Here is a 72,089-nt window from a genome sequence, read left to right on the forward strand (position 1 = left end):
TTGGCCCGGGCGGGTCCGCAGACTAGTTTGCCAGTCGCGCTTGGGCGATGGCGGTGCAGTCACCTCTTGGAGAGATTCCTCACCTACGCTGGTTTCTCGGGGGGGCGCCGTTCTCTGGAGGGGGGCCGCGGGTCCCTGCTCCTCCAGAGCGTCCTCGACTGCTGTAGCCGGGGCTACGGCATCAGGAGGGTGGGGGCGGACCCGGATGACCCAGTCGGTCGCACCCTCCTTATCTCCAGTGCCCTCGCCAGGAGTCGGCCACGCTTGTTCGTCCAGGTTGGACCTGGTGGCGTCCATCTGCCAGCGCACCGCCGCTTCGTGGAGCTGGCGCGGAGCTACTGGACGGTAGCTGGTCAGCGCCTGCGCGAAGGACGGCGTGAGCACTTGGCTATTGGGTGATCGCCACCACAGCGAGAGCAGGACCGCTCGCACACCTCGATGTCGTGGGCGTCGAACAGTCCGCAGCGCGAGCACTGCAGGGCCTTGCAGTCAGCGGCCATGTGGCCGCTGCCGTTGCACCTTCGGCACACACGGAGCACGCCCTCGTACTCGCACTGGACGACATCGGCCGACGCCGAGGAAGTTCGGCACTGGCTGTACCATGTCTAGCCGGACGTATCGCACACCCGTCGCCAGGCCTGGCACAGCCCTCATCATCTCCCTCCGCACCTCGGACACTTGTCCATAGGTGCTGAGGGCGCACTTGAGGTGGTCGTCGGATGCGTCCATCGGGTAGGATGACACCCGCACCACCTTCTCTCGTGATCCTCTGTAGGAGAAGCGCACCTTGTGTTCCCCAACCGTGAGGCTGGGGTCAACAAGCATCTTCTCCACTGCCGCCTGAGTCTTAAAAAGAATCTCCGTACGCCCGCCCAGGAAGTCCTGGACGCCATAGAGCTCCGCAAGGGTAAAGCGCTGGAGTAGCGCTCTCCCTACCTCCGCGGTCGTCACCCCGCGGGGCACGACGTTGCAAAAGACAAGCGGACGTGCCGCCGTGGCCGAGGCCATGGCGGGAGCGCGCGCTGTGCCCCGGCGGCTACAGGTTTAGGTATGGGCACGGGGGAAAGGCACAGGAGCGGGAGGGCGGGGGGGACGAACCGCACACAGGCAGGCTGACGCTCATAGCCGATAGACTCACCACAGGTGAGTGTATTTGCCGCTGGAGCGCCACGTTCATACTTGCGACCGATCGCAACTGCCACAGCGCGGTTTCTGTAATGAGACAGAGAGCTGATGAGAGCTGATAGCTCCGTTATAGCGTTTTGATTTTGCTCCTATCATTGCCGTGTTATCAACGTCTGGTTGCGGTGCTAACAAATAGAGTTCTATCGGTTCAAAAAAACAGGTTTTGTCGTTTAGGATCACGCAAAGGGGATACCGTCGGGAGCATTTATACGTGAATCCAAACGTGCGCTGAAATCTGCACATTCTCTGTGCGGAGACAAGAAGTCTTTGTTCACAGTAACTGCAGTACCACACGTACGAGACACATCCATGGAAGCCTTGCCAATGTCGGTGAGGTGCATTAGATGAGAAATCTGCAGCTGCCGCATGATGCACAAACAGGAAGTTTTAGAATATGGACACCGTATCGGCTAGGCGGATAGGAGAGTAGCAAGGCTCTAGACGAACAAGTACCAGAGAAGTGTAGAGGTCCTGCGCGCGCGCTGGCATCTTTCAATCGCGTAACCACAGGTTCCCTCTTCTATAACTCTAATACTTGGGGAAATCACCTCCAGCGGCCACAACAGCTGCCATTCGTCGCGGAATGCTGTCGAAGAGCCGGGCCGCAAAGTCCGAAGTGCGTAGGCACGCAAAGAACTCTTCTTGCACTTCACTCTTCTTGCACAGCGGCCCACAGAGCATCCTGGGAGCCGCACAGGATTGGCCGCCGCCTTCTTTATGGCACCCACACATTTTCGCAGATGTTCATGTCTGCCCCTTGAGAAGGCCACTCCAACATCATAACTCCAAGCTGCTCCAGCAGGTACGTTACTGATTTCGCCATGTGTAATGGGGCTGCGGTCCTGCTGGAAGTAGTAGAGGCCGTCGGGGAATGGGCCATCGAGTGCATACGGCACCATGATGCTCGCGATGACGTTGCAGTAAGCTTCAGCATTGAATCTGTCTTCCAGACGAACCAGCGGTCCAAGGCCATATTTAGACACTGCTCCCCACACACTCATGGAGCAGCGGCCGCTGCGTTCGAGGTTTGAGAGCTCAAACCTAAATAAATAAAAAAAAAACGGAGAATTTCTGTGATAACGATATGTTTCATCCCAGAGACGGCGAAAATACCTAGGTAAGAACTCTCCACAAAAGGGGAATTCAGATAAGTAAATAAATAAATAAAAGGACTCTTTTCGCGTCGCAATATGAAATATTTTAGCCATATCGTTAAAGGAACTCGACATCAAATACGGCAGTGTCAACATGGTAGGAAAGACGCATCTGGTGTTTTCGGCCCTCCAATTCGCTGACGCTGGTCCCAATGAGTCGAAAACGTAGACTCATCAGAGAACGTCGAACATCACGCAGCGCCAGTGCTCTGCAGGCCATGATGCATGGCTTTGTGCATGCGTTTCGCTTGTGTCTTGCGTTTTTATTTGCTGCTGAGACCAGCGGCTTGTGCGACGGTACACGGCTTCGCACATCACCCTCATGAAGACGGCGCCTAATAGTGGACGTGCTGGCAGACAATTCGAAAGTGTCCTTAATCTCGCGAGCTGTGATGTTGGGTGAATCTACTGCAGCGGCCACAATACCTAGGTCTTCCTCATTTCCTGTAGCCCTCTGCCTGTGCCCACGTGGCAAGTTTTCAAGCCGTCCCTCGTCGCAGTAGGCCTGGCTAATTTTATTAATTGTAGACAGTGGAGGAGCTGTTTGCTCTGCAATCTCACGTTGTGGCACACCATGAATGAAAAGAGCAACGATTCTAGCTCTTTCTTCGGGGCCTACACTTGGCATTGTCAGTTTCAAATGACGCGTGAACGATCGTTCCCAGTGTGTTTAGCTTTAAAGTTGTGCGCATTATCAGAAGGAGCGATTAAAAACGTCACGGTGCACACCAACCGTTCCCGATCGGCCTCCTGCGAACATGTTATTGGTGGAAGCAGAATCAAAGCGCTGCTGTAGTTGTGATCGGTGGCAAGTATGAATGTGGCGGTCCAGTGGCAAAGCAAGAAAGCGATTGCCAAAGAAAATAGAAGCAAATTATAACTACAGGCAGGCCGCCTCAGGTGGGCCTATCATTACGCGTTCCTCTGTTCGGGTTTCATTTGACGCCGATAGTACATACGGCGGGATTGCTAGGTGTGGCCAGGCAGTTATCTCGCACCCTTATTTACCGCAGCTAAGTGCATGGCGTATGAATATGTCATGAAATGATTGCGATCGCAAATCTCCGCTTCAAGGCAAACAAACAGCCACTATTCCAGAGAGCTAAAACGTTCAACAAGCTTTTTTTATCCTGCAGTTCAGTCTCTCAGAGCGGTTTGTTAAGTTTAAAAAGTTCCTGTTCAACCACTTGATGCCCAATACCCATTCTGCGTGGATGGAGTAGCAGTTCGCGTTAAAATATTCCACTAGAGATTGTGAAGCAGATGCCTGCAGCAGCACCTGCAGTTCTTGATACCATCCGCTGCAGGATGTGTAGGGCTGTCGTTTGCTTGCCTTTCGTGATGTCAAGTTTCAGGACACTGGCCTCTCGACTAACGGCCTGATGTGTATGAAAAGCACAAATGTGCAACGCTGACAATGGAAACTCCTGTTTCACAACCTTGCGTTCCTTTGTCTTTGTCGGCCATCGTCACTCTGACTGATTCCCACTAAGGGTTAAGGCTTTGACCTCGAAAAGCCGGGGAAGTGTTGCAGCCATCTTTCCTTCCAAAGAGCCCAACAACTGCAATTTCGCTTTTGCTATTGTCATTCTCAATTACCACCAAAAAGCATGCCATTTGGGTGTCCAGCAGCTTGTAAGTAGCATCTACAATTATCAGCTCCGGATATGCTTGAAGTTACACTTTTGTGTGTTCATCCCAAGAGTAAAGCCCTTGGAACTCGTTGTTCTCGTTGGCGAGCAGATGAACCGTTGCCTTGTGTTTTTACTGCAGGATGCGCACAACTTCAGGCAAGTAGTTTCTCGGCTCAGCACATTTCCCTTCTGTGGCAATGTTATAAAGGTCTTTACAGTGAAACAGCATGGCTGCTGTCTCTTTGCATTTGATCCCTCACCAACATCTTGTTTGCTCTTAGCTTCCACACCTGGGATCAAAACCTGGGATCTTGCATTGCCACAGTTAGTGGGCTCCTTCAATGTGTAGCAGTATGACAAGACAGTCACTTCTAGTAAAAAGGGCACTATGGCCTAGTTGACTCCATGTGGAGGCGCATTGTGTTTTTGTTGCCTATTGGTGGCCGCCATTGCTTGTGTTGAGTAGTGTTTTCTTTGTCGAAAACAGTACGGAAAACCGCAGGCGTGAACTTGCCTTTAGATATTAGCGAGTTCCCGCTCGACTGCGCGTAACTTAACGGGGCGGCTGGTGCCGCGCGCGCAGGAGATCTCCAAGGAACGATGCGAACAGTGTGGGGTTCACTTGAAGAACTGTTTATTATACGCACAGGTATACACTACTGAAAGAGGGTAAGGGCACGAACAAAGAGGAGAGTCTCGGTGCCTCAAATGGCGATGGTTGGCGTCAGTTCGTCTGCAAGCGCGCACACATATAAACACACGTCGCTCGCTGGCGCCGCACCGTCCGGGGGTCTGTGGCACTTCGGATGCGCCGCATGGTGTAAACAGCGGCCGCTTTTCGTTCCGATCCTCGTCTTCGGTTACTTGATCCGGGGCCTCCAAAGTCCTCCCGAGCTCTTCCCCGTCAGCGACGTGTAAACTTTAGACACGCCTTCCGAGAACGGAGGAATTCTTAACAGTTTGCACTTCGTTTTGCAGATAATATTGGGCTTTACTGGCTACCTTTCTTCGCATACAGCGAATACTCAAGAGTGAGTGTGTATACTTCTGCCGCAGGGTTTCATCCCTGCGTCATTCTTTTTTCATTTCTATCAGTTTTGTGGGTGTGTTTCTCAAAGCTACCAGAGTGACTGTTTCCTCACCACCCTGGAAAGGAGGTTCAGCTGACTGCACAAATTTGTGCACCCTGGACAGCTGGAATGGTGCTGCCTCAGGAAATGGCTTTTCCGAGGTTGTGTGCATTGCATGTGTCACGAGTGGGCTTGCCTTCCCTTTTTGCGTGGGCCTCTATGAAGCGCTGACACACCCATAAAGCACTAATGTTGAAGAAAAACTGTTCTTTGCCCTGTTTTCCGGTTTATGCCCTGCTGCTGTTGCAAAAAAAAAGAAACAACCATATTCTGAAAAGCATCCAATACTTGCGTGTGGGAATGCGAAAGCGTTGCATTTTATTTCAAGCTATGTGATCCCCCATGTCTAATGATAGGTATGTTGTGGTTGTCACCTTCTGTTGGGACGATGTCTTTGTAATCGGAAAATAACGCCAAGGGCGGCCATACCCTGCGTACATGGTGATGGTGAGGCTGTGTGAGTGCAGGAAGAGGAGGAAGGAACGAGAACGCAGGAGAGCAGCTCGACCGACTAGAGCTCGGGGTTGTGCTTGGACAGCGAACTTTGCCCATTGACGGCGCCAGCTCTTGCCGGGTCATTGGGCCCGCACCATAGCGCTGGTGCTTTGGGCACCGGTGTTCTGCGCCAGGCAGCCTGGTCCTTGCGCCATCCAGGCAGAGGCCACCCGTCATTGGGTGGGCCACTTGTCGGGGCCACCCCGCCTGCCTGTCTCTGCTGCCACTCCTGCTGTGCCTGGCTGGGTGCCCGTGCTCGTGTGCCAGGCAACCTGCCGTTCTACTCAACCTTGGGGAACTGGCTGAGCACTGCGAGTGACAGAGGCAACTTGCACTACTGGTCACGACAAACTAAATGTGAGTGTTCCAATTCTTACGCTTGCGCATGATCCATGATCCTCACAGTATTGGGACATGCTGTGGGATGGTGTAAGACTCGGCCGCGCTTTGTTTCTATAGTTATTTCATTTCTCTAGATGTTCCTTTTTTTTTGTCCCGTTCTGCTCATCCTGTTCTTCACTTGTATTAATGCAGTGCCCTTCGGTTCAACCCCTGCGTCACGTCTCCATTGCTTCTGGTAGTGGGCTTGAACCTCATCGTTTAACCTGACCTCTAAATGCCATCCCAACTGGCAGCTGCAACAGGACCCCTCAATAGCATCTCAAGACAATAATTAGATGCGTGGCAGGCTTCGGTTGAGGCTGACGGAGCATTGAAAAATTATTTGCAGCTAGAGAAGAGCTGGGATTCCACAGTACCACGTTGCATGAGTGGGTCAAAGCGAACATGATCAGTCGAGAGACCAAACTATGGCAGACCATGAGGCTCTCCGGGCAGCTGCAAAGCGTGGCAATCTGCTTAAATAAGCGCGTGCAAATGCTTTAATCAAGAGCGTCCATAGAACTTTTTGTATGGGGGGCATCTGTTTGCGGGGGTGTAGGGTACGGCTGGATAGCAACAAAAAGGTGCTATTTGTGGTTTTAAACTATGCATATGAAACAAGAATTACAAACAGCAAATTAGAACCAGACTTGGAGAATATACATCGGATTTTATTACCGAACAAAGAAATAAAGTTGATACAGAAAATGCGAAAAGTTGCTGTCACTTCGTAAAGAAGAGGGGTCAGTCTCACTGCGTAAGGGTTCTCAACTCGCGCCAACTGATGACCAGCACACAGCACAGTGCGTTCACAAACATACAACTGCACTCCGTCAATCTTCCCTGAATAGGAGCTGCAGACGCCTCGGGTTTTTCTGGGCAAATTGCGAGATGACGTGTGATGAAGTTGTTCTTGTGTTTCATTGCACTCTCTCGGTGCACACTCATCATACAAAGGCCATACAGCCTGTCATTTGTCAGTGTTGGTCGTAGCCAAGTTTTCACTCCTCACTGTACTGAAGGAGCGTTCGACAGTGCAGGTGGTAACTGGCAAGGCCAGTGCTACCTCAATGACTTTTGCGACAGCGGGAAAGAATGGCTTGGCCTGAAGCAATAGTTCGGTGTGAGTTATTTGTGAGGTGTCCCCCGTTTTGTTGCGCCACATTTCGTACCAAGAGATGCTCTTCCTTGAAGTTTTCAGTGCTGTAAAAGCCTTGGGGGTTCTTCAGCAGTGGCGTGAAATTCAACACAGCTCAAATACTTCATTTTTGCCGGATGCAGCTGGAGGAGTTTGAAACTCTTCGCATTGCTTTCAGAGGAGCGGCCAGCCAAAAAAGCAGTAAGCGAGTCCAAGTGGGGCACATGTATTGCCACGCGGTAGTATTCCTCCGGCGACTGAATCCCGTAGTTGTGTTGGTGTGCCTGACGAGAGACTTGTCTTGGCACAGATATCAACTTGTTTAAGCGATTTGCTTCCTTACTTGCAGTTTTCACAATCTCAGAAAACTGCTCTTCAGCGTTAGACCAGTGGCCGCCAAAAATATTCTGCAACTTAGTGATGTGGTTGGGTACAGAATGGAAGTCCACGGATACGCTCTGCAGAACATTCGTAACCAGTTTCAGCCATGCACTGTACTTCGCTACAATGTGCAAGCAGACAATAAAAGATGAACTTGTTGTTGCGCAGTAGAGGATGTGAGCTCGTTGCCTAGTTGCAGCGTTGATGTTGATTCCATTGATGCGAGCTTTTCGAGTGCTTCGACTATGGCCACGTAATGCTGAGAGAAGATCCTAACTTGTATTTTTGCAGACCACCTTGTTTCACAGAGCATCGGAATGTTGGCCACTAATTTCCTTCGAAGCATGCTCCCACGGAAGAAGTTTATGGTTTTCGAATTTCAGACTTCGTTCAAATCTTCGATCACGAGATTCAGCTTGTGACTTGCGCAGTGGAAGAATAGTGCCTTTGGAAGCTCTTTCTGCGCAATTATCTGTTGACTACAGCTTCTCCTTCAGCCATTATAGAGCATCCATCGTGCCCTTGTCCAACGAGGTTTGAAAGAATCAGCCCTGCATCCTTTAAAAACTTCAAGATCATAGCAGCAATGCAAGCAGAGTTCAATTGCTCCAGCTTTACAAATCCCATAAACTGCTCTTGAACATAGACGTTGGTTCCCGTCTTGTCAATGAAGCGAATGCCTTTAGACATCTGCTCTGTTCCTGCAATATCTGCGGTTTCGTCCGCAAGGAGGGAAAAAGCAAATGCTGTGTTAGCTTCGGCCACTATCTGCTCTCTCAGGATGTCGCCACAGATCTTGTTCTGGACCCGTACGGACGTGTACTTAGCATTGCCAGCAGCAGATGCGAAGTGTTCTTGAAGACGAATATCTACAGCTTATACCTGAAACTCAAGATCATTGAAGACTCCACTGCCAGACTGCTTCCCGTAAACTGGCAAGTCATGCGTTGCGCAAAAGATGATGGTAGAAACACTGTCAAAAAAATGGCAGCATCTAAACTCCGTAGATGATGGCGAGGGTGCAGAGTACGGGGACTCGAAATGACATCCAAGTTGTGCCCTGAGTGACATCCGGTTTGCGCCCCGACCGTCATTCGATTTTAGCCGCGAGTTGCACCTTGATTATTCCCTAAATGAAACTGAAACTCACGGCTCAAATCGAATTTCGCTTGAGGGGGGTGTGCACACGGATGGACGCGGACGGACATTGGGAGGACCTAAGGTACTCGCACCGTCACAGGCGAGGGAGTAAGCCGTTTGCCTCTCTGGTACTAACTCACGGTCGTAGCCCAATGGGTAAGACGATTGACACTAACTCTGTCTGGTCTGCCAGACGCAGGCTCGGATCGTGCCGGTGCCTGTGCGGTTTTTTGCGATTGTAAATGCTATGCACACGGATGCGGACGGACATCGTGCGATCCTAAGGTACTCCAGGGGCTTAATATCCAAGTAACGTCACAATGTGCTGCTCAGAAACACGTTTCCGTGTCGGCTCCTCTTGTAAACGGGGTATTGCACGCCGCAAAGTGGGCGGATGATCGGAATCGTTTACGGGCAGCCGCCGCTGTGGCGAGGTTGCCCACTATGGAGGTGCACTCAACGAAACACTCACAATGGTTCCGAGTTGCTTGCCAGTTGCCATTTGCACACTCCCAGTGGTTGCCAACAGCGTACCTGCGGTTCCACGCTGTACAAACAGTACAGACGCACTGCAGTCGTGTTGAGGACAGTGCGGCTTTCTGGTGGTGCACGTTGTTTTTAATCTGAAGCGCTTGATTCTTGCTCTCATACAGAGAAAACGAAGCAAGGAATGCAGCGCTACGTACTAAACTCTTACAGTAATAAAAAGCGTATTTAATTAACTATCCTACTTAGGTAGATAACCATGCACCAAATTTAGTTTCGGTTTAATTTACCTGGGACAAAAATAACTATGCGGTGCTATCTTAATCCTGTTGAAATGGCTCCCATACTACTGGCCTTCCTGACTTTCAGTGCAGTACAGGCGGACAAGCGTTTTGAGGGGCTTGTTTATAGGTTTTGTTTCGGGGCTTGGGCGGTGCCGACTAGAGCCACTAAACAAGCTACGCTTAAGAGTAACGACACTGCCGCACGGCGACAGCCATTTTGGTGCCTGACGCCAGGGTGTGGCCAGCTTTATGCGCCCTGTTACAGCTGACATTGGCGGGCGGAATTGGTCCGGGCGCCGCTTGGCAACCATGACAGCTGTGTTTACTTTTCCAATATTTAGAGTCAGCGCACCTGTCAGCTTATTTAGTGGCTCTAGGTCACGCTAGATCCACCAATTAAGCTACGCTTTTTAAGTGGTTATAGGTTACGCTAGGCCACTATCGTTTTTCCCAGTGGGAAGGGATCCAAGCATTTTCCACTTTTCAGTCAGTTGAAACGGCCCACCACGGAGCAGCACGGCACCGCTACTTTGTCTGGGGGCTAAAAAACTCACCCTCAACGTGTCGGACACCCATGCCTTTAATATTCAAATACGAATCAAACAGTGCTTCCCTGCATAGTTCGATTTGTGAATTGAATATCTGCAATTTAATTTTTCAAATATTCAAATAAATTTTCTAAAGCTGCCCAGCTCTGCAAATGCAAGGGATGTTGGCACATGCTGAAGCATTGCTGCTGCATCTTCTCCTCATTTTCCACGGACTTGGCAAGCTTCATCCTTCTTTTGGTGAGCGTGCCTAGAAGAGGCCGTAAATTTTATTGTAGAATGGGAAGTAATTTGCAATTGTGTCAATGAAATCACAGTTGACTCTGGCCACCATTTTTTCTGCAGCTTCTGCTAAAGCAGTCTGCTGTACCTTACACTGCCAGCTGTTCGCCTTCCAGTTTCGTTTCCATGCGAGCGTATATCCGGGTGTCTAATGTTGCTGCTTAGTTGAACTGTCTATTCGGGCAGAGTCTCCGATAATTTTTTGTACTGTTTCATTTTAAAAATGTTAGGTGGCGCTGCAATAGAGGAGGCTCGTTGTGCTGATCTTTTTTATCGTGCAACTGCTACTCGGCCAAAGATCGCAGGGCACAATTCTAGCTCATCGTAGCTCATTTTTGCGAGCAAGGCTACAATTGTGAGTAGGAAGATGATAATAAAGCTCAGCTTATGTTTTGAGAGATAACTGACCGTGAACGACAACAAGCATCAGCCGTGGCGTTCCGTTTTCAACTTCATGCATATTTTTTTCCGCATCGCGTGCTTGTCCCAAATATTGTGCTTGCTGTAAATGCAAAGTCAGTCATTGACAAGATCTTTTTACGTTATGTGGGGGCAAATTGGTGCCTCTGGTGATGTCAAACCGCCAGATTTATTCCAGGGAACCACCCAAAATTGCACATTTTGAATTGGAAGTTGGGCTTCACTGCATGACACGAGCACCGTGCGTGCTAACGGTTTTTTTTTATATCTGACAAACTGTTCCGCGCAAGTCGGCATTTTTTCTAGGGCGTGTTTTTGAAATGTTTCCCTACAAAATGTATATTCTAATTTTTTTCTACTACCGGTGGTTTGATATACACAACTCCTTTTTTATCATTTTTTTCACAACTATGATATATAAAAACCTTTAAAAAACTAGTGTTATTGAAAAGGCCGTTAAATAATCTGTATTTTGTGTTCCTGCAATTAGTGCCTAACAAATTTTTTTAGCAGGAAAAAAAATGTTTTCTTGGACCCCTAAAAATTGGTATTTTCCGGCGGTAGCAAAAGAGTTAAAAGCACATCGTGACTCCTCAACATGCGAAGCAGCTTGCTTTTTTGTGCGAAAGCCTGCGAAAAATTGAGTCATGTTACAAAAAAAACTTATACTATACAGTGCAACCTCGTTACAAGAGGCACTCAAGAGAACCAAAAAACAGTTCTCTTGTAACCAAGGTATCCTGTAAGCAACATTGCCAGCATGGTGAACTCAGGAAAGCTGACCGAACTGTCTTCATTCAAATGTCTCGTGTAACCGAGTGTCTCCTGTAACAGTGTCATTTGTAATGCAGTACTAATTTGATTTTAATGCAGCTGTTTTTCAATCAGTGATCAATTTGACATTCGATTTGAAAGCTACACTTTACACTTTGGTATATGCTCGCCCCTAGCTGCTACATTTTTGAGTGGACCTCCCATCGGGGGCGACGTGTGCCTGCCACTCCTGCTGTGCCTGGCGAGGGGCTCGTGTTCACTCACCGGCCCTCCTGCCATTCCGTTCGACGTGGGGAATCGGCTCAGCGTCACCAGTGACCAAGACGCCACGGACTACTGGCCACAGCGGGCTGTGCATGTGAGCCTGTTCCAATTTTTACGCTTGTGCCTTTTCCCTGATCCTCATCGAACTGAGACGTGCCCTAGGACTGTCTCGGACTTGTCTTGTTCTTGTCTCATTTTTTATAGTTATTTAGAACGAAATTTGCACAGAATGCAGTAGACTTCGCTGTTGTTGAAATTGTGCCGTGAATTTTTCGGGGGGGTGAGGGGGTGGGGGGCAGGTTTCACATCAAAACTAAGCTTGCTGCAACCCACTTTGTAAAGTACGGCTGCAGGAGTACTTTCCCCATGCTCCGGATTTCCGTGCGCACGTGCTCTTCATTTTCCATTTTGTCGGAGAAACAACCGTGATTGAAACCGCATTTGCCTGCCCAGCAGCAGTGGCATTCGTGACGGGCTAATATTGAGAGCTCATGTACTTCCCTGCAAGTTGGGTGTATAAACCCACTGACACCAAACTAACCCGCCTGAATCATCACTTTATAGACATTGAGGAATTTTACGAATTGGTTTATTGTAGCGAGCTGTCTAGTTTATTTCCCTATTTTTCTTGGCATTTCGTGTCTAATACGAAATTTGGTGACTAGATAGCTTTTACTATGGTCATGCGCTGGTGACAAGGAATATTTGATTTTACTTCAAAAAATTTTCAGTTTTGTTAGTACAACTAATCATGACTTTTACCATAATTTGTTCACAAATCGTAATATTTGGAAAGTATTCAGCCGGATCAAAATCAACAAGTCCTCAATGACTCTCACGATGTGGTCCACTTGTTTCTGTCACAATTAACCTGATTACAGACACAATCCACCAAAGACGAGGGTTATATGCCCTGTAGGGTGAGGAATATTTAAAAAGCCTTACGAGTAAATTAGCTGCGAAGTTCGTGAAATTGTGGCATTAAAACAAAAGATCCCTCTGCGGCATCTTTCACTTGGAGGAGCGCTTGATCACAAACTTTGAGAAGCTGGAAAATGCTCCATGAGCCGCTCCAGCCAGCAGAAACGATGCAGGACACAAGTTGGTAGGCAGACCGTTGGCATCCTGCGATTGTGAGGATATTTCTGTTTAGTAGATGCTCTCCTTTTTGTACCACTGTTTATTTCACCTGTAACAAGCAGCTGAACTCCTTAACGTTCGCATAATAAAATGCTGCAATGCAGAACAGTTAGCAATGCTAACTCAAGTTTGCTTTTCTAGGAATTAACACAGTGTAGGTAATCTGCACACAACTACAATCAAAGTACAATTTTCACCTACTTCACTGCTAACATCAGCGTTTGACTGCTCAAGCACAAATAAACGTTAGACATGTGAGCAATCTGCAAAATGTATCCCCACAAATTGAACAATCGGGCATCAGAAATGGGCAAGGAAGGAGACGTCACTTTAAATGGCACATGTTTCGTTCAAAATGTGTAAATGGGACAGAAAGACTTGCAACGTAAACTATGCTTTATATTTAACCTCATCTTCTATGGTTTTCAGGCAATGCCTACACTTACTTCAGTACCTTCAGCTGGTGGAGGGCTTTGAAAACTCACTGCGGGCAAATGGGTTGAGTTCAAGCTCTCCCATCTTGCCCGCAAATGCTGCATTCCTCCGTAGGGCTCATGCGCTGGAGTTTTGGCGACATGCAGTGCCCCTAGTGGCCGACGCCTCTGGGTAGTACAAAAGCAGACGACCCTCGCCGCCTTCCATGCGTTTTCAATTACAAGGCAGACTGAAACTTGGTTGTAGTTAGTTTAATCGTTTTATGGTGAGTTTAAATGACTGCATACTGTATGAAATAGCCCTTAAAGTAGTTGTAGAGGCTAAACAAAATAATATCTGCTCGAACAAGCCGATTTATCGGCTTTCTTTTCAGCGAGCTGTCGCGGTCGTCGCGGCGTGGGACAGTATCGCCAGGTTGGGTGGTGTAACTTCCTGGCGAAGATTACCGTTCTTTCTTCTTGCGTGCGGTCGACAAAGGAAAGTTCACGAGTAGCATAAACACGGAAAGCTGCTCTTCCTAAAGCCTGAAGTAACTGCAAATGGTTGCTTCAGCAGGAGCATGCAAGCGAACCCAAGAATTGCGCAGCCGACTCAGCTGACACTGCTGGCCTGGCACCGCCTTTGAACAAGTGGAAATTTTGTTGTGTATTTTCGCAAACTAATTGATCCTTGCGTAACGTTTTACGCCGCACGATTTATGAACGGCAGGGTACATGTATACTAGCGAGTAGGTGAGGCATTGCGTGAAATAAACAACTTAAGCGCTATTAAAGGACGCAAAACAATCATCAAATCGCATGCCCACTGCCTGCAGAAGTGCGTACTTCTATATTTGCATAACATAACATAACACAGCTGCATACACGGCGCGCGGCCCCGAATATTTACATACGATCATCACTGACTTTGCTGGTTATCTTCGTTGCTAACAATCTGAACGCCGACACGCCAGTTTTGTCCTCAAATGGAGTTAGACAGCGATACAAGAACAGAGAATTGGAGTCCTCCAGTTGAATTGCCCCCCCCATCTTCACACTTCGCCAGATTATTGTCAAATATTATTGGCGATTAGTAGAATTTTTTCGCTTTGCATTCAAAGCTCCCCAACCCCTCCCACTCGATTTGCCATCCAGCCCTCCGCCGTGTCGGCTGCATGCAACTTGGCCCTACACTTCAAAACATTGCTGACTCTTATTCTAGCCTATTAAGTGCCAACTGGGAATTAATGATGCAAGGGTGTAATTAAGTAAAGTGAGCGCAAACAAGGAAAGCGAGCGGCCTCCCGGTTCGCCTGACCACTTTGTTTTACGGCCACTAATTTCAAAATCGCAAAACAGATTTCACGCTTCTGACGCTCGCTGAATTTTGTCACTGAGACACGCAACAAAACGGCAAGCTAATGCTGCACCATGTATTCGTAACGGCGACGCCAACGAGCACTGTTTAGTGAAAGTGCACGCATAGTGTGTAGGTACGCAAAAGAGCGGTGCGAGCCTCCGGTCCACCGGACTCGCTGGCTTTTTAAAGCGCCATCATCGCCGATTGCGTCACTCTTCTTTTTTGATCGGCTGTTTTTGAGAAGTCTTTGTCACCTAGAGTATTAGTTTAAACTAGAAATTTCACTTAAAATTTCACAATTCGTACGACCATCGATCGGTGAACCTGCGAGTAGCAGACGCCGTCACGGTCCCGGCACTTTCGCCGGCGCTGTAAACGTGTTTAGCGCTGCAAAGCTTTTCCCCGTAATGCCAAGTTGATCACTAGAAGAGATCGGATTCGTCGGGGATGGGCTGGTGACCATGTCGCAAAACAATCTGGAGCGTCGAGCTCATTTTGCTTCTGTCAACACAAGATCCTATGGGACCCGCGCAGCTTTGTACTACCCGGAAGTACTGCCCACAAGCCTAAGGTCGCTAAAATTACTAAGGTAGCGCCAACTGCTCCCTCCTCCTCCGCTGCCCACCTCTTTTTTCTTTCCCTTCACCCGCGCCGCCGCAGTCCCTTTAACTCCGTGCCGGTGCCGCCATATTTGTTGGCCGCTTGGGAGCAGACGCCCTCGCTACGCTTCAGGGCGCTCGCTGCAGTTTGTTCTTGTTTTCGCGCCGAAATCGCTCTTTGGTAGCATTTATAGGATTTCTTGAGCCCCGTTTTACCAACACACACTGAGTGATACTGTTTTGTTTTATATTTTTGTCTACAAGGGGATATTTGCGGGGCGGATGCCGCTGGCGCATACACACAGCGCGGTTTTTGTTTACGTGTGCAGCATTCTGTAACATCTCAGGATAGCTCGTGAATGCGAAAGGATCGAGCGTGGACACTTCAAACTGCTCTGTTACGGTAGTTCCGTTCTTGTATTCGCGTGACTGTGGTCGTGCAATCACTGCACAGAGGTCTTGCGGACAGTTCGCGGCAGTATACAGAGCGCTTCATTCGCAAATGCCGTCGTTCGAGCGCTGCGCTGGCATCCTTGCACTCGCCTTTCTTGCGATAATTGTGAATCCTCAGCGGCGTTCACTCTCCGCCCGCTTTTACTAACGACCTACATCCTACCTTAATTCCGCGCAATTTAGAGTACTTTGCCGTTTTGTAGAAATGTTTCCTTCACCTTCATGTCGTTATAGGCTGCTGTGAGTAGATTAAAAACATACACATGCTGTTGTGCGTGTGTGCACGTACAGCGACGTGAAAAGCCCCTGCTTCCCCGACTTCGCCGGATACACTAAACTGCACTCGCGGCCGTACGCTCATGCGCGAACCAAGTGAAAAACGCAGACTTGTAATTCTGGGAATACGCGCGAGACGATCAATCGATCGGGTAAACTGAAATTACAGATTTGTGGCCTCTTATTTCTCATACGAACCAGAGATCGAGTCCCTCTAGGTACAAATTATGTAACTAGTTACTGCAGTTAATTAATCATGCAATATATCTTTTCACCGGGCGCGGTCGTTTACAGCCGTTATTCATGGAGGCGCCTGGACAGAATTGTTTTGTGCTGGGATATATTCTGGCATATTTGTACATTGCACTAACACAGGGATACACCCGAAAGATATTCGAAAGAGGACCAATGTCACGATGATTATCAAGAGAAAAAAATAAATCACAATAATGAATTGGTGCCACCAAATAGATATTTTATTGGAACAAACGTCCGTAATGACGTCGTGCAGGTGGCTTGTGCTGCTGACGTGGCTTCCCGTGAGAAAAAAATGTTGGGAGTGGCATTTGGGTTTAGTTTTTTTAACGCCAAGCTTCTCCAATATCCGTTGCTCAAATTGATCCGTGAAATAATCCTATTGAGAAGGGAAAAAAATGTCGCCACCGAGTTTGAGATGCGCCACAAACACTCCGCAAATATAGGCAATAATGCATTGCAGAAGAGATTTAGTGACCGTTCTACCGTAGCATGGTCAAATTCGTGTTCGCGCATCTGCTCAGTGCCGCGTCCGCTCAACTTACTACACTAAACTCGTTTAGCAAGCGCTTTGCTGGACAAAAATAGGTCTGCTGAAAATAATATAGTCGCCCAGTGTGTTTTGGTTCAAATCGGAATGACTGGATACGCTGCGCCGTTGACTACTAAGATGAAATAAGCGCGCACACTGCAAATGTACGGCATCACGTGTAGTGCAAATGTAAGTTGCAATTAACGTTCCTCTGTGCATACACGGAAGAAAGGGCGTACAGCCGTTACGGTGCGAATATGCATTTGAAGTGCCCATTCAAACGTGCGCGAATTTATCAAAGCGATAACAGAAATTGCGAATCAAACGTACGTCAACGGCGCGGGCACTATATTTGCTGGCCTTAAATTGTTTCACCTAGCCGCAATTTTTTTTTTCTCGCAACAGCCTTAATTTGCGCCGCACCGACCAAGCCAATACTATGCAGCGAATCACTCCAATGTCATAACAACAGGATTATAAAACCACCCGGGTCGCTAACACACAAAACATGACTTCACGTTAAAAAGAGCGTACACGCACTCGGAACGCGCACGATACATGGTCAGACGCAAGCTGCCGTCGGCCAAAGCAAGCATGAATTCAGGTGAACAATTCTCGCGTCACGAAAACCTTACGACAACTGACTGAACATGCTACGCGGCTGATAATGATGCTGGAAGTGAAGCGCGCACATGACAAATACACGGCCTCTAATCCAAAGCAAAGCTTACGACGGGACGAACTCGGCGCTGCGCGCAATGCCTACTCGGAACAAAGCGTGGACGACGGTCGCGGAGGGAATACGCATTTCTTCGTAAGTGACCGCTCAAGCTCGCGCAGAATTTAACAGAGCAAGAACAAGCATTCAGAAACTTACCTCGCTAAACAGTGATGGCAGCGTCGGCCTGAAGTGTGCCCGTTCAAATCTATGCTACCAAACTTTTCTCCTTTCTACGTCGCGTTTCCCGGACGGAATAACGAAGTCTTGTGCCCTCCCTGACGATATTCGCGCTGCCTAAGGCACAACACATCGGCACCTAGAAGCAACATAAAACAACACCGGTGCGACATTTTTTCGAAACAAGCAGCTAATTCTTACTTTGCTATTAGCTGGCGCCTACGATAAAGCCGGTACTGAAGCTCCGTGGCTCGGAAGGCAGCAATGGCGTCGCAGCGGCGCCGTTGCGCAATGTCCCAGCCGGCGAGGCATCGGTGAGGCGACCCGGCGGCGGAGCAAAAAAAAAAAAAAAAACCACGTGACTTTTCTGTTGGCCAATGGCGTGCGGCATTCGCCGGCGAAAAAGAAAATGGCAAAAAACGAAGTAGGAAAGGAGCGCGGGAGAGAGCGAAAGGCGGCGAGATCTAAAGATGGCGCTACCTTAGTCATTTTAGGGACCTTACGCAAGCCGCTTGCGCAGCGCCCCCTGGGCAGCACAGGAGGCCATTTCCGAAATTAACGTGACTCTAGTGTGGTGGACGCAAGAAAGAATAAGAACACGCCCAATCAGGAGAACATGGGGCATGCACGTCGGCCGCTTAAAAAAAGGTGCAATGTATTGCTAACTCGACTCAATGCTTGCTCGTATCTTGCAGCATCATTGGCCTTGGCCTGTGTGTTTGAGTGGTTTCTCTCTTAGCTGGTCAGCTGAACATCCACAGTAGTTTCAGGAAAAGTCCCAAGCCTTGTAATCAGCACGTTCCAGTTAAGGATAATGCAGCTGATACTTGACACTTCAAAATCTATTTCTTTGTAGAAGGATGTTCCCTTATTGGTGGTCCTGCACTAGCGTTTGTAAATGGCAGCCTTCAGAACCCTAATCCGGCCTCGTTAGATGGCACAGCCAGTTACGTAACTAACTGGGAAAGTGGACTGCAAGGACTGTCAATTCACATGATAAACATTGGAAAAAAGGCTGAACAAAACAAAACAACTGGTCGGGCTTCATCCAAGACGAAAGTACAAAGGTACCGACATTGTTGTGTCAACACCTAAGAAATATGGCTTCAACGTAAACATACTAACACCAGGAAATTCGGATACATGGGGATTAACTGCTAAACCCAAATTATGATTTTGGGCAAAATTTTGAGTTTTCCGAAATCAACAATCAAGCTTGCCATTTAGTGGCTACATGTTAGGTTATACATGAAACACCAATAATTAGTATAGGGGAGAGTACTTGTACATTTAGGTGATACAACATTATTCAACTATGATAGCACACTGTGCTAATAATAAAACTGTGTCTGAAAACTTGCGTTTTGTCGGACAAACACTGCTGACAATGCTTGTGGCTCTTTTCCGGTTGAATGGAGGGACGTGATGTGCTCAGGCCATCCAGAGGTCTAAAACAGTATGGCACATGATTACCACACAAGAAGGAACAGAAATGATTGGGTGCACGAATGTTACAACTCGGGCAACACAGCATTCAGCTAAAATCAATGCCCTAATACAGCGGCATTGTACACGAGGTGGCTCGCCGCAAACCCAACGAAGCTTGCGAGGTGCGCACATTCGCTCGCCAACGATTCTCTCTCGCCATTGTCAACACGGCTCAAATGACAGCGGTGATTAACGAAGCCGTAAACGCTGCGCAGCGCAGTGTAGAGGAGTAGCCGCCCGTGTTTTGATAAACTACGCATTAAACGTGGTTCTCAGTGATGAACTCTGAAGCAGTTCAATATACTGCTGCGGAGCAGGAAACATTCTAGCACCGGGCATTTTGTGCTCAATGCAAGCACCACGATCTACTTGCGCCCATCGCCTTTTTGAAGACGAGCCCTCTAGGTTCAACCTAACAGTTCAGTTAAACAATTCACACCCACACACACGGCCTCCTGTTAACGAATCCACAAAGCGGTGATGACAGCAACAGACGACATCCAGTGATAAGAAAGGCGGCAACTGTGACGAGACAGCTTACCTGACAGGAAACGACGCAGAAGAGCGAGCGATGTCCAGGCGGTTCAGGGGCAAGCGCCCAACGAAATTACCCGTCTTTAGGTGGAAAAGGACATCGTCCAAGAATGCCATGGCAAATTTGGGGTTCACCCCCTCCAGCACTGTGTCCATCAGTGGAAGGTTGCTGGGCCACCTGTCACGCCAAAGGGCATCCTGGTGAATTCAAATGTGCCCTGGTGGCAGATGAAGGCAGTTTTCTCAATGTCCATGTCGCAGACAGGGATCTGGAAGAAGCCCTGCGAGAGGTCGAAGCTGGAAAACCATCTAGCTCGCCCCAGCTGCGCCAGTAGCCAGTCCGTTCTGGGCATCGGATAAGCTGGCACCTTTGCGCGCGCGTTAAGTGAACGATAGTCCACGGCCAGGCGGTAGCCTCCAGACTTCTTTTCTCCACCAACACTGGTGCACTTGCGTAGCGGCTACGGGTGCGACGAATGAGGCCCTGTGCCATGAGGTCGTCAATGCAGCCATCCATTATTGCCTGCTTCTTGGAATTGACGGGTCGCAGTTTGCAGCGTACAGGGGGGCTGTTCCTGGTGTCGATGTGGTGCTCAACGAGGGTTGTGCAGCCAGGAGTTTCTGTAAAAATGCTGCTGACATTCCTCAGCACCTGCTGCATACGAGGGTCCAGGTCTCGTGCCCAACTTGGGACGCTGCCGTCTCCGGTCTGCACAGTGTCTGCAGCTGCCCCCATGGATTCGTCTGCTTGCTCGTAACAGGACTCCACCGCCGCTGCTTCCACCAAGGAACCCTGCCCGAACAGACTGTGCAGACAATAGGAGTCCTCTTCCACTTGGGCAACTTGTTTCCTCTCCTCCCATCTTGCAAAAGGCACCACACACTGCGGGTCAGTGCCAACGGTCCATCCCCCTAGCACCACATGCAGCGACGTGCCAGTTGCAGTCAAAAAGTCTCTGCCCAGGACAACATCACGGCAAAGATCAGGAACGCAGATAAAGCGCTGTCGTTGGTTGCTGGCTCCCCAGTAGATCTTGCTCTTCAAAGAGGATGAGGCCTGGAACCAACCTGAAGCCAGCCGCAGCGTGTGCAGTTCCATTTTCGTCTTGGAGCCAGCAGCTTGTGCCGCCGCCGTTGCCGCGGAGCCCAGGAGACTGACACTAGAGCCCGTGTCGAGGAGCGCCTGGAAGGTAGTAGACTCTATACGGACGTCCAACAGGGGTTCCCTACTGCCGGCTGTTGTCGCTACCTGTAGCGCTGTCACTCGTTTCCTTAAATTAGGGTGCACTGTCAGAAGATATGGGGAGTCGACTCCAGAGAGCCAACAAACCCCACAGGGCACAGGTGACAAAGGGGGTGGGCCGTCTGATGTGCAGCTTTCGCCGACCAGAGCGGCAAGAATGAGCAAGAGCCTTGAACGAAAACAGCACAAAGACTTATATTTAGACAGGCAAGTCACAAACACAAGCACAAGGTAACGGATCGATAATAACAGACAACTTAGATGGAATTCAAATACAAGAAACAGTCCAATTAGACAAAATGATACAAACAGGAGCGTTAACAAATTAATATTATGAGTCGGAGCAGTTAACTAAAAGAAAATGAACATTTCGATGCTTATGAGAGACAGAGTCCCAGCATATTCACCGACCGGGCCGGATGATGCACCGCTGTCGGAGGTGATTCGGCTACCTGGGAAGTGTGGCTTCGTTGTAGGCCAGGCCGTCCGAGACGATCACGGTGATTCGAGGCCCGGGAGTACGTTGGAGTCCTCCAGGGCGCGGGTCGCCGATGGTGTGATGTACAAACTGGCAGGTGCCGTTGTCAATCACAACGTCCAAACGTAGCTGGTTTGCTTAGGCGCGGCTTCTCTTTTTATAACCGTGCCGGCGCGGAGAGGGAGAGCACAACACACAACGCGCCCGCCGCCGTCAGCGAATAACTTCACTCTTCTTCCTTCTAGAATCATCGACGCTCTTTAGCACTGGCAAGGCCACCCGTGCCTCCTCGAGAGTGCTCGAAGCTTTGGTGTAAGTTGAGCGGCGGAGCTTTTTATTTTGGTATTTTCTTGCCGGCGAGCCGACGAGTGGTCGTGTTACTGCCTCTTCGTTCACGAAAGTTCTAGCCTTGTCTGGGGGCGAATAGAACCGAACTGAATGAATCGGACGACTGAAGAAGAGTTAGGTGCTGTACAATAAAATGAAACATTTATACGATACCTTTAGACGTCGTTCGCTCGAGTTTGTGACAAGCGCGCCTTTGTAGATGCTCGCCGGGCCAGCACCTACCGCCCGCCGTTTCCCGGGCACTGAGCCTGGAAATGTCTCGGCTGCCGGCATCGGAAGCACAGCGGCGGAGGCCCCAGCCGGCGGTCGGTTGCGCAGTTGCGAGCGATATGCCCGAATAGCGATGACATTGCGTGGGAAGTCCGCTTTGTGGTCGCCATTGCGGTGTGGAGGGAAGCGGTGCCACTAGCGTCGACAACGCAGCGCTCCCGTGAAACTGGTCGCGGAGGTACGCCGGCTGGAGCGCTGCTGGGTGAAGCGGCCAGCCGTGGCCCGTTGGCTGCGCCAGCGACGTGGGAAAGGCGGACAACGCAGCGGTGAAGGTGGCCGGGGGGGAGTTTGGCCACATGTGTTGCTCACGGTAGGGCATAAGGCCAGGTCCCGGGCGACTTGACTGCCTGGCGGAGGTGGCGGCCTGTATTGATATCGGCGCCAGGCTCGCTCCGTGAGCTTGTCGGCCGCCTTGGCCAGCTCCGCAAGGGTCGCGAAACTCTTCCCCTCAGCCAAGTCCTGCAGCTGCGGGTGCATTTGCCGCGCCACGCGGTTTACTTTCTCCGACTCTGGAACTTCTTCGCCGATGCGCTCATAGTAGGCCGCGATCGTGTATATAAATTCCTTAAGATTTTCTTCGGGGTGCTGAGTACGCTGGTCTAGTTCCTCCTTCAGCCTCCGTTTGGCATCGACGGACGAGAATTCGGACACAAGGGCAGTCTTAAAGGCGTCCCACTCCGTAAACTCACCCACGAATCGCCACCACAACTTCGCACTCTCCTCGAGCCGCCAACGCCGCCGCTGCTGATGTCCAGTCGTTGGCCTCAGCCTTGCAAGCCGAACCTCCTTCCCAAATGATGGCGAACGAAGGGCCGAGTGACTACAGTGAAATTACGCAATATTATAGACTGGAGAGGAAGATACTACCTCCTGCGGATCCGCAGCTAAGTAGAAAAGAGGAGATTTACTGGAGACGTTTGCAGACGGGAGTTTTCCAGAATCCAGTCCTGTATAGTAAGTGGCATCCCAAAGTCGCCGACCCAAGATGTAAGAAATGCAAGGGTCGAGCGGACCTCGTCCACATGGTGTGGAAGTGTCCTTTGTACAAGAAACCGCACCGAAACGTAGCATCCTGGGAGGCACTACTCCTCAGCCGAACCTCCGAAACCCAGCGCAAGATCATCGGTCTCGCCCTAGAAGCCGCCAAGTCCCAAGGGATACCGGCCGACTGATGGGGGGAGGGAGCACCTAACGCCCCCTTTTTGACTCGTGTGTAATAATGTTTTCACTGACTGACTGACTGGTGGTGATTTTTTCCTTTCTGCACTTTTTGAGCACCTTATCCCTCTTGGAACGCTGCACAAAACAAACGATGGTATTTTTCTCTCGAGGCCTGAACGTGGGGACACAGTGGCATATGTCTAAGTCGGTGTCCACAATTGGCTCTCCCACAAGGCTTCCGATCCTTCTGACGACGTCATATACGTCGCCTTCCTCTGGCACTCCCTGTATTTCTCAGTTGTTACACCTCTGGTACTGTTCAAGTTCGTTCACCTTTTCATTGAGCTTTTGGTTCTCTGCCATTAAGTCATCGTTCTGTTTGGACAAGCGCTGTACTTCCTTTCGAAGTTGTTTTATTTCGTTTTTGATCTGGTTGACACCATCGCGAGTGTCGTTGCAGAATTTCACGCTCTCTTTGAGCGTGCGCAAATCTGCTCTTAGTTGCCGTTTTAGATCGTCGATTGCCTAGTTAAGGTCTTTCATCTCCTTCTCAGTCATGCCACTGATAACGTCAAGAATAGCAGCACACAACTAATCTGAACCACAAAAGAACCACACTCAAATAGAACAGAACATCAAATATTGCTGTGTTCGGCAGCAGTGCACATAACACTTTATAGCAAATACTGTACGGATTGTCTCTCACCTGCGAAGAGCGCACGGTTCAATACTGCTCGATGCGCACTGCCGCCGAACTGAAGTCTGGTCCTGTGGGCGATGCCTTCTTATAGCCGATGTAGGCGCAAGAGGCGCTCCGTGCTCATCCTGTTGTCACGTGCCGGTCCTTTCTGCTGCTTGATACGGGCGATGGTGAAGCAGAACGGGTCCGCTTGTGCCTGCTGCCGTTAGAGTGGCAGTTCGTTGCGCGGAAGAGCGCATGGTTAAATACTGTTCGCTGCGCACTGCCGCCGAATGTTGCTTGCTGCTTGCTTGTTGAAAGCCTAGTGAAGTGATGAAACATAATAAGGAGTTCTCAATAGTTTTTAAGTTGTAGTCAGAAGAAATACTACAAGGTATGACAGTAGAATTTTTTTTAAACACTGTTTTTTTTTTTTTTTCACGCACAGCATTATTTCCACCTGTGACCATTTGGACACAACTAGCATTGGCGTAAATACTGAATAAAAAAATAACAAGGCCCTAAATTGAAAATCAGGAAACGTCATACCCTGCAGAAAACTTCAAGGGAAAAAAAAAAACAGCCGCAAAGTCTGCCCAGTGGTTACAGTGGTATCCCCTTCACGAGTAACAGGTAATGCCTGAAACGCACTCAATAGCCCTCAACGTTTACGGAGCACTTGATGTCTTTCAAAAGGCACCGGATGCATAGTCCTTATGGTCCTTGCTAGAAAATGACCTCTTGGACTTTTGCCCCTTGATCTGATGTGCATGGGAAGCCTTCCCGATTCACCAACAATCTTTGTTGGTGGCCCTCTCTAAGGCAAGGGCAATTAGTTTGATGCCCGGTGCTGCACAGACTTCGGTTTATGCTTGCAGGTTGCCTGAGTTGCACTTGGCAACTGCCTCGTGTACAGCTGCTTTCACGGTGAACAGCGAGGCATGCTCATCCTCTGACAGCAAGGACCACACAACAGAGTGGAGGCTCTCAGCCGTGTTCTGCATTTTGTTGCCTTGGCACTGTTCCGACAGCTGGGGTCAGACAGGCGCTGGCACACGGGAAGCAGTGCCTCCGCAACCCTGCTGTGCAGCTTGTACTTATGCGGTGGCCGTGGCTTTCCTTCTGCCTCGACTGCTCGGTGCTTGCGCCAGCTGAGGGGGTCAGGCGGACACAGCTCGTGATGGGGCTCTGCATCAGTGCTAGAAGGTGGCCATCACCGCCCTCTGCATTTCGTCCACCTCTGTGTGGTTTCAAAGGGCGAGACCGTAGTAGTTCGTCAGCTTCTTTATCAAGTCCTGAGTGAGGCGACCTCTTCTGCCCAGTGGTTCGTCTTTTTTTTTTTTTTTTTTTTTTTTTTTTTTTTTTTTTTTTTCCCTTCACAGCCTGAAGGTTCGTCCCCATCCTATTTTTCGCATGATTTATGCAATCTTCTTTTGTGAGCAGGGTTCGCACAGGTCCTTGAAAACCTTGAAAACCCTTGAATTTAGAAGTGCCTATTTCAAGGCCTTGAAAGTCCTGGAATTTTTAAATGGTCCTTGAAAACCCTTGATTTTCCTGGAGAGAATCAATGGCCCTGTCTTTTCACGAGAATTTAAAGTGTTTTGTCGTGGATTTTAGGTGTTAACAAATGTAAAGAAACATTGCAACAATCTAATTTCAGTGTATTGCGTGAAACTGCTACAAGTTTGGTGAATTTTAATTACAAGGAAACATTGCAAGCAGGCACTTCTCAATCCAAGCCATGTCAGGATATAATCCAGTGAAAGCCGGCTTGTGTTCTCCATCTTGCATCTTCCATCTAGTCTGTGGACGCTCGCTCATTGCATGTTTGCTGTGTTCTTATGCTCCATCTGCGTTTGCTTTTACGTGCAAATGGCAGACGTGTACATAGTTTGTCCTGCCTTGCAGCAACACTCGCCATTTAATTTCATCTGATACCCTTGCTGACAAAGCAAGAGATGCAGGCAGGATTAACCAAGTTTTTAAATAAGACAGCCTGAGCAAAACAGCAAGAAAAACGAAGAACACTAATCATTAAATAAAAAAAAGGTGGGGGACCATTCATGAACGCGTTAGCGCCTATGTAAACGTGCAATAATGTGCTTAGGTATTGTGCAATAAAAAAAACTTTTGAATTGTGTTGAATAAGTTATAAATTTATCTCAGATAAAACATTAGATTGGGACCTTGAAAATGTGTTTTCTGGTCCTTGAAAGTCCTTGAAAACCCTTGAATTCTTGCTTTTGAAGCCTGTACGAACCCTGTGTGAGGCGTATAAACCCGGCTGGTCCTCGCACAACACCAGGTATGTACGGCTGTCACCATCGGAGATGATGGTAGTACAGCGGTGGTAGTTCTGCTCAGTGAACGCTTCAGCAGCATGAATGCAGCCTACACTTCCACTCGGCCCGAGGAAACATCGGTGCTCTTCTGGCGCTCGTGAGCCTCTTTCTATTCGGGGTACTTGGAGTCATCTTCAGCTGGTCCAAGGTGCATTCGAGGCAGCAGTTTGACAGCACTACACAGTCGAGCACGAGTCCGGTGTAAAACTCTATGACTATGCCTACACCGATGTGGGAGGTGTGTCCTTGCGGCAACCATGTACTGTCGTACACAACTGTGATGTTGTTTTAAAAGTTCACTTCCATTACTATGTGCACATTCCTCACAGCCTGGACGGCATCAGCGAAGATGTTCCGTGCAGCTTCTTCGGCAGCTGGCTTGACAATTTCTTTCACACGGGCCCAATACATTTTCTGGTGCAGACGTGTGTGCGAGACATTCGTAGTTGCCCAGAAGTTGTTTAGGGCAGTGGGCCCTTTTCCAATGCACCTTTTTGCCTGCAGAGAGTGCACGTTCACATTGAAAACTCTTTCCCCCTCATTTCTTTCGGAAGACCACTGAGTGTCAGTGGTTCCACAGGAAGAACATTTTACCGCCATCTTGACAGCTAGGCCCAGCTTTGTCTGCCACTCTATTGCCAAGGTCGGCTTTAAACAACGTGGACAAAGTGCATAACAAAGAAGTCGTAGCTGCCATCTGGACGAGTATTAAAGGCAGCAGGAGCTTCAGGAATTTGCAGTTGCATCAGTTTCAATTTGCGCTTAGATGCAAAGTTCGCGCCGAGTGATTCGCAGACAGCCGATGCACGTACTTGCGCCATTCATTACAACAGACTCAAAACTCAGCTGAATGTGTGGGGCGTGTAATAGGCCTCTATAGTCTGCATAGTCTGTGTGTGACGCCTGTATAGTCCGACGCGATGGAGGAGGAAGCTCGGAAACGAGCTGACGATTCCTGGCTTGCGGGGGCTGAGCACCGGTGGATTCTGAAAACGCTCGTCTGCTGCCACTGTCGACGGGAAACACCACTCGGCACGGCACGGTGCGTCTTGGAGCCTTGCAGGCATTGCTTCCAGTGTTGGCGATGTTCGGTGGAAACGTTTGGAAATGGGACGTTCTCGGCTGGGTGAACGCGCAGCTCTGCGCTGATGCGAAGTAGCATTTGACGGCACGCGTGTCGCCACACACTCGTGCCGCGATTTTGCCGCGTCGGCGTAGCTGGTAATGGCCCAGGATCAAAACTGGTGTCACTATCGCTTGTTGGTTGTTGAGAAGCAAAAGTTGGCTGACGATGCATTCCGCTGATAGCGAACCCATCTGAGGGTTGTCGAGCGATTCTGCGGGTGCTTGGCGCGAGTTCCCTTGCTTTGGGGGTCTGCTCTTTCGCTTCCCGTACACGAGATGCGTCTTGCATTTCTTTGGAAACTTGCGATGCACAATTGTTCGAATTCCGCCTAATGCGAACGCGTTCGAATGAAACTCGATATAACTGAAAACTTTGACAAACAATGCGCGGAGATGTCATAAACCGCAACTATTGGAAACAGTATCGTTTGATGTTACATGGTGGTATGTCGCCGTCACGGCCTTGCGAGTTTTCTCTACATTTAAGAGCCCAGCCGTAATAACGGCTCAACGTGGGGATAAGCTCTTCCATTAGTCTTCCTTTTCCACCTAGGCTCTCCGCACCACTACCCTTGGACTTCAAGGTCCGCAGGTTTGTTCCCATGTACTTTTCAACATGGTTGATGCAGTCTTCTTTTTGAATTGTGATATAGCCTTAAACACAGGCTTCTAGGAGAGCAAGATAGGTGCGGCAATCACCCTTCACACAAGACTGTAGTAGACCTCGGCCCATAATTTTTCAAGAGACCTCTCAGAGAGAACGAGTGCTGCCTGCACCTGCATCTCACTTGCTGTTCTTCCGGCACACATGGCTGTCCTTCCCGGACTGGCAGGCAAGATCATTTTGGTCTGGCACGTGGCCACAGCCGGCACAGAAATTGCTCAAGACTGCGTAGTCTAGCACAAGACCTGTAAGACATTGTACCTGGAATACTGAAGAGGTCTGGATATCCTGAATCTCTGTGCATTTCATGTACTTCCACTTCAGAGAGCAGCACATTCGCAGCTGCCGGTTGTCGCTGCACCTCGGGGTCCACAGTGGCCGGTTGGAGGTGGAAAGTCATTTCGGCAATTTTGCCGGGCTGCACATTGCGCTTCGTTCCCTGGTTCCACTGCGCCACAACATCAGTACACGCCCTGCCTGTAAGACGAGGTCGCCCGTACACAGCCCAATATGTATGTTCATTGTCCGGATAGCCACCGTATACCTGACAGTGCGGATGGCCTGGTGACTTTTGTATGTAGTGGAGGAACAGATCACAGGGGAGGGACAATGTCTGCGCCTGTCTAATATATGTAGCGTGTCTCCGTGACATGAATTTAGATGGGGAGGGAAGTACTCGTCTTCCGCATTTCTTTCGACCAACCCCTTCCCCCCTGATATTCCCTACTCGTGGTCTAGCTGGGCCGCTCCCCCTGAAAACCCACGGGCAGCCCTGTGGTCCCTCTTGGCTGCCCACATTGAAACTCTTTGTGCACCTCCGCCAAGCCCACCACCTTCGGAGGACCGTGGAACACCCCCTTCCTCCGTGGACTGATAACTCCGCGGCTCGGACTTGAGCTGCCTAATAAAGTTTCATCTCTCTCTCTCTCTCTGCCTGTAAGACCCAGTGTCACAGCACAGTCAACCTTCCAGAGTATTGCGCCTACATGGCTGCATACACGTGCTTCACCTGCCATGCAGGTGCATCCGCCGCGCAACACCCTTCCACCCATCTCTGCTGAAACCCACGCACGGTGGTTTGGTCTGTTCGCAGCTTGGGAAGGCCCAACCTCGGCCTTTAAAAGGACAACTTGGTCATTCACCTTGTGCACCGTGACCTTCCCCACCCATCCGGACTGCAAGTAATTGAAAGATGGCAGCGACTTATAACAGGCAACATCTTTCAGATCACGCGCTTTCGTGTGCAGCAGGTAATAGGGGATGTCTGGCCAGTCCCGTGTGTCATCTGACCATTCACAGATGTCATCAGGGTGGGTGTAGACCAGGGTTTCTGCAAAGAATGAAAAAAAAAAAAAAAAAAAACAGGTTAGTCAGATCAAACAAAAAAAAATTTAATCGAATTTAATCGAGATCCATATGAAATATGTACACGTTTCTCCATCTCTATTCTGATCATATCTGGAGACATTATTTCTCTAGTATAAACTGGTTTCTCCAGTATAAAGTGAACCCATGCATTTCTTCTTTAATTATTCCTTTATTTTTCACTATCTCAACTTATTGCTAATCCTATGCGTCATGCATTGAGCATCGCCAACATTATAGACTTAACACTAACAAATAATTCCGATATTTCCGGTTCCTTTAACAAAAGACTACCATCGCTCTCGAAAACGGACGTTGAGTGTTTCCATATTGTAACGTGGCGGCAGAGCCAGTGACTCGAACGATGGTTGAAGTATGAGGAACAATCTATTCGCAGAATTTACAATGCGGCCAAAACAGCGCGCGCTGGGGCCCAGCCACTTCGTCGTCCTCGTCGTCTTCGGTGATGAGCGATGGCAGTATGGGGCATTGGCCGCCTAGGTGTCCCCCGACATTACCCCCCGGTCGAAGCTGCAGCGCGGTGAGGATGGTGAGCAATTCGCAAAATGCAAGCCAGGCAGCGTGCCCCACCCAGCTTGTTGGTGTTGCTACATGCGGCTGCTGTTTTCATCGTCATGGATGGCATAACATACCCCTATCCTCGAAGGCGACCATCCCAGTCGAGGCCGTAGTAGCATGATGAGCTCGGTGAAGGTGAACGATGTGATGAGAATATACAGTGAAGCTCTTGCCACCACGGACTATGAAAAAAACTTATCAGCTTCAGGGATTGTGCTTGTCGCTTGCGGGACACTGAGGGGTAACCTTGATATTTGGGTGTGCAGATGAACTTGGAAAAAAAAAATGTGGCTGGTGATTACGATACTCCCAAAAGTGAAATTTGTGCGCAGCTAAGCCGAGTTTTGGGAAGCGAACGCACATCATTGCTGAGGCAGCACTCGCTCGTGGGTTCTCTCGACAACAGTGATGGTGAGCCTCTGCGTAGGTGGCGCCGAGCGCCTCAGGAAGAGACCGCGAACTGCGTCTTACAAAGTGAACGTGCATCATCGTCGTGCGCGCGCCGCCCTCTCACCCTTTCGCCAAGCGTCACACAGACTATCGTCTCGTGCAGGCACAGCATACTGCCCTTCCACGAACCCTTTCACCACACTTTCGTCTGCACTTTTCTTTCTGTCACGACTCGCTCTGTTACAACGCCGTCGCGTACCTCTCCAGAGGGAAGGAGGCAAACCTTCGTTGTACCTCTGGAAATGAGATGTTCTCTGCTTCCTTGACATTTATGATTTTCTTTTCAATTTGAAATTTCTCGCACGCCCGGGAGTATGCGTGTGGTCCCAGGCAGTTGGGACAAGTGAGTGTGGTGGAGTTAGGCCCAAATTTTAAAACCTTTTCCTCACCTTACTGAAGGAGCCCTTCATGCTCCCTTATAGTGAGGCGACCTTGCAGCTCCGATTCTCATTTTTAAAGCCTCCCTCAACCTCCCTTACCAAAGGGCGCCCTTACTCCCGTCAAGGAAGCCATTCGTGCCCATGGGTGCGAGGGTAAGCGCAATTTGTTATTAAAATATGCCTTTATTAGCCGCGATAGGCATGGAATTTCTCGTCTTTTACATTTATACGGGCGTATATATTTCATTTTTTCTTACTGCGCAGATTTTTAAACAAGTTGTACTGGTCAGTTACTACAGTTGGTGGTAAGCCAAATCTGGTCTGGCAACAGTCTCGCGTTGGTTATGTGGTTTTGCGCACGAGCCACCGTTTTGTTCGAGCGTAGCATGAATATAACCATGCCCGTTGTAGTGGCGGAGTGTGCCGCCGATGAATGAACAACTAGATAACTTGAGTGCCCATCGGAACAAAAGACCCCCTTTATTCCAACTTGCGCATGCTTATATACCTAAACAACACTGGCGCCACCTGCGGCAGTGATCGGGGAACCGAAATCAAATAGACAAATATACAACACATTCCCTTCCTTAAAAACAGCTATATGGATTTGTAATGTAGTAGGTTAGTATGTTAGTACATATGCAAAAATACTATTCAAAAATACAAACTGTACAATGAACATGGGTATATAGTACTACAAAATCACATCATTTACAAAAGAAATCCACCACACTGGATATGTCCGTTCCATTCGCTTTAGCACAACTTCGCTCGCTACACGTCGTAGCCATAACGCTCTGGTGGTAGTCTCTTTCTTGGTGGTTGCACCCTGCGTTGCTGTGTGACTGCTCCTGGAGACTTGGCCGACTGCGTCGCAGCAGGCGACCTGTGCGCCTGTGCAGCCGACGGAGACGTGGGTGCCTGCGCAGCCGAAGGAGCCGTGGGCGCCTGCGCAGCCGAAGGAGCAGCAGCTGAAGTCGTCGTAGTTATCTCTGGGGTGGGGCCCTCACATGTAGGCAGAGATCCTCCTCCCCTAGCTGTATAACCATCTGTATAACCTAGCTGTATAACCATAACCATGCCCGGAAAAGTTGTAAACTTCGGCACAGTCTCCGCCCGGACTGATTATCTGTACGTGCGTACAGCCGATACACCCTGTGACGCTGGGAAACCTCCCAATCTGATAAAATCGCGTCATTAGCGATTTCCCCTCTGTTGCGTTGGGCAGCTCCACGTACTTTGGGAACAGGCGTAAACACACCACCTGCGTAACTTCCCAGAGCACATTTCTGACAGTGGGCTGCGAAACATTGATGAGGTCGCCGACCACCGTCTGCATCGCCCCAGATCCGTAGAAGCGCAGCCCTATCAGTAGCTTGAGCAGCGGCGGAAGTGGGGCTCCCCTTCCGTCCGAATTCTCGTGCAGGCAGAGTTCCTCCAGCATTTTCATCGCTGCTGCCGTGGAGAAACAGTAGCGGAATGAAAACTCGTCGTCGCTGTACAGCTGCATCGGGTTGAGGCGGTGTCGCAGCTGCCTTATCATGAGCGACGGATATCTGTACGCATCGCCACACATGAAGTTGTCCACCCGCAGACAAAACCGGGCAAAGTCCGCCCAGCTGTCGTACGAAGCAATAAACTCAGACGCCATAGCCGTCGCTTTCCTCCCGCACCGCAGCCCCGCCGGGGCGGGACGAAGCTCCCAGCGTTCCGTGCGGCCTAACGAGGCGTGTGCAAAGTGCTGCGGAGAAGTGTGCGTCCAGTTGAAAGAGCGGGGTAAGGTCGCATCAAGGTAGCCCGCGAGCGACCTTGCAGTAAGGAGGCATCAAGGGAGTGTTTCGTAAGGACGCCTCAGTAGGGAACGTTCCAAAATTGAACTAAGGCATCCTTACACGAGTTCTAAAGCGACCTTAGTAAGGTAAGGAAGGTTTTAAAATTTGGGCCTTAGTGTTCAGTGGGGTGATCCTGTGCAGCACATTTTTCACAGGTCATTTTGCTGCGGCAAGAGTTTGTACCATGCCCGAACCGCTTGCACTTGAAGCAGCGGTGCGGGTTTGGTTTGTAGGGATGGACTGCACGTCGGATAAAGCCTGCATTGGTGTGTTCAGGAAGTTTGGATCGGTTGATGGTCAAGATTATGTGTTTTGTAGGGATTTCCTTATATCTCTGGATAGTGATGCGCTTGGCGGCCGTAACGCCCTGCTCCCTCAGGCCTTCAAGCAGGTCGACATCAGTTTCGGTGAGCAGGTCGTGCTCAGAGATCACACCCTGGGAGCTGTTCACGTTCCGGTGGGGTGTGACCCTGATGTCCAGATTGAGGATGTGGGTTTGGGCAAGGAGGTTGGTGGCCTGTTTTTCTGTGTTGACCTCTACAAGTATTCCTCCGGTCTTGAGTTCTTAAGCCTCACACTTATCACTGAGAATGCTCTGCAAGAACTTTTAAATCCAGAATACAGACATCTACGCTACAGGCCTTGGTGGGTCAGCTGACGCAACCACCAAAAAGCGAGAATAGTTATCTTGGCTTGGAAAAGATGGTTGTTGAGAGTGGTGAAAAAGATGCTTCGGTGCGGCCCCTTTTCAGTGAGCAAAACAGCAAGGAAAAAGAAAAACACCAACCATGAAATAAAAAAAGGTGGGGGAGCATTCATGAACTCGTTAGCACCTATGTAAATGTGCACTAATGTGCTTAGGTATTATGCAAGAAAAAAACTTTTGCATTGTGTTGAAAAAGTTATAATCTCAGATAAAACATTAGATTGGGACCTTGAAAATGTGTTTTCTGGTCCTTCAAAGTCCTTGAAAACCCTTGAATTTTTGCTTTTGAAGCCTGTACGATCCCTGCAAGAGTCGGGTACCGGAAGCCGACGTAGCTTGCCGACGGAAACTGCTTATGAATTCTTGCCACAGCGCAGGCAGGCAGCGCAACCCTGTGCCCTTCAGGAAGCCGCTTCCAGCACCAGCGAGTGAATAGCCGGTAGGCCGTGTGGCGCTACTTCCTGCAAATATTGTTTGGAAATAAGGCATGGCAGCCGTGAAAATCACTCAGCAAAGCAGATTTTGGGACAGTTGCTTCTGATTGGCTAGACTTATTGCCACCTGCAGTTTTCTTGGCACAAATATGGTGCAGAAATGCACTTGGACAAGGTTCCTCCGGTGCTGTGGTGGAGTACTTTCTTTCACATGTGAAACTTGTGTTTGAATCCAACACAGGGCAACTATTTTGTTTTGCGCATTTTAAAATGTGACCAGTCTTTTTTGCACCAGTGCTTTGCTAACGAATTGCTTTAGTTCTGTCAGTGAAATCATAAGGGGGTCGCAGTACATGGCCATCCTTGCGAAACACGTAAAGTCAGGCGTGTACGGTTTACTTCAGGTGATATTGTGAAGCAAATCTTACGCGTTCGAGCCTTTTGTGCAAACTCGTGAGAAAATTTCCGACTTAAATTCTCACGACTGCGGTGACAACACACACAACGAAAGAATAATATAAAACCCTTGCGAGCGACATTGCTTGTTCCTGGGTGCATTACTTGTGCTGGTCATGATGCATAGTGACTGCGCTGTCCACAAGTTCCTGGTACACTGCCTCGAGGACGGTGGGGTTCAGGCACAGGCTGGGGAAGTGCTCCTGGTCAGTGATGCATGTGTCAATGCCTTTGGCAGCAACTTGTGGTATCGCCACGCAGCACTTATTTTCCAGCGGCCTTTCGCTGCCCACGCACAGTCAACACCGGCACCATCTGTCACTGCGCAAAGCAGAAGCATGACTCGAAGCGAAAGATCCCCGCCGCGACGAGCGCGACCGACTGATCCTGCCACGGGAGATACACGGACTCGTCGCGCGATGCGATACCTGAAGAACGCTAAGCAAGAAATGAAAAAGGGGCCTTCTACATGTGCAGACCTTGAGGAAGCTAACGACTGTGCTGGTGTAGCACGATTACGTTTACCGCAATTGGTGTCCGAAACCAACGCTCGCGGCATTAGGAAATAAGCACTAGTTTCCACTTTTGGAGCGCCTGGGCCGAACGGCGTATACACTTAGTTATCAATGCGTTACTCGGTAACTACGTTCATTTGGTTCCTAAACTTAACCGATGTGTGTGCTGAAACTAGTAATCTTGCATTACTCGAATGCCTACGTCGCACAAGTAAGCCAAAGAAAAAGAAGGATGTCAATACATACCAACCCATGTCACCGCCGCCGGCTTGGGGTGGCAACGGTGGTGGCTCAGGCAAATTGCGCCCTCCGCTGTCGCTGCATCCTTCTTTCCTCAGTGGCGCGTGCTTGTAGGGATTGATGCCAATGCCGGCCATCCGCTTCATCAGGTGCGTGCGGAGATTCGGGTCCATGTCGGGGAAGACGATGGAAAACAACGTGCGCGAACCACAGCAACAGCGCTCACCGTACAACCGGGAGCTAGTGGGCGGAGCATGCGCGTCGAGTGCTAAAAAGAAAACGCATGCAGTGCTTAGCGCAGCCAATGACTGCACGTACATCAAGGAGGGTGATGGATTGCCCTGTTTCTCGGTGGCCTTGCGCCGGGTCGATGACGTCGTGGCTTCCCCAGTGCTTCCGAGGAGCTACAAGAGGAGGACAGCCCCAGGCCTTATGGGAAGCCCCTTTTAATGAACGGTAACTGTGATAATACCTATTGCATTTAAACAATTTTTGCGAGATGTCATTTCTTGGATGGTACTCCGGTAATTGCACACGCAAAATAGCAACGTTTGGCAGCCTATTAAGGGCCCCATTATTACTCCGCCGCCTCCCTCCCCCCCTCTTGCTGGGCGCATCGGCTTCCAACAGGCACAGTCCCTGGATGGCTGCAGTTCGGGCAGGAACCCCGACCGTAGTGGCATGCTGCTCCAAAAGGGCAACTCCTCACTGGTGATTTCTCGGTCGATTACCTTTGGTATGTGGCCGAAGGTGCTCGATGGTCTCGGCCAAGGTGAGGTTGCCGCAGCTGCGCGGCAGTGCTGCTGCCTGCCGGAGAATTGCGGTGCTGTCCGTCTGGCTTGCCACCTCACAACAAGCTGCTGCCGGCTCTCCTTCAGCGCAGCTGGAAGGCATTCCTATCGCTGTCTTCAAACTGGAGCACCATATGCGCTCACCGATGCACTTGGATTGCTCGCTGCCGCCCAGCTGTGGGCTCGCCACCTGGAATTCGGCCTCTTTTGCATTCCACCGCTGCAGTTCGGGCAGGAGCCCCGACCGTAGTGGCATGCTGCTCCAAAAGGGCAACTCCTCACTGGTGATTTCTCGGTCGATTACCTTTGATATGTGGCCGAAGGTGCTCGATGGTCTCGGCCAAGGCGAGGTTGCCGCAGCTGCGCGCCAGTGCTGCTGCCTGCCGGAGAATTGCGGTGCTGTCTGTCTGGCTTGCCACCTCACAACAAGCTGCTGCCGGCTCTCCTTCAGCGCATCTGGAAGGCGTTCCTATCGCTGTCTTCAAACTGGAGCACCACATGCCCTCACCGATGCACTTGGATTACTCGATGCCGCCCAGCTGTGGGCTCGCCACCTGGAATTCGGCCTCTTTTGCATTCCACCGCTGCAGTTCGGGCAGGAACCCCGACTGTAGTGGCATGCTGCTCCAAAAGGGCAACTCCTTACTGGTGATTTCTCGGTTGATTACCTTTGATATGTGGCCGAAGGTGCTCGATGGTCTCGGCCAAGGCGAGGTTGCCGCAGCTGCGCGCCAGTGCTGCTGCCTGCCGGAGAATTGCGGTGCTGTCTGTCTGGCTTGCCACCTCACAACAAGCTGCTGCCGGCTCTCCTTCAGCGCATCTGGAAGGCGTTCCTATCGCTGTCTTCAAACTGGAGCACCACATGCCCTCACCGATGCACTTGGATTACTCGATGCCGCCCAGCTGTGGGCTCGCCACCAGGAATTCGGCCTGTTTTGCATTCCACCGCTGCAGTTCGGGCAGGAGCCCCGACCGTAGTGGCATGCTGCTCCAAAAGGGCAACTCCTCACTGGTGATTTCTCGGTCGATTACCTTTGATATGTGGCCGAAGGTGCTCGATGGTCTCGGCCAAGGCGAGGTTGCCGCAGCTGCGCGCCAGTGCTGCTGCCTGCCGGAGAATTGCGGTGCTGTCTGTCTGGCTTGCCACCTCACAACAAGCTGCTGCCGGCTCTCCTTCAGCGCATCTGGAAGGCGTTCCTATCGCTGTCTTCAAACTGGAGCACCACATGCCCTCATCGATGCACTTGGATTGCTCGATGCCGCCCAGCTGTGGGCTCGCCACCAGGAATTCCGCCTCTTTTGCATTCCACCGCTGCAGTTCGGGCAGGAACCCCGACTGTAGTGGCATGCTGCTCCAAAAGGGCAACTCCTTACTGGTGATTTCTCGGTTGATTACCTTTGATATGTGGCCGAAGGTGCTCGATGGTCTAGGCCAAGGCGAGGTTGCCGCAGCTGCGCGCCAGTGCTGCTGCCTGCCGGAGAATTGCGGTGCTGTCTGTCTGGCTTGCCACCTCACAACAAGCTGCTGCCGGCTCTCCTTCAGCGCATCTGGAAGGCGTTCCTATCGCTGTCTTCAAACTGGAGCACCACATGCCCTCACCGATGCACTTGGATTGCTCGATGCCGCCCAGCTGTGGGCTCGCCACCTGGAATTCGGCCTCTTTTGCATTCCACCGCTGCAGTTCGGGCAGGAACCCCGACTGTAGTGGCATGCTGCTCCAAAAGGGCAACTCCTTACTGGTGATTTCTCGGTTGATTACCTTTGATATGTGGCCGAAGGTGCTCGATGGTCTCGGCCAAGGCGAGGTTGCCGCAGCTGCGCGCCAGTGCTGCTGCCTGCCGGAGAATTGCGGTGCTGTCTGTCTGGCTTGCCACCTCACAACAAGCTGCTGCCGGCTCTCCTTCAGCGCATCTGGAAGGCGTTCCTATCGCTGTCTTCAAACTGGAGCACCACATGCCCTCACCGATGCACTTGGATTACTCGATGCCGCCCAGCTGTGGGCTCGCCACCAGGAATTCGGCCTGTTTTGCATTCCACCGCTGCAGTTCGGGCAGGAGCCCCGACCGTAGTGGCATGCTGCTCCAAAAGGGCAACTCCTCACTGGTGATTTCTCGGTCGATTACCTTTGATATGTGGCCGAAGGTGCTCGATGGTCTCGGCCAAGGCGAGGTTGCCGCAGCTGCGCGCCAGTGCTGCTGCCTGCCGGAGAATTGCGGTGCTGTCTGTCTGGCTTGCCACCTCACAACAAGCTGCTGCCGGCTCTCCTTCAGCGCATCTGGAAGGCGTTCCTATCGCTGTCTTCAAACTGGAGCACCACATGCCCTCACCGATGCACTTGGATTACTCGATGCCGCCCAGCTGTGGGCTCGCCACCAGGAATTCGGCCTGTTTTGCATTCCACCGCTGCAGTTCGGGCAGGAACCCCGACCGTAGTGGCATGCTGCTCCAAAAGGGCAACTCCTTACTGGTGATTTCTCGGTTGATTACCTTTGATATGTGGCCGGAGGTGCTCGATGGTCTCGGCCAAGGCGAGGTTGCCGCAGCTGCGCGCCAGTGCTGCTGCCTGCCGGAGAATTGCGGTGCTGTCCGTCTGGCTCGCCACCTCACAACAAGCTGCTGCCGGCTCTCCTTCAGCGCATCTGGAAGGCGTTCCTATCGCTGTCTTCAAACTGAAGCACCACATGCCCTCACCGATGCACTTGGATTGCTCGATGCCGCCCAGCTGTGGGCTCGCCACCTGGAATTCAGCCTCTTTTGCATTCCACCGCTGCAGTTCGGGCAGGAACCCCGACTGTAGTGGCATGCTGCTCCAAAAGGGCAACTCCTTACTGGTGATTTCTCGGTTGATTACCTTTGATATGTGGCCGGAGGTGCTCGATGGTCTCGGCCAAGGCGAGGTTGCCGCAGCTGCGCGCCAGTGCTGCTGCCTGCCGGAGAATTGTGGTGCTGTCCGTCTGGCTCGCCACCTCACAACAAGCTGCTGCCGGCTCTCCTTCAGCGCAGCCGCAAGGCGTTCCTATCGCTGTCTTCAAACTGGAGCACCACATGCCCTCACCGATGCACTTGGATTACTCGATGCCGCCCAGCTGTGGGCTCGCCACCTGGAATTCGGCCTCTTTTGCATTCCACCGCTGCAGTTCGGGCAGGAACCCCGACTGTAGTGGCATGCTGCTCCAAAAGGGCAACTCCTTACTGGTGATTTCTCGGTTGATTACCTTTGATATGTGGCCGAAGGTGCTCGATGGTCTCGGCCAAGGCGAGGTTGCCGCAGCTGCGCGCCAGTGCTGCTGCCTGCCGGAGAATTGCGGTGCTGTCTGTCTGGCTTGCCACCTCACAACAAGCTGCTGCCGGCTCTCCTTCAGCGCATCTGGAAGGCGTTCCTATCGCTGTCTTCAAACTGGAGCACCACATGCCCTCACCGATGCACTTGGATTACTCGATGCCGCCCAGCTGTGGGCTCGCCACCAGGAATTCGGCCTGTTTTGCATTCCACCGCTGCAGTTCGGGCAGGAGCCCCGACCGTAGTGGCATGCTGCTCCAAAAGGGCAACTCCTCACTGGTGATTTCTCGGTCGATTACCTTTGATATGTGGCCGAAGGTGCTCGATGGTCTCGGCCAAGGCGAGGTTGCCGCAGCTGCGCGCCAGTGCTGCTGCCTGCCGGAGAATTGCGGTGCTGTCTGTCTGGCTTGCCACCTCACAACAAGCTGCTGCCGGCTCTCCTTCAGCGCATCTGGAAGGCGTTCCTATCGCTGTCTTCAAACTGGAGCACCACATGCCCTCACCGATGCACTTGGATTACTCGATGCCGCCCAGCTGTGGGCTCGCCACCAGGAATTCGGCCTGTTTTGCATTCCACCGCTGCAGTTCGGGCAGGAACCCCGACCGTAGTGGCATGCTGCTCCAAAAGGGCAACTCCTTACTGGTGATTTCTCGGTTGATTACCTTTGATATGTGGCCGGAGGTGCTCGATGGTCTCGGCCAAGGCGAGGTTGCCGCAGCTGCGCGCCAGTGCTGCTGCCTGCCGGAGAATTGCGGTGCTGTCCGTCTGGCTCGCCACCTCACAACAAGCTGCTGCCGGCTCTCCTTCAGCGCATCTGGAAGGCGTTCCTATCGCTGTCTTCAAACTGAAGCACCACATGCCCTCACCGATGCACTTGGATTGCTCGATGCCGCCCAGCTGTGGGCTCGCCACCTGGAATTCAGCCTCTTTTGCATTCCACCGCTGCAGTTCGGGCAGGAACCCCGACTGTAGTGGCATGCTGCTCCAAAAGGGCAACTCCTTACTGGTGATTTCTCGGTTGATTACCTTTGATATGTGGCCGGAGGTGCTCGATGGTCTCGGCCAAGGCGAGGTTGCCGCAGCTGCGCGCCAGTGCTGCTGCCTGCCGGAGAATTGTGGTGCTGTCCGTCTGGCTCGCCACCTCACAACAAGCTGCTGCCGGCTCTCCTTCAGCGCAGCCGCAAGGCGTTCCTATCGCTGTCTTCAAACTGGAGCACCACATGCCCTCACCGATGCACTTGGATTGCTCGATGCCGCCCAGCTGTGGGCTCGCCACCAGGAATTCGGCCTGTTTTGCATTCCACCGCTGCAGTTCGGGCAGGAACCCCGACCGTAGTGGCATGCTGCTCCAAAAGGGCAACTCCTTACTGGTGATTTCTCGGTTGATTACCTTTGACATGTGGCCGGAGGTGCTCGATGGTCTCGGCCAAGGCGAGGTTGCCGCAGCTGCGCGCCAGTGCTGCTGCCTGCCGGAGAATTGCGGTGCTGTCCGTCTGGCTCGCCACCTCACAACAAGCTGCTGCCGGCTCTCCTTCAGCGCATCTGGAAGGCGTTCCTATCGCTGTCTTCAAACTGGAGCACCACATGCCCTCACCGATGCACTTGGATTGCTCGATGCCGCCCAGCTGTGGGCTCGCCACCAGGAATTCGGCCTGTTTTGCATTCCACCGCTGCAGTTCGGGCAGGAACCCCGGCCGTAGTGGCATGCTGCTCCAAAAGGGCAACTCCTTACTGGTGATTTCTCGGTTGATTACCTTTGATATGTGGCCGGAGGTGCTCGATGGTCTCGGCCAAGGCGAGGTTGCCGCAGCTGCGCGCCAGTGCTGCTGCCTGCCGGAGAATTGCGGTGCTGTCCGTCTGGCTCGCCACCTCACAACAAGCTGCTGCCGGCTCTCCTTCAGCGCAGCCGCAAGGCGTTCCTATCGCTGTCTTCAAACTGGAGCACCACATGCCCTCACCGATGCACTTGGATTGCTCGATGCCGCCCAGCTGTGGGCTCGCCACCAGGAATTCGGCCTGTTTTGCATTCCACCGCTGCAGTTCGGGCAGGAACCCCGACCGTAGTGGCATGCTGCTCCAAAAGGGCAACTCCTCACTGGTGATTTCTCGGTCGATTACCTTTGGTATGTGGCCGAAGGTGCTCGATGGTCTCGGCCAAGGCGAGGTTGCCGCAGCTGCGCGCCAGTGCTGCTCCCTGCCGGAGAATTGCGGTGCTGTCTGTCTGGCTTGCCACCTCACAACAAGCTGCTGCCGGCTCTCCTTCAGCGCAGCCGCAAGGCGTTCCGGAAGAATGCCGTTCTTGTGAACTTTTGCCGTTTTTAAAAAAAAATGCACTTTTGTGCATGGTCATATGTTATGCATACACAAAGCTATAGCCGATGACATAAAATCAACATTTCATGTGGGTTGGTACTGAATGAAACTGTTCCAGCTAGTAACCTTTGGTTACAGGTTTTCTACAAAGATGTGTAAATATATAAGGAGTCATACATTATAACCAGGGTTCTCCACAAAACATTTTGAGGTGGACAAATGAAAATGGGGGGCTGGGGTCAAGGGGGTGCCAGGCACATACTGATAAATGACAAGGCAACAACGGTTCGAGTGCAGTCGCACAATGCAACACTGCAAGAGAGTTTATTTCTTTGTTGTAGACACTCTACACTTTCAGCCGCCGATTCTTCAGTTTGGCCCTCTTGTCCACTACTGTATCGTACGGGTAGCTGTCAACATCAGGCCCTTCAACCGCAATGCGAAGGACGCAGTCCAACGAAATTTCTTTCAGGTGGTTGCTCAGTTGCGTCTTGATAAATTTTAGAGCTGAAAAATCTCTCTCAGTCCATCGTGTGTGGTGGGAACACAAGGTGTGATCCAGGTGTGTGCGCAATAAGCGGAAGCACCTCTTTTAAATCGTGTGTGTCACCGTTTCCTTAATTGGGTGCGCTGTTAGGAGATATGGGTACTCGACTCAAGCGAGCAGGTAATCCCCCGCCGAATCTACAGGGCACAGGTGACGAAGGGGGTGGCCGTCTGATGTGCGGCTTTCGCCGACCAAAGCAGTGAGAATGAGTCAGATCCTTGAACGAATTAAGTCCAGAAGGACTTATATTTGAACAGGCAAAACACTGTACAAGCACGAGGACATGTAACGTAAGCGAGAGGTAACTTAGAATGGATGCAAATGCGCGAAACAGTTCACAATTAGACAAAATGGTACAATCAGCAGCGTTAACAAATAGATATTACGAAGTACAGTAGTTAGCTGAAAAGGAAACAAACAGTTTGATGCATATGAGAGACAGAGTCCCACAATATTCACTGACCGGACCGGACGATGTGACGCTGTCGGAGGCGATTCGGCTACCTGTGAAGCGTGGCTTCATCGTAGGCCAGGATGTCCGAGACGATCACGGTGATTCGAGACCCGGGAGTACGTTGGAGTCCTCTAGGGCGCGGGTCGCCACTGGCAGAAGCCGTTGTTACACACGACGTCCAAACGTAACTAATTTGCTTCGGTGCGGATTCTCTTTTTATAAATGCGCCGGGGCGGAGAAAGAGGGCACGACGCACAGTGCTCCCGCCGCCGTCGAGTGCACAATTTTCCTCTTTCTCCCTTCTGGAATCATCCACGCCTTAGCACTGGTAAGGCTACGCTCGCCCCCTCGCAAGCGCTCAAATTTTCTACGAAAGCTGAACGGCGAAGGTTTTTTTTTTTTTTTTTTTTTTTTTTTCTTGCCGGCCAGCCGGTGGAGTCACCGACGCCTCGTTCGAGAGAGTTGCAGGGTTTTCCGGGGGCGAATAGAACAGAAATTGAATGAATCTGACTACTGGGTAACCAGAATTAGGTGCTGTACAATATGAAAAAGGTATACGATACTTTTATTTATTTATTTATTTATACAGGTACCTTACATTGCCCTCACGGGCATTATTGTGGGGGGCAAAAGCCATACGCTCGAGTTTGTGACAGTGTGCCACGAAAAGCAAAAAGTCCACTGCAGTCAGCTTTTGCAAGCGGTCACACTCCAGCACGAAATTGGCGAAAGCAATCCACTCTGGAAGCACATCCTCGGTATATGTCCTGCCTAGAGTAGGGCACGGCTGTTCCAGCAAATTGGCAATTTTGATTTCATTGCCACCCACCATCTGTGTAGCTGCTGCGGGCAAACACAATAGAGTAACTGGCCACTTTAGGGTGGTCTGAAAACCTCGGTTTTGAACCAGTTTATTGGTGAAATCCCTTTCGGTGCTACACAGCCATTGTTCAGCTTCTGTGACTGCCACATGTATGTCGTGACTGATGCAAAAATCCTGAATCTTTGTCTGAATGTTGCTCTGTGCTTCCAGGGTCTTTATACACGATGTGATGAGTCCCTGCACAAGGTCCACATGCAGTAATGATGTTTGAAGTGTTCTGGAAGGCCTGTCAATTAATGGGAGAAGCTCATACATCATCAGTAGGGTCCCAACAAACTTCGCACTCGTTACAAACTTCAGCAGTCCTGCTGCCTCGATGTCGCTGCGTTCTTCTGCCTCCCTAGACACGCTGACCATGATGGCCGAGAGATCATTGCGGATGGCTGTGCATGACCCAACAACACCCAGCCACCGTGTGACAGACAGCTCGGTGATCTTCTCTCCACCTTGCTCCGGAATATTTCGCACGGCTCTCAGTCCAGATTTTCGAACTGAGCTGAACCCGTAGAAGTTGTACAGCTGCTGCCATAGTCCTTTAAATTTACTCACGTATGGAACTTCTTTTGCTGCCTGGCATGCTGCTAGGTTCAACCTGTGTGCTGCACAATGAATCCCTACAGCCTGAATGCTTTGGGAAGCTGTTAGAGCTTGTTGCTTCTCAATTAACAACTTCACAGCTCCGCCATTTTTTCCTGTCATAACAGGTGCGCCGTCAGTTTCAGTTCCGTGAAGGGCATCAAAGTGTAAATCCTTCTTGGTCATAAAATCTTCTACAGCACGTGCAGTGTTGGTGGCGTCGAGTGCTAGTGCTCTTTCCCAAAAGAAGAATATGTTGCTGTGGAATACAGAGGAATGCAAAAATAAAGCAACACCCCAAGCGCAAGCGCGCAACAAATAACTTGGGCACCAAGAAAAATTCCAGAGCGACACTGCAGGCAGTAAATTCATGTGGCCTAATAACATATGCGCACTAACAAATCGAGGCAGCGTTCAGTAAAACAGGCAATTGATAGGACAGCATCTAACGACCATAGTTCGTCCATGCTCATGGAATTTTCCACACCTCATTGACACGTAAGTCTTCCAGATTTTCTTTTAATATAACGTTTTCTTTTAAGTCAAAGGAAGTAGGCAGTTGCACGGAGCCTTAGTGTGACATAACAGTGCCTAACTCTTGAAAGAACATGTGCAACGTATTTACCAATGTTAGAAAATATGTTAGGCATGTTCTTCAAAATACTGACAGGCTACCACAGTTAGACAGATGCAGACGGACCAAAGATTGTGACGCCTTCATGCTTCCGCTTACGCATGTGGGTTTTTCGAAAGGGAGACATTTATTTAGAATAATCTTGCTAGCATAGTGAGCTTCCTGTTGTGAACTTGCTCAACGCTCATTTTTTTGCGCTAGTGCTGGTCCTTTTGTCCCATTTTGAAGTGCGTCAACTATTGCTGAGCTGGGGATGGCTGGTGCTGCTTCCTTCTGGTCCAACGGCAGGTTTTTCAACTGAGATGCTTCAGCTCTCCCAGGCCGCTCCGTAGGAGTTGCATTTTAAGGTAATCAATTGGTCATGGTGTTGCCTTTATCTATCCTAGCTGTTTCTCATGACGTGTGAGACAGTGCCACATATGTCCAACATAGACTGGGGTCACCCATGGTGCTGTTTCTACTTCATGAACTGCTCTGGCCTTTGTGAGCTTCGACACCACAGGCGTGTACACCTCTACAGGCATTTGTTTTCTGATATGTTGTTCAGGTACATCTTTTAATTGTGTATTCTTAAAGTGTATTCCTTTGAATACACCTTACGTTTAGCAAAGTCACACAGGGGCCAAATTCTAATCATAATGTTAGTTGTAAGACATAGCATGTTTGAGCCAAGGTGCAGCATCTGCGGTGAAGTTGTAATTGAAAAGCGGCAAAAAACTGGAATCAAACGTGTACTAACTGATTTGATGGGGTTTGAAGCGAGCCACGTGGCCCTTCATGTGGAGTATGGGAAAAAAATGAGTGCTGATTGGCTTGTCGATCTTTCTGAACAGAAGGCTTTTCCGATCTTTCTCACAATCTTTCTCACACCGATCTTTCTCACAAACGGTTGCTGTAAGAGGCAACTTTGCCATTTTCAACCATGCTTAGTGCAGTGGCGCAGTGCTTCCACTGCATCTAGCACTTGGGGCATTGTTGGCATGTTGTTCAGGCTAGGCGGAATGTTGGCTTCTGTTGTCTCTGACAAATGCGGAGTCACTGTGGAAACTGATATCTGATCGTCGTGTTTTTGCCATGCCTGCTGGCCTGAGTTCATATCCAAAAAAGCCAGTGACACCACGGTTAACTGTTCGAAAAATTGCAAGGGAAGTAAAGTCAGGCCTGTGTCACTGGTATCTTCAATGCTGCACGTTGTCGTTGTCCTTGTGGGGACCAGGGTTCTTACGGTGACCTAGCTCACACTCGAGACGGCCACAAGGCTAGACCACCAACTGGCGTAGCGGCAGTGAACAGCAAGGAACGCACAAGGCACAAGGGGAGGGCCAAACCTGCGTTTATTGGGTCCTCCAATAATGTAGTTGGGCTTTTCACTCGTCCTGACCAAGCCGAATGGCCAAGCTCAGGTGAAAGGTGCGAGGGGGTGCAGAAAAGGGAGGCTAACCTGGCTTTGACAAACCAGCCACGTGAGGGGGTCAGCTTGGCCACCGCCGCGATACACCTGCTCTGTGGTGGGAAGCGCGAGGTCGATGGAGGAGAGAGAAGGATCTCGCTCGCTCTCCTCAGCGGCGGGCTGCGAAACATGGGGAATGCGCCTGGACTCTGGGTTTCCCACATCCTTTGGATAGGGCAGCTGATAGCAGCACGTTCTGCTGTGTCCACTAATTGTTGCATGTCCTGTGGCTGTAACTTGGTTGGTTCATTGTTTCCGTCTATGCGGTTGTATTTATACTGTTTCTTCGATGTTCTGACATGGTTCGCTGTCAGTGTAACTTGCCTTGTTGCATTGATTTCACTGAACACTTTATGGAATAAGCATTCTAATGTGCTGCTGATCTTGACATCAGACACTTTGGTGAGAAGATGGCCACAGCTTTTTAGTGTTGAATTCCAATGGCAGATTGGGAGCGGTCGCCGAGCTCCACCGCTGAGCATGCTGCTGTCTCGAAGAGCAGGTGCTCCGAAGCTGCCTATAGAACTCACGCGCTCCCACCAAAGCGAATGCCAGAGCATGACACGAACAGCGATTTCTCGGCAGCCTTTACCCCTTCCAAAAACATCTAGTTCCCTGCAGGCGTTTTTTTTCTCGTTGGGTCTCTACTAAAGTCCCTTATGGGCTTTTGTTTCCGACCAAGGGACTTCAGTAGCCGTGATGGAGTCCAAGGGTGCCCATGACGAGAATAGGCATCCTTTGAGATGGCTTTGTTGGATAGGGTGCCTGTCAGGCTCCGCTACTTGATTACTTCGTTGCCCCAAGTACAAACAGCCTGCTGCTTGCAGAAAGCTGCATCCGTCGGCACGAACAGAAGCCACTCCCACGTTGCCCGGTCAATGTGCATGCCCCTACCAAGGTGCACCTACAAGTAGATTAGTAGGCAATGTGATCAATTATGTGTGAATGTGCCAACAAACATATGCACTGCAGGTAGTGCACAAAACGTCTTGATGACATGTGCTTTAGATAGCTCACCTGTTCATTGCTGACTGTCCCTGTAGTGCTCTCTGGGTGGTGGCCAGCTTGCCTTGGGGCTACAAAAAAATCACATCAGGCTTTAGTTGCAAATGGCAGCTGTGTGTTCCGCACGGTCTATAAGTACACTATATCCTTAATGAGGTCTCTCTTGTTTCTTTCTGACAACTCAGCACAACCTATTAAATCGGCTGCCCAGGCAAACAATACATGTGGTAGCCTTACAGTGGCATTGCTGTTCAAATTTATTCAAATAAACACCCAAGGAAAAAGTTACACAACTCAGTCTTCAAGCATGTACGGCACAAGACACCAACTAGGGCATGCCATGTAGTAAATTGCATTTAAGACAACAAAGCATTGAAGGTGTAGGAGTTTGAATACAGCTTGTCATCCAGAATCCAAAAGAACTCAAATAAAAATTTCTGCACTTCTTCAGACAGTGTAGCAATGATGGCAGCAAACCCAAAGTTACACAATTTTGAGAGTGGAATGCAGAAAAGGCACTAAATATTTATAAATCTACATAACCACAAACACAGTTGTCGGCCTTTTAATACTTTTAATATGTATTCCTTCCACAAAAGTGCAATTTGTGCTTCAGTGACGGCACGCATGTCCATGTCCTGATCAGCCAGGAAGGAGCGCATAATGCGGCTAAGCCTGCACCAGTTCTTTAAGTACTAAGGAGGCAGTAGACCATTCAAAACAAAAGGTGAATAAAACAGAATCACGCCCTCAATTATTATCCTTTCAAGAATGTACAGTGGCCAACTGTGGCCGAGTGAATAGGTGGTGACATTTTCCTTCTTTAAGCGCATGTTGATCTTGGGGGACTTCTTCTTTCAAAGAAAAGCAGCGTTGGTGCACATGTTTGAATCAAATGTTTGTGGTTCTGCAAACATCTGAACTGCATGCAAGCAATCCACCAGTGTCGTCAGTAGCGCTAAAAACACATCATCAACAATCTGGTCCGAAGTGCACCACACGATGCAAACTTGGAACATTTCGAAGTTTCCATGTGTCCTCTTTTGCACTAATTTCACTTCGTACACCTGTGCATGGCGTTCTCTTTTTTTCACCACATGGCCTTGGTGAAAACACCAGCAGCAGCATTGAACTGGGTCTGGTTGTGTAGCCAGCACCTTGCAACCGTGTCTACTGTGCACAGGTCCAAGTAAGCTTAAGTGACATGGCTAAAGGCTGTTGCCGTCTGTCCATGAAAAGCCAATGGCGCTAAGTTCATTCATTTTTTCTACAAATGACACCGAACAACATTGCATATTTGGCTTTCTGGGGCTAAACTGAAGGCCTGCAAGGATGACGCTGTCTATTCTTTCTTTTAGAGTAACTCATTCTCAGCTACTTCCAATGGCCACACACTGTACTGTGGCGAGTGAAAAATCGGCACCCTGTCGGTATTCCACGTCGTTTTGCCGTCGTCCGGGCCCAGAGGTAACTGATTGTATGCTGGCCCTTTAGTGATGCGACTTAGACCAAACTTAAGCTCTGGTTTTGCAGTGAGAGGGCCTATCTTTTCAAGCAAGTTTCTTAGCTCTTGCATCGAATCTAAACAAGGTAAGAGCCTTGTTGCTGCAATTTTTTATTCAGAATGTTTGTCACCACATCGTCAGGAAAGCTCGTCGCCTTTCCGCTGCTCATCAATGTACTTTCCAGTAGTTCAGCAGTAAATCCTGTTTTTTCCGCTGCTGCTGCTCGTATTTGAAGTATTTTTCAAAGATGTATTTTGTTGCAGTAAGGTAGTGGCCCTTTGGAAGGTGATGCCGCAACAATGTCAAGAGGCTCTTTTCCTCTTTACAGCTATGGGGATGCAATTAATGTGCCGTAAAGAGAAGCCAGGTGTCCTCATGGGTCACTTGACCCCCACATCGGGCCTGAAATGAAAGGGGCATTTTTTGCTGTGGGTGGAATACTTTGTTGCCGCCAATGTTTCTTGCAGTTCAAATTTATGGCAAGAATATAATATCGGAGATTGAGCGGCATTTGTCGTCCAAGTGTATGGAGTGCAGTGTGTGCACTTAGTAAGGAGCAAGTGCAAAAGCTGCATCCCCCACTGCACAGCTGGGAAATGAGATGTCAGCCTGATAATTTCCCAGCTATGCTTTGGAGAGGTAGACTATGCTCAAAAATAGGCATCATGGGATAACAGTCACGTAAATAAATGAACTACCTGTGAGAATATCTAGGTTCATGGCACTGCTCTGTGGTTCCAGGGCGAAATAGCGGCACAATGTCAAACACTTCAGTACTGCGATAGGTCGTTAATAAGCTACAGTGAAATGCAGCGGGAGGGAAATCCCACGACTGACCGTTTTCCCGTACCGGTCCTCCTAGCGGCTGCCACCGGGAAGTAGTCATTTCTTGAGGGCTTCATGTCTTATCCCTACTATGAAGTGGTCGCCAACGAGCCGTTCTGTTTTCCCTCCAAAGCATCATTTTGCAGCTTGCCTTCGCAGGTCTCTTAAGAAATCGTCGAATCTCCGGTTTTCTTTTTGTTTCATGCAGTTGAAGGCAGCAGACGCTTGTATTACATTTTTGTATGGCTTTTTAGAACGCTTTGAACTGGACGAGGCGGTACGTAACCTGATCCTGTGGCTGCGCTCGGTTGGCGCTTGGTGGCTGAGGGGTAAACGTGCGCACGACGCGGCGGCCGTGGGGACCCAATAAATGGAGAAGCAGCACTTTTCGCTTGCCGTTAGGCTTGGTGGCGTACTCACATGCTTGCTCGCAGATGTCTTATGCCTCTTTCCAATCTTCCCAGGCAGTGGCCGTAGTTGCAGGCTCAGGTTTACTTCTAACGCCTTGAAATGAATGGTAGGCTAGAGAGAGAGACGAGACCAGCCCGGTTAAGAGCAGGAGTGGAACTGTTTATTTACTCAAGAAGGTCGTGGTGGGCCTACATAGATGGCACTGGCTGGGGCCCTCTGGATAAATGACGGGACTTCCAGCAGATGGTGGAATATGGAGAGTAGTGAGAGGTGGTTTGTACACACACATAGCAACAACTTAATCTAGTGCAAGCTGCAAGATTTTAAAAGCAAGCAATAATCTTACAATCCTGATACCTCAGCAGAGACTGAAGAAGGTTGCTCATCAACATTGTTGGCTTATGCTGCATCATTACTGCCACTGTATAGCTTTGCGCTAAATACAGAATGCTATAGGTGTTGTTACTGAATCGCTTCTGAGCTGACAGGCTCGAAAACAATTTCAAGAATAATAAAATAATGACAAAAACCTGTGACACCAAATTAGATCCCATTAAAGATACGAGAAGTTGGTGTAAAAGCTGTGAGCAGTGTACTTTGACTTTATACGTGACTTGCATTTTGAAGTATTTACGTGAAGCCAAATAGTAACAAATTTGGAATCGTTCATCTCTGCATTTGTGCCACCTCCAAGTTACTGAGAGCTTCACAGTTCGCAAAGTTGCTGGTACTCGGAGCCCAAGTCTAGTTTTCCATTTGTGCATTTTTCCATGCATAATAACATGGTACGGAAGTAGAACTTCTGAAGCTGTGGTGGTGTGTTTCAACGTAGGCTGCCTTGAAAGGAACCTCTATAAGTACTTGCGGCCTTCAGTGACCATACATAAATTAGGCAGAGGCTCTTACTAGTACATAGCATTGTGTACTGGGCTCGTGGATAATAGCCAAGCCGTTGCGTCCATTTTCAGCTAATTCATTGCTGCCATGTTTTTCAATTACATTGTACTGCTTTCTGAGGATCACGTACCTGCAGTCTTCGACAAAGGGGCACTTAATCTCTAGAATCGCATCGCGACACTCTACGACACTGTCAGGTGTTGCTGACAGCCGTGGCATTGTCTTGCACACGTGTATACCTCTCAGCTGGATGTGTATCTTCAAATAGCTTTGTACCTGTTTGCGGGTTATTGCTTGATGGCTGATGCCATGCTAGGTAGCTGCGTTGCAGTTCGAGCAGTCAAGCCCTTCACAGTCTTTTGTGGGTGTGTGTGTTGTTGTTTGGTTTGGAATTTTTTAATATTTTATATTTGAGGCTGTGATAGACAGCCCTCTAGATGCGCACCAGAGTCGGTTCTGTTTTCTGGTGGCTGCTTCTAAGGCAGCCGCTGCAGCATCACTCAGGTTGACATATCGTCCATAGAAGCTGTTGCACAGGCTGCAAGCACCAGGCAAACTGTTTGTGTCCTCATGAAGTGCATGCAACGCTGCAGGCACGCCATCTGCTCACTGTTGAGGTTGCCGGGGTTGGGCAGTCATTGTCGCCTGAAACAGGCTGCCTGCAGTGAAATAAGAGTGAACATGTCTCGCAACAGTTTGCCCCACTTGCAAGCAGAAGAATATGTAAATAATGCATCTATGGGACCCATAGGGGGTCTAGTAGCACACAGCCCATACTGGCTGAGGCTGGTGCTAAGGAGCCAAAACACCTTACTTTCTGAAAGTAGTGCAGGAGATATGCTGGCAGCATACCTGTTCTTTTTAGCGAGGCATGACAGACAGGTAGTCTGTTCTGTACATTATGTTTATACGTGAGTAATGTTATAGTGTAGCAGGTGCTGTATTTATTCGAATACCAGGTGCTCACGATTATAAGGCGAGGGCCTATTTTACCCAAGAAAAAGAAAAAAAATGTTTGCACAATAATATAAGGCGAGAGAGCAAACATTTATCTAAAAGGCAACACGCAACCCTGTAAGCACATATCGGTACTTACAACAATCATGAGCTGTCATCATTTGATGCATCGGTACTTTCCTTGTCGCTGTCACACTCCCACTGTTCACTGTCCTCGGTGCGATTCTCCGTGACCAGTGCCTATGCCCCATCGACCTCCGAATTGACGGCCCCCACACGGTTATCTTCCTTCACCCACCCGGGGATGCCTGCTGCTAGGGCCCTTCCTCCCGACGCATTGCGTAACCACGGCACGAGCCCCATTACAGCCGGGTGCAGCAACACCAATGCCACCAGCACGCCGTACGACTGTGCCACTGCGTCATGGCCACGTTTGTCAACCGTTTGTAAGCGCAAGTGACAGTGGTAGGTTAGTCAACTGGAGACAAGTTGTAGGACGCTTAGTTGGACTGTATTGAGGACTTCAGGGTTAATTGACTAGCATGTTTAAGTGTTCATTGAGATGGACCTTGTATAGACATTGTTGTAGTGACTTTACGTTGAGTATGCATTTGCTTGTGATGTTTATTGGGGCTCAGTGTGATTTGGTGTCGTGTTCTATTGCTTTCTTGTTTTTAGAATTTAGTTCTGAATAAACGTGCGTTTTGCAATCAATGGCTAGCCCTCATGAATCCTTGTGAGCCAGGCAGGACACCACGAGGCAAAAACGATTAGAGCTTGGCAGGCTCACCCATTGTTTTGGTCACGTGGTGTCTCAGCCGGCCCACAAGTGTCCAGTTCGAGGATGCCGCGACCACAGGCGAGAATATTTAAGCCTGGGACAAGTCACCTGAGGTGCTGACAGGGACCCAGGAGTAGAAACCAGCTCGCCATCTTCGAAGAAGCAGCTAGGTAGCTGGCCACAGATGCCCGACTATCGCACCTGGGGCCACTGATGCACAGGTCGGTAGTGCGACTAAGAAACTGAAGCCGATGTGATGGTGTCCCACTTTTTCCCGTGCTTGCTTGGTGTAGTCCATCGCCTGGCCGCGTTCCTCTTATGCAGATAAATGTTCGTCACATGGTGGCAAGTCAGTAAGCACAAAACATTCAATTTTCTGTTGCAGAGTGACAATTTAAGACACCCAGTTAAGGGGTCTGATATCAATTCCTTATGAAGATAATTCTTCACTTGTGGAGGCAAAAAATTTTTGGATAGGGAGGGGTTTTTTCTTCAAGAGGCAGTGAAAGAAGCTCTGTCCAGAAAAAGCCTCGTGTTCTTGGTAAAACTGCCTTGCTGCGGTAAAATTCAATGTTCATGTCTCAATGAGGCAATAACACGTAGTAGAGGTGGGGAAAGGGGACATTGCAGTAACAACAGCAGAGCTATCGTGTTTAGTAGTAAGTCTTTTCAGGTTGGTGGTTGCTTAGTATGACTACCTGCTGCCCCCTCCCCCTGGGCTATTCCTGTAGTTTACATTCTTCTTTCTTTCTTTCTTTACTTGGTACCCACAGCGCCTTTTTGGCATTACAGTGGGGGGGAATAATAAAAAGCAATACATCTAGTCACATTGACAACCAAAGATCAAAAATGTTTCAGAGGCCGCGAGCCCCTTTTAAGATACATTCGTACACACAAGGAGGAAAATACAAATATAAAAATTAAAGAAAGGATGTGCCATGCCCTTGAAATTTCGGAACTGACGGTTGTCAGTAACAGCACAAATGGTACAGAATATCAGCGAGCTACAATAACTATAGAAAGAAAAGGCCGCGGCAAGTCGCTCCCTTGCTTTCCACTCAGTTACTGTCGCACAGGAAATATTACACACTGCACCAACGACAACACGAGGAAGAAATAATTGAAAAGTAAAAGTACAACGCTGCCCTAACATGTCAGGCAACAACGCAGTTCGAGTGTCACGTATACAGACGCACACACAAAAAAAAAGAAAAAGATTTTTGTATCACAATAAATTCCCAGTGAACAAATCAGCACTAGTTCAAAGCTTTTAACAAACACATGGAAGCGTAAAATGCATCCGCAGACTGTTCCGTAACTACGTGCGCTGGTAACTGATTCCATTGGTGTATTGTTTTCGGAAAAAATGAGTTTCTGAACGCCAATGTGTTGCAGCGAATTTCACGCACCTTGCAGGTGTGATCCATTCGCGCTGACACGTAATGAGGTGCAAAAATGTAATCATCGCGGGAAATGTCAATTTGAGAATAGTATATGGAATGGAATAGTTTTAAGCGAACCATTGCCCTTCGGTCTTCTAGTGTCTCCCATTTCAAAATCTTTTTCAAAATACCATTCAAAATACCTTAACCTTAAGCGCTCATTTTTTGTGGCATCTCTCTTTTCCCCAAAGGTGACTTAGAACAACAGCTGTAGCTCAAGTGCTGCTAGGAATGCGTGGCAGTTTTTTGCAACCCACCATGTACGTAGTACTAGAAAATCAAAAACGTGTCACTGCTGTGAACCACAAGTCGTCTGCGCATGAATCGCTTGCGCACAAACTCTGAAGCTGCAGTACTGCCCATCCGCAATAACATAGTAAAATTACCTTCTAGTACTGTCAAACAGGCCATATGCCACTTGAAAGTTACTAGTTCCCCCCCCCCCCCCAGTAAGACGGCTTTTGCCACATTTACGATACACGTGCTACCACAATTTTTAAAAATATTTCTACGAAAGGATTTCTCACAAAAATTTACCTGTGCGAATAAATATTTCACCTATTAAATGCAAAACTTGTGCACGATAAGGAGTAGTCGACAAGACAACAAAACTGTTTTGTTGTTTTCATAACCATTCTTTAAAAAGAGCGAGACTTGGAACTGGTCGTGTCAGTTTTGACAATCCCTGATGCTGCAGCCACTGCCGCCTGATGCCGCAGCCACACAGCTGGCCAAATGGGCAGAAATGAGAATGAAAATGTGTGAGTAGCGATCCAAGATAATCGTTCTTGTAATGCTGCTTTTTCTTCTTTTATACTAAATGTTACTATAAGTTGCTGTCATCACTAAAATAAAGTCAGACCCTCAGTATCCCCTCTCCCCAGCCCCATTCGCGTAAAATAAAAACCAGGTTCTAAACACTTTGCCGGGAGCTTAATTCCTTCTTGCAGGGAAAAGTATTTGCAGTATCCTTGGAGTGTACACTGAAACTAATGTGTAGCCACCATCTTACTGTCTTAAAGAAACTTTGAGAATGTCAGGTCCATTTTCACTTCGCTTAGTATTGTCTCCTTGTTCTCCTTTCAGTGTTTTCGCGTGCCATTTCCCTTGCCTATCAGTGGTCACAGCTTGAGGTCTATGGGTATTTTTATTGAAACGCTGCACTGCTATGAACGTCCTGTTAGTTAATAACAGCGTACAGGCACTGATTACAGCACAGTGGTGTTGCAAAACACCAACAATATGATGTTCCTTACAGAGCCTTCATTCCTTCATAAGTAAATGCAGCTGATTTCGCAGCAAAGTCGTTGAGGGCACTGTGAAAGCTTTCTATACTGAATGTTTGGACCTTGGGTGAAAGCTGGTTGATGTCTCGGAGCAGGTATTGTGCATTTATAGCCCCCTCCATTCTTCTGTGTGGAGGAGAACCTGGGGAAAACCGCCAGTGAAAAGAAATACAGTTGAACAAACTGCACAGTTAAAGGTGTTTTGTTGTATAAGCACCCATGCGTCGCCGGCAGTCAGCCATGCCTGGTGTCATCGAGTGTACGGGGAGGAGCCATGACCATCGTGAAGGTTACACGCATGGTTTGCAGCCCTCTTCCACATACCACAGCAAAGTCTGCGCTCTCTTCGCAGGCACTGGCACAGACGTTGAGGGGGTTGGTTTTTGCTGCGCCCACCGGCCCAACTCCTTGCGCGTTGCATTCTTGACTGTGGCTGTCAGCTTCTTCTGCACACCTGTGCAGCAATGAAAATGGTAAAGGCACTCTCCTCCTTTTGAACTTATCGCTTTGAGTGAAATATTCAAGAGCGGCTCCACTAGCTTCAGGTCATCACGACTTCCTACTCCGGCTTAAATGCACAAACGGTCCAGTGAAACTCGTGTACTCGTCCCAATTTGTTGTTTCTTACTTGAGAGGATTCGTTGTAGGATGTTTTTCTAGAGTACATATTACTGCTTCAAAAGAATGTATTTAGGGTTCGCTAATGTTTCTCTGTGTAAGCTGTACCCGGGGGAGTTCAGCCTATATACTGTGCCCTGGTTTGAGCTCCGAGTTAAGCTTTTGATATCTTCTACAGTCAGAACCAATTGGGTGGCCTTCATCAAAATTTCCAGCAAGTTCATCTTAATGCAAAGACAAGGTGACAGGGCGGGATTGAAATCCAGGATCAGTTTGGGTCAATCCTCATAGGCTCAGAAGGATGTACAATGGGCTCGTTGGTAGTGCTTCATCTTGGATTGTGCTGAGTTTACTATGACAAATTGGACAACAAGGGGAGGGGCGGTGCGGTCACAGCAGTCCGGCGCATCGCAATAAGACAAGACGGTAAAGAAATCAAAACAAAGCATGTAATCCTGGCTTTTGATAGAATCCGTGCTTTTGACAGATATAGAATATCCTTCACAAGCCCATCAGGCTTGTGGCAGTGCAGTACTCTGCGAAAATTTGAGGCTTTGAGACGGCTAACCCTCTTTTTGTGCCGCTCTGGATTGACACTCTGACCCTCAGTGTGCTTGCATAGCTGTAGCCTTTCGGCGGCAGTTCATGGCACTCCCCTTTTAAAATATTGGTCACATAACAACAAGCACTTCTTTGAGTGCAGGCCTCCCTTGTGAGCGACACAGCACGCATTTTGCAGTGGCGCAGGTCTTCCTTGTCTGTAATGGTTCCATAGGAGCTCCGGGGTGTCATGAGCCATCTTGCTCGTAAAAACTGCCATGTCTTGTCCAAGTGGTTGGGATTCATGCAGCAGTTTTCTCTTTTCCTTTGCAGCACAGCCTTGTTGATGACGTGTTTTTGGAGTGTGGTTTCCGCAAGTGGTGTCATTGGCAAACGATTAAAAAATATCAGGGTTTGTATAAAGTGTTACTCCACCATTACTAATTATGCTTCCAAGTGAGTTGTGTGTCATAATGCTTTCTTCTATCAAGTGCTTTTAAAATAAATACATTTATTCCTCAGCATTGCTTCCTTGTGACAACGCGAGTCCATCACAATTCACTATACCACAGTGAAAAAACTACCACATGCTGCAACATGTCATTGGGTTTTAAACTGAACAATGTTTAAAGCTGTACGTCTGTCGTTGGAAACGTGTTTGGTGTAAGTGCATCCTTCCTGGGGTGATCCGGGAACCGAGGGCTGTGTTTGCCTAAAATAATGAAGTCATAAATAATGTTCAATGCAAGCACAAGTAGCTCCTTACCAAAATGGACTGGTTCAACAAAGTCGATGGCTCCCAGATGGCCATCAGCAGCTCCATCACATACACGGAGTCTTTTGGTTATCGTTCAATTCGGCTTCACACCTCGTGCCGCAGTTTCACACTCTGGTCTATGTCAACCTGGTAAAAGCATAAAGCACAAGAACATGTCAATATGCACCAAAATGAAGACAAGTGAGTCGCAAATAAATCTAAAATACTTGCTACTGAACAGACACAACTAGTGCCCAGCATGCATGCATTTGAAAGCCCAGCAACCTGGATGGCTGTGCCATCCACCATGAATTTTTTTCATAATTACTGATTCACTGTTGTCTTGTGTTGTACACAAGGCAATGGCTGCTTCTATGAATGTTGCCAAGTGATATTTTCTGGCATATTTCGCTTGTTTGCTAAAAACTTGTATCTGTCGTGTATATGTATTTCATGTAATTCTTCCACTGCTGCTATGTCTCGTTGAGACAGCAGTGTTTGTATATAAATAAAAATAATAACCGTCAATTTTAATTCATGATACTCCATGAAAAATGCATAATTTGATCACTCACCATGACCGGAGGTGCGCTGTGGCTGGTGTCCAAGGTGCCTCGGGTGATGGCAAATAAGAAATAGTAATAAGAAAAGTGCATAAATGTAAAACTGCACATAGCATGGGCATATTAAGTAGAACACAATAGCACGAAGCAAATATGAGCCTGCTTGGAAAGCATTCATGATCAAACAGTAAACTCCTTGGTAGGTGTTTACCAGCAATGGAATGACAACTAGCAGCTAAGGGGAGATAGCAAGTGCATAAAGTTCTGGACCAAAAATAAGAATAGAAACCAAGGAAGCCTTTTTTTCTCCTTCTTACTCTGAGCATCCCTCCCACCCTGCTCTAACGACTACGTGTGTGACGAAGAGAGAAGCTAAGTGGTTATGGGACCCCCAGTGTTGGCGACAGGCACGCAAAGTAGCACCGGCATCCCGAGGCCTACAATACAGCTGGGACACGCTATGAACACTTTATTTAATACACTCTACTATCAAGTCACGCTAATACAGCATGAAATTATAAAGTAAATAATGCTTGACAAATTTTCAATAAGAAAAAACACAGAAGAAATCAACAATAGTAATGTAACGTACTAACATGCATGATTGGACGTGCCCGTAGATCTGTGGAGAAATGAGTGCTTCTTTGCCTCTTTGTAAATTTGGCCGAAGTAAATGTCACACACAAAAAAAAAAAGAATGCAGGCTTCAGTGCATACGAAATACATAGGTGCTCTTCATTCTCTTGGGTGTGAAGATGTACCATGAAACTGAAAAGGGAAGAACACACTGAGATGTCGCATGGTCTGTTTTCTGCTGCAGCTTGCGCTGGCGCAGTGGACTCAGCAGAACAGCACTGGGTGCAGAAACGACAAGTGGAGTCCACACACGATCAAGGCAACCGATATGCAGTCCATGCCACACGGAGCACAGATGCTGTGACTATAGCACTGGTGGCGGTAGTGGCTGCGTATTGTCCTCCACTGTCATGAATTCACTTTTTCCCAAACCTCGATAGGTGGGACTGCACAAGGGATGCCTTGTCAACAGAATCAAGTGTGCTTGTCACATGAGGCGGCTTCGCAGGAAGGGCATGTGGAGGTTCACCATTGACATACTCCTCAAAGAGTGACTAGAGACGGGCCACATAATCTGCATATCTAAAAGGCACTCATGTATGTTAGAGAATCAAAGTAACAAGCACAACAAAAGGTTATCAACATTGTACTAGTTGCTCCAAAATTGTGGCAAAAAGCTGTTACGCATTTCTGATCTCTCCCAAGCATGTCGCTGATAAAGTGCACACACTGACTTGTTTTTATGAGTGCTGCATGGCATACAAGAAGTGAATGAGTCAAATAAACATTGCGACAGGTTAATACACTTAATTCAATGTAGGGATAGAGCAGAAATAAAAGAAGGCTAACATTGTTTGGAAGTGGTACATTTCTCGCATTAAGTTCACCTTGCTAATAAGCTAGCACGGTGGTTCTCACCCAGTGGTGTGGGACCCCTTCCGGTCTTGCAAAAGTGAGGGGAGGCCTCGTGATGAACTACGCTCATTGTTGGCATACTTTCAAATAATTCACACTTGCTCTAAAGTCTATAATGTACTTATCAAGGTTCACCTTTTGTGTCTGAATTTTGGGCTGATTTGTGGGGTATTATCAAACAATTTGCTCTTGCAGCTCATAAACTTAATTTTGGGCTGATTTGTGGGGTATTATCAAACAATTTGCTCTTGCAGCTCATAAACTTACCAAAACACCTACATACTCCCTTTTGTGTGGCTTTTCTGCATACCTGGCAGCTGTGAAAAAAAAAGCAAACAAAACTTGCGCTAGGTGAAAAAAAAAATTATTTTATATGTGCATGTCAAGCAGCGAAGCCTCTTTTTTGCGTTGCCAAAAACGTAAGTATTTCGTGCCTAATAAGTTTGTTGTGCCTGCTGTAAGAGCGGTGCTAGTATTAAACGAAGAGTGTAAAACATAGATATATTAGTTTCTGTGTAGCGTTTTTTGGTTAGATGATGTGTCATCAACCCCTGTACAAAGGTGATACCACTATCGATCATCATCATCAGCAGGACAGTTTGGCAAAAAGGAGAACAAATTGGTAAGGGGGAGGGGTAGTTTCGAAAAGGGCTTTGCAGTCCTGAAATACCTTCGTGGACCCCTGGGGTGTACAGACGCACATTTTAGAACCAATGAGCTAGTGTGCTAAACCTAAGGCCAAGCATAGATGATCAACAAAAATAACCAGCTTTAGTGCAATGAGCTCCTGTTATTTATTTATTTATTTACAAGATACCTACATCGCCACGAGGGCATTTTTGTAGGGGGGACATGCAACATGTACAGAACAGAGTATACAAATACATATATACATCCATACACTTTTTCAAAAGCACTTATTCGTAGTGATTAAAAAAAAACGAACACCACACTGATCATAAGCGGGAGAAAAAAAGATCGTTATTTTGAAGACTAACCAATTCCTCTGACAACATATCCAGTCACTTATTGTTTTAAGGAAAAAAGAATTTGCAAGAATATTTGTACTGTGGGAATACTCTCGCACTTTTCTTGGATTATCATGACGAAGTGATATGTAGTTTGGCTCGAGGAGATACCGTTTTTTGTCGATACCTGTACGATTGTAGTAAATGCAGTGGAAAAATTTTAACCTTAACTTTTTACGTCTGAACTGCAGTGGTTCCCAGTTCAGGGTAGCTTTAATCGCCGAGATGCTAGCAAAAGGGTCGTACTTGTTGGTAACAAAACGCGCTGCCTGGTTTTGCAGCTTTTCTAATCTTTCTATAAGGTACTCTTGGTGTGGGTCCCACACTACGCACGCATAATCAAGTATAGATCGGACATGCATAAAATACAGTGTTGCACAAGTTGTGTGCAACTTGTGGGAAATAATGCAAAATTTTATAAGAGGAGGGGCCATCTTTCTGCATACCATAGGTGGCTGCTAGCTTGATAGAAGAAACAGTTGCTTCACCCTTCTGCACTTTTGGGTGCTTCACCCCGAAGCGAGGCTCACCGCTGCGTGTTAGCATTCTCATTATAGTGCAACGCAGCCAGTGCAGTTCTGTAGTCCATAAAGATAGCACAGTTTGGTACAATACATATTCACAGGTCAGCACAAATGCAAACAATAAGGCAACTGATATCATTATAATGGCCAGATATCCCAACTGCGAATCCCAGCTCCCAACAATGTGAAGGTACATTGTCCTAAAGAGAGGTTGATTTGATGCATAAACAAAGTGATATATTTCGATGCCATTTGTATATACCAAGTCTAATGACAGTGTTGTGTTTTTTTCAGGAGTGACACTAACTGTAAAAAAAGAAACACAAGTGCATGAGAGTATGGTCAGAGATGTATGCGAGAAACTGAATTTCATGAAGGTGGAGGGCACCAAATATACTCCATAACATGCCAAGCTTCGAACGACAATGAAGGTTCACCAAATAAATTATTTGCATGTTCACTCAGGCATTTTTGCAACAGACTTTACTCAGGCATTTTTGCAAGAAGGAATGAGCATATGCCTTGTGCTCAAAGCGTTTAATGATAGAGCGGAAGGACTCGGCGCTGAATGTCTGGAAGTGTGGAGAGATCTGACGAATGTTGTCCATGTGCCTCTTGCTTGTCACAATGACACACAGTTTCCCAAAAGCTTGGGTTCCTACAATAAAAGTTACAGGTTTGCTGAAATGTAGAGCATTGCTTGAAAATCACTTCACTAGACAGCCACATGAAGTACAGTTTACAATTGTAGCAAATGCGCGCTTCCTAGCTTACCCCTGCACCGGGCACCTTGAGTCAGCTTGGTGACGGTATTGATGACACCGCAGACCCCGAGCCCCCACAGATAAGCCCCCACACATAACTTATACTCTAGTGCTACCATAAGAAGTTCAACTCTAAAGTGCCTGAAAAATCAATAAGCATAATTGGGTAGCAGAGAATTGGTATACTATAGTTAACAACCCAGATGTAGTTTTTGGAGGGGTATAGGCTGCTGAAACACTGAATGTTTCTCTTTTAAAACTTGCCATTTACAAACTGCTAGCCTTTTCCACAGCAGTGCCTTGATAGCAGACCAATCTTCGTCTATCGGAGATATACGCCAGGCGAATTAATTTTTCTCGAGTGGAGAAATAAATGCAAACAAAAAAACCTGAGGAGAGGCATAGTTTCTGCCCACAGGCAAGAAGTTTCACTAGGGGAAAAAAGCGATACTGCTGGCACCCACATTGTTTAGACTAAAAAGACTACAAATTGCGACCCTCGTGCGAATTTTGTGTTCAATAATGCTAGTCGTTATTCCAAAATATTTCAAAGTCGTTCATTCACTGTCGCATGCACGTGAACCAACCAAACTAAAAATTCGGCAAAGCGAATTGCACAAACTTCATTCTGGCGCTTTTAGATGTGCACGATGGCAAACATAGCAGCTTATCATACATAGTCCAATTACAGTGCACGTGTTGACAAAGTTAACGATCGGTTGACGCGCCGTAGCAGTGCACTAGCACGTGGGAAAAGCACACAATGTACGAGAGCACTGTATTGTTTCCTTTGTTTTTGTTGCTTTGTTTTTAATATGTACCGAACGTCTACTTACACTAGTCGCGTGACAAGCGTGTCTTCCTTGACAATAAAAATACGCCAGAATTTGGCACCGCTCGACTTACCTCCGACCAGCAGAACTCGGGCACAATAAAAATCTGACGTTCCCAAGTCCTCCGTCCACTTCACCAAGTAGACTTTAGATGGAAAGTTGTCACTGTTCTTGAACCCTTTTATGTCTCTTACAGGTACAATGGCCTTTCTCTGATCATCTTGGTAGAAATCCTGGTAGAAGTCAATGTTGAACAACAAGCCCGCACTCTTCTTGCACAAACCCGCATCCATGATCTCGACATCAGGGTCACGCCACACAGGAGCCTGAACAGCTCTCAGGGTGTGATTTCTGAGACAGATCTCCTGACGGAAACAGATGCCGACCTTCTCGAAGGTTTAAAGGATCAGGGCGTCACAGCTGTGCGGCGCATCACGATGCGCAGGGACGACAAGATAATCCCCACCAAACACATCATCCTGACCTTTGACCGCTCGGCACTTCCACAATATATAAATGCAGGCTTCATCCGATGCTCCATTCGACCTTACATTCCGAACCCGCGCCGCTGCTTCAAGTGCCAGCGGTTCGGGCACAGTACAAACTCTTGCCGTGGCCGAATGACTTGTGCAAAATGCGCCGCGTACGATCACCCCAGTGACAACTGCCCATCCAACACCCTCACGTGTGTGAACTGCGGGGGGCCGCATGCAGCGTACTCCCGCAAGTGTGAAAAATTTCACACAGAGAAAAAGATCATCAACATCAAGATAACTGAGAACATCACCTTCCCAGAGGCGCGAAAAAGGTTCGCCTCTTTCCCCCTGGGGAGGTACGCCGACGCGGCTCGCCGGGGGGCGGAGCGGCGTCTGGTGTCTACAGGGACCCAGTTCAGCGAGTCTGACCTGGTCCCTCCCCCGCCCCCCCCTGGGGTGCCTCAGGCAGCCCAACCCGCCACCACGCCGCTTGCTGAGGCAGCAGCGGTTGTGGTGACAACCTCTTCTGTAGGGACCGGTGCCGCTCCCGCCTCCGCCTCCCCGTCCTCCAGTGCGTTGGAGGCTACCGAGGTGATGGACACCACGGGCCCCGCATCGGCTCCCACCGCCACCGCACCGCCCGTGCCACTTTTGGCCTCCCCGACGCCCGCGGCGGTGGCGGCTCAAACGAAGGGCTCCCGAATGGGGGCCAAGTCTGGGGGGCCCGGTCCGTCGGGCACCCCTCGGACATCCGACGACGAGATGGATGTCGGGCCGTTCCTGCCTGCAACGCAGCGCAAGGAGCGGCCTCCGACGCCCAAGCCAGCAGCAGAAAGGCCCAAAAAGCCAAATCCTAGAGTAACAGCCCCGAAAGACACATGAACACAAATACACACAGACTTCAGTAGCTTCTAAATCTCCATAATGGGAAGAGAAAATATTAGTCAATGGAACTGTAGAGGCCTCATTAAAAATCTTGATGATGTCCATGAGATATTGCATTCGAACCAGCCAAGTGTGATGTGTCTTCAGGAGACGCATTTGAATCCCAATCACACAAATTTCTTAAATAGGTACATGGTATTCAGAAAGGATAGGGTTGGCTGCACACACTCTTCGGGCGGTGTAGCCATAATAGCCCGGAAATCCCTAGCATGCCACCCTATCACTCTCAACACCGTTCTTGAGGCTGTAGCAATACGCACAATAATTTTTAATAGGTTGGTAGCGGTATGCTCAATTTACATTCGTCCTGATTATGCACTTTCCAGCTCTGACTTCGAGGCGCTGGTCGACCAGCTGCCCGAACCGTACATCCTAACAGGCGACCTTAATGCACACAACTCTCTTTGGGGCTCCTCCAGAACGGATGCCCGAGGTCGCCTGATAGAGAAATTTCTTACATCTTCAGGAGCATGCCTTTTCAACAAAAAGCAGCCTACATACCATAACTTAGGACATAATACATACTCACATCTCGACTTGGCTATTGGTTCCGCAGTTCTCTTTCCATGTCTTGAGTGGGGTGTGGGCACAGACCCATATGGTAGTGATCATTTCCCCACTTCCCTAACATATATAGGTAAAGGCCCATGCAGTCCATCTTCCCATTACAGGTTTAATGAATCAAAAGCAAACTGGCGTATATTCACAGAAACATCTAAACTACACCACACAACCATAGAACACCTACACGTGGAGGAAGCATCCCAACTTATCACGGCACACATCCGCGACGCTGCCGAAAAATCCATTCCCCACGCCTCCAGCGCTCCGCGCAACCAAAGGAGGCCGTGGTGGAATGAGGACTGTAGGCGGGCGCGAGAGGCCCAGAACAAGGCGTGGGGTGTCCTTCGCCGGTACCCCACATCAGATAATCTCATTTCGTTTAAACGGGCCAAGGCTTTTGGGAAGCGAGTGCGCCGTGAGGCGAAAAGGGAGAGTTGGCGCACCTTCCTCACTTCCATCAACTCCTACACTGACACGCGAAAAGTATGGACACGAATACATAAACTAAAAGGACAACAGACACACAGCCTGCCCCTGGTTAGTACAACAGGGGACACACTGGAAGACCAGGCTGACGCGCTCGCACAACACTTCCAACATGTGTCCAGTTCAGCGCACTACACCAACACTTTCATAAAACACAAAACATCCTGTGAGAAGAAGTCCTTACGAGACAGTAATAAGTCGACCTCATCTTATAACACCCCCTTCTCACTGCATGAGCTGAAGATCGCACTTAGTACTTGTAAACCTTCAGCTCCAGGCGCAGACAACATTACATACACTATGATTCAACACTTGCACACAGACACACTTGAAACCCTCCTTCACCTCTACAACAAAATATTTCTTTCGGGGTGCCTCCCAGGGTCATGGAGGGAGGCCATTGTAGTGGCCTTTCTGAAAGAAGGGAAGGACCCTTCCTCTCCCGCAAGTTATCGTCCCATCGCCCTCACAAGCTGCCTGTGTAAGCTGTTCGAGAAGATGATCAATAGGAGACTCATGTACTTCTTAGAGTACAATGGTCTTCTCGATAGCTGCCAGGCTGGCTTCAGGGCTGGGAGATCCACCAATGATCAACTGGTTGCATTGGAAACATATATAAAAGATGCCTTCATTCATAAGCAGTATTGTATAACAGTCTTCTTCGATATGGAGAAGGCCTATGACACGGCCTGGCGGTACGGCATCTTGTGTGACCTCAAGTCGTTTGGTGTTTCCGGCAACATGCTGAACACGCTCAGTAGCTACATGTCGGAAAGGACCTTTCGAGTGAGGGTTGGCAGTGCCCTTTCGAATGTATACGTGCAGGAAAATGGCGTCCCTCAAGGCGGTGTCTTGAGCTGCACACTGTTTATTGTTAAGATGAACTCACTTCGGAAGGCACTGCCACCAACCATTTCCTGTTCTATATACGTAGATGACATTCAAATATCTTTTAAGTCCTGTAACTTTTCAGTTTGTGAACGCCAAGTCCAGCTTGGGGTGAACCAACTTGCTGGCTGGGCGGACACAAACGGTTTTAAACTGAACCCTGGAAAGAGTACTTGTGTTATGTTCTCCCGCAAGCGCGGGATTAAGGCAGACCCGGAGATCACCCTTCATCGCGCTTCTATCCCTGTAAAAAAGGAGCACAAGTTTTTAGGTGTCATATTTGATGAAAAACTCACGTTCATTTCACAAATCAAACAACTTAAACATAAATGCCTGAAAACACTAAACATGCTCAAAGTCCTCTCCCACCAGTCCTATGGTGCAGACAAAGAACTCCTTCTTCGCGTTTTTACCGCCTTAGTCGGGTCTCGGCTAGACTACGGTAGTGTTGTGTATGGGTCGGCATCAAAAACAGCACTAAAAATGCTTGACCCAGTTCTCCATTTGGGCCTGCGCCTTGCTTGTGGAGCTTTCCGCACTAGCCCGGCCCAGAGTCTGTACGCTGAAAGTAACAAATGGTGCCTGGAACATCAACGAATGTACATAGATTTATTATATGCTTTTAAGGTCTCATCATTCAATAACCATCCTTTTAAACCTGTCCTCAACGATACATCTACAACCCAGCTATTCTCAAATCGTCCATCTGTTCCTTTGCCCTACTCTCTGAGGGTGAGAGAGGAAGCTTCAGGTCTTTCCGTTGGGTTTTTAGATGTCTGTACATCATCATTTTCTGACGTTATACCACCATGGCAACTGCAGCCTGTTTGTTGTGATGTTTCATTTATGAAAATAGATAAAAACAGGGTTCCGAGAGCTGCGATTCTGCAGCATTTCTTGTCGCTTCAGGATAAATATAAATGTGCCGAATTCTATAGCGATGCCTCGAAAACTTCAATTACAGTGTCGTGCGCCGCTCATGGCCCCAACTATATTGCTTGCAGAACCATGATTGTACACACCACTATTTTCTCTGCAGAAGCATATGGCATTTTACTCATAGTTCAGCACATTCTTAAAAAACGAATTCCTAAGTCCGTCATCTTCACAGACTCTTTGAGCATTGTACGTGCATTGTCTTCACACAGACCCAAGAAAAACCACATTGTCAATCTTGTCTTTAATTTCATAATGTCTATATATGCAAATAATTTTCAACTAATCCTGTGCTGGGTTCCAGGCCATGCTGGAATCGCGGGGAATGAGACCGCTGATGAAATGGCCAACACTGCTGCACTTGCAAGCACAGTGGACATAACAACAATACCCTACACTGACCTCAAGCCACACATCCGACAACACCTTCGCAAAACATGGCAAGCCGACTGGAATACACAGACAGACAACAAGTTACACATAGTAAAGCCACACTTAGGACAATACACTAGTGACTCACACAACAGATTCATCGAAGTTGCCCTAGGTAGATTACGGATAGGCCACACACACGCGACACACTCCCATCTGCTCACCGGATCTCCAAGACCCCTGTGTAGCGGGTGTGGGGAGGGCCTATCCGTACTTCACATCCTCATTACATGCAAAGCACTCCAGACAACAAGACGCAAGCACTTCCCTCAACTCTACAGACAACACATTCCACTACACCCAGCACTCTTTCTAGCGGATGATCCCGTGATTCCTGTGCAACGCACTTTTAAGTTCCTCAGTGACATCAAGTTTTTACATCTCATTTCCTATCACGCGTAGTTTTTTAAAGCTTTATTTCATGCCACGCACCATCACAACCTGGCCCTTTACACCAGCCATCCTCACTGTCTTTTATTGATTTTACTTTTGTTCTTGCTTACTGATATCAGTGTCTAAGTCCTCACCTCTCATATTTAACCACTGTTTTGGCGCTCTTTGCCCTAGTTGGCCTTGCGCCATTAACATCCAACCATCATCAAGTGTTGGTAGCCATGCGTAAATTTGACCACGCTTCTCGTGATGCTTCACTCGGCGATCTGCGCCACGTTCGAACTTTACAGGCTAGCGTGCTAGCCACTCCATGGTGCTAGCGGCGCCGCACCGATCGCTGTGCCACTACGACCTGCGGCCCTCACTAGCCTTGAATAAAAGCAAAAATAAAACTAATATTGAAACCTACGCAGGCTGCAAAAAAATTTTCCCTGCACGGGGCACCTTCAGTATTCATTGTGACGGTGAGCAGCGACACCGCGGACCCCGAGCTCCCATACATAAGTTGTGTCCAACCATGGCGAGGTGTTTAAAGGTGGATAGTAGAAGCCGTAAACGGTGGCCGTCGGAGCCTTGGTCAAGCTACGGCCGATAGGCTCCCTCCCTGTCTACCAGGTAGGGAGCTCCGGGACCTCTTTGACTACCAGGGTAAGGTCAAAGGAAGTACCCCCATCGACCTGCTTTCCAATGTATCATATGGCATTTTCAAACCCCCTCCCACCCAGTACCGCGAGTCGGACTTGGTCCCCCCCCCCAGGGTTGCCCCAGGCAGCCCAACCAGCCTCTCCCCGCACGGAACACCTTGAGCAATCTTGGTGACGGTACTGGCGATACCGCGGACCCCGAGCCCCCAAACATAAGCTGGATCCAACCGTGGTGATGTGTTTATAGGTGGAGCGTTAGAAACCACGAACGGTGGCCATCGGAGCCCAGGTCAAGCTCCGGCGGGTGGGCTCCCTGTCTGTTTACCAGGCAGGGAGCTCCGGGACCTCTTTGGCTACCAGGGTAAGGTCGAAGAAGAAAGTACCCCCGTCTCCCTGCTTTTATACTATGCTATATGGCATTTTCAAACCCCCCCCCCCCAGACGTGATCGGCCTCCGAAAAGGGGCCGCACCGAAGTTTCTTTTGCAGACTTGAGGCCTCCGAAACCGAACAACTATCCTCGCTTCATCGTGATGGAATCTGTAGACCAATCAAAACCTCTTGCTTCACAGTCGGTATTTCTCATTTCAAAAATATTGACGGTATTGTTGGAGGGTCGTATAAGGCCAAAAAACATCGAACCGGTGAAATTCTTGTCGAGGTCAGTAGCCAGGACCAGGCCAATAAACTTCTTGCACAAACCAGCATCGCCGATCTGCCAATCCGAGTCGCCCCACCGCAGCCTGAACAGCTCCCAGGGCGATTTCCGAGTATGACCTACTAAATGAATCTGAACCTGACCTGCTGGAAGGCCTTCGTAGTCAGGGCGTAACAGCGGTCAGGCGCATAACCATCTGCAGAGACGATAAACAATTACCGACAAAGCACCTCATCCTAACCTTTGACAAGTCCACCCTTCCAGAATTCATCAACGCTGGTTACATCCGATGTTCAGTCCGGCCGTACATTCCGAACCCGCGGCGCTGTTTGAAGTGGCAACGGTTCGGGCAACGCACAAACTCCTGTCGAGGCCGACTTACCTGCGCAAAATGCGCCCAGCACGACCACCCATCCGACAACTGTAACGTTCAACAATTTCTTTGCGTAGACTGTCGGGGCCCACACGCGGCGTACTCCAGAAAATGTGAAAAGTTTCAATTAGAGAAGAAAATAATCAACACCAAAGTCACTGAAAACATCCCCTTCCCAGAGGCGCGAAAGAGGTTCACCTCTTTCTCCCTGGGGAGGTACGCTGACGCAGCTCGGGGGGGGGGGGCGGAGCGGCGTCTGGTTTCGGCGGGGACCCAGTACCGCGAGTCGGACTTGGTCCCGCCCCCAACCCCCCCCTGGGTTGCCTCTGGCAGCCCAACCCGCCTCTGCGCCGCTTGCTGAGGCAGCAGCGGTTTGGTCCCCGCACGGGGCACCTTGAGTATTCATGGTGACGGTACTGGCGATACCGCGTACCCGGAGCCCCCCCAACATAAGCTGTGACCTACCTTGGTGATGTGTTTTTAAGGTGAAGGGTAGAAACCTCAAACCCCCGCACGGGGCACCTTGAGCAATCTTGGTGACGGTACTGGCGATACCGCGGACCCCGAGCCCCCAAACATAAGCTGGATCCAACCGTGGCGATGTGTTTATAGGTGGAGGGTTAGAAACCACGAACGGTGGCCGTCGGAGCCCAGGTCAAGCTCCGGCGGATGGGCTCCCTGTCTGTTTACCAGGCAGGGAGCTCCGGGACCTCTCAGGCTATCAGGGTAAGGTTTGAGAAGAAAGAACCCCCGTCCCCTGCTTCTATACTATGATGTATGGCATTCTCTAAACCCCCCCCCAAACGTGATCGGTCCCTGAAAAGGGGCCGCACCGAAGTATCTTTTCCTTCATTGCCATCTTTGACATTTCCTGAACCAGATAATTTTTCTCGATTTCTTGTCATGGAATCCATCAATCCAACCCACCCTCTTGCATCTCAGTCAGTCTTCTTGATTGCCAAGTATCTTGAAGCCATAGTAGGAAAATCGTATAAGTGCAAAAAACAAAAGTCTGGTGAACTCCTAATTGAAATAAATGACAAGCAGCAGTCTGCAAAGCTTCTTGCTCAGACTAGACTGGCTGATCTCGACATCCGGGTCACACCCCATCGGAGCCTCAACAGCTCGCAGGGTGTGATATCCGAGACAGACCTCCTGAACGAAACGGATGCGGATCTCCTTGCCGGCTTGAAGGATCAGGGCGTCACTGCCGTGAGACGCATCACTATCCGCAGAGACGACAGGGAGATTCCGACCAAACACATTATCCTGACTTTCGACCGCGCAGTTCTTCCACAATACATAAACGCAGGTTTTATCCGTTGCTCCATTCGTCCCTACATCCCGAACCCGCGGCGCTGTTTTAAGTGCCAGAGGTACGGGCACGGTACGAACTCTTGCCGTGGCCGAACGACGTGTGCAAAATGCGCGGCGCACGACCATCCGAGCGAGAACTGCCCATCCGAAACTCTCACTTGTGTAAACTGCGGGGGGCCGCATGCAGCGTACTCCCGCAAGTGTGAAAAATTCCAAATGGAAAAAAAGATAATTAACATCAAGGTCACGGAGAACATCACCTTCCCAGAGGCGCGAAAGAGGTTCGCCTCTTTCCCTCTGGGGAGGTACGCAGACGCGGCTCGCCGGGGGGCGGAGCGGCGTCTGGTTTCCACAGGGACCCAGTTCAGCGAGTCTGATGGGTTGCCTCACGCAGCCCAACCCGGCACCACGCCGCTTGCTGAGGCAGCAGCGGTTGTGGTGCAAACCACTTCTGTCGGGACCGGTGCCGCTCCCGCCTCTGTCTCCCCGTCCTCCAGTCCGTTGGAGGGTACCGAGGTGATGGATACCACGGGCCCCGCACCGGCTCCCACCGTCACCGCACCGCCCGTGCCACCTCTGGTGCCCCGGACGCCCTCGGCGGTGGCGGCTCAAACGAAGGGCTCCCGAGGGGGGGCCAAGTCCGGGGGGCCCGGTCCGTCGGGCACCCCTCGGACATCCGACGACGAGATGGATGTCGGGCCGTTCCTGCCTGCAACGCAGCGCAAGGAGCGGCCACCGACTTCCAATCCTCCAGACAGGCCTAAAAAGCCTAACTCCAGAGTAACAGCCCCGAAAGACGACACATGAACACATACACACACTCCATTCATTCTTAAACCTAAATAATGGGAACAGAAAACATCATTCAATGGAACTGCAGAGGCCTCCTTAAAAATCTTGATGATGTGTATGATATCTTGCATGCCAATCAGCCAAGTCTCATGTGTCTCCAAGAGACTCACCTCAATTCCAAACAGACAAATTTCTTAAATAGGTACATGGTATTCAGAAAGGACAGGGTTGGCTGCACACACTCTTCAGGAGGTGTGGCAATTGTCGCCCGGAAATCCTTAGCCTGCCACCATGTCACTCTGAACACTGTCCTCGAGGCTGTAGCAATTCGAACAATAATATTTAATAGGTTGGTAACGGTGTGCTCCATTTACATTCCTCCTGATCATGCACTTTCGAGCTCTGATTTCGAGGCGCTGGTCGACCAGCTGCCCGAACCATACATCCTAACAGGCGACCTTAATGCGCACAACTCTCTTTGGGGCTCCTCCAGAACGGATGCCCGAAGTCGCCTGATAGAGAAATTTCTTACATCTTCAGGAGCATGCCTTTTCAACAAAAAACAGCCTACCTACCATAACTTAGGACATAATACGTACTCACATCTCGACTTGGCTATTGGTTCTGCAATTCTCTTTCCATGTCTTGAGTGGGGCGTGGGCACGGACCCATATGGTAGTGACCACTTCCCCACATCCCTAACATAGAGAGGTAAAGGCCCATGCAGTCCATCTGCCCATAACAGGTTTAATGAATCAAAAGCAAATTGGAGTACATTCACAGAAACATCTAAACTACACCACACAACCATAAAACACCTACACGTGGAGGAAGCAGCCCAACTCGTCACGGCGCACATAGTCGACGCCGCCGAAAAGTCCATGCCCCAGGCCTCCAGTGTGTCCCGCAACCCAAGGAGGCCCTGGTGGAACGAGGACTGCAGGCGGGCGCGAGAGGCCCAGAACAAGGCGTGGGGTGTCCTTCGCCGGTACCCCACGTCAGATAACCTAATTTCTTTTAAACGGGCAAAGGCTTTGGGGAAGCGAGTGCGTCGTGAGGCAAAAAGGGAGAGTTGGCGCAACTTCCTCACTTCCATCAACTCATACACTGACACACAC

At 49.3% G+C, this 72,089-nt stretch overlaps 1 protein-coding gene and 1 pseudogene across 2 annotated transcripts in view; one reads left to right on the forward strand and one right to left on the reverse strand.

Annotated features, from left to right (window-relative positions):
• LOC144166151 (uncharacterized) overlaps nucleotides 1–11,956 on the forward strand; it is a 16,621-nt gene extending 4,665 nt beyond the window's left edge. The window contains exons 3-5 of one of the 2 annotated variants that reach the window (XM_077695757.1): nucleotides 1,852–1,987; nucleotides 5,571–5,955; nucleotides 11,609–11,956. In XM_077695757.1, the coding sequence (XP_077551883.1) occupies nucleotides 1,852–1,987; nucleotides 5,571–5,618 (184 nt within the window). In that variant the 3' untranslated portion in view covers nucleotides 5,619–5,955; nucleotides 11,609–11,956. Of the gene's footprint in view, nucleotides 1–1,739; nucleotides 1,988–5,570; nucleotides 6,085–11,608 lie in introns of those variants that run through there. The other variant, XM_077695756.1, reaches the window with a different exon arrangement.
• Nucleotides 11,957–40,712: 28,756 nt separating this feature from the next.
• LOC144166189 (uncharacterized) lies at nucleotides 40,713–46,866 on the reverse strand (annotated as a pseudogene).
• Between the last annotated feature and the right edge of the window lie 25,223 nt (nucleotides 46,867–72,089).

This window comes from Haemaphysalis longicornis, unplaced genomic scaffold, assembly GCF_048455015.1.
Source record: "Haemaphysalis longicornis isolate Haplotype H1 unplaced genomic scaffold, Haemaphysalis longicornis Haplotype H1 scaffold_16, whole genome shotgun sequence".
In the NCBI taxonomy this organism is placed as follows: Eukaryota; Metazoa; Arthropoda; class Arachnida; order Ixodida; family Ixodidae; genus Haemaphysalis; species Haemaphysalis longicornis.